Raw genomic sequence first — 60,948 nt, forward strand, 5'->3', positions numbered from 1 at the left:
TTTTTCCAAAACTGGCATTTTCTGCACCATTTACATGGAATCTGGATTTTCAGTGAGGAAACAAACAATGCTTTCAAAAGTGGAGAATTTGGCAAACTTCTGCAAACTGATTCAGTAAATTATTTAGAGATGAAGTAAACTTAGAGAATACAAAAACTATGACATTTTGGAGATGTATTTAGCCTAACACTGTTTTAGCTGTGCTTAGCATCTTTTACATTCTGGTGCTGCTACACTTAACATCTACACTTGTTGACATGGTAACTACATGTATGCCTTGTTTGCTGCTTGTCATGAAAAAAGGTTAGTAAATCATTAAAGATTACTCTGATTTAGATCTTTAGTCTTTAGCCTCACTTAGCTTCACCTTTGTAACAACTAGATAACTCTGTGTTTACAGTCTGAGTGTGGAACCTTGCAGGAATCTCAATTCATGCATGACTTCAGCAACAACTTGACATTAGAGTTCAGTAAGGAACTAGGGTTATTTTAACAAAATATGAATTTATTTATTTATTTCTTCACAGAACTTATTAAATTAACTAATGTATGGTGAATACATAAACAACATCACTTACCCCTGACTTACTCTGAGTTTCCAGTGTGATATTTTTGGGTGTGTGGTGTAAGGACGATGAGTATGGTACAAACTTCTCTTTTGAATGTATCTGCCAGGGCCTTATGAGTTGAGTGAACCTTTGCATGCCAGAGACCTTCAAAAATTTGCACACCAGAGCTTTACTTTGAATTTTACCTATGCTTCAGACATTCACTGCAGTTCATATTTTAAACAGTAGATGTTGCTGCAGATGAAATATGTCTGTAAGTATTTAAGAATTGCCAGCAGAAGAAGAATTTGCAAGGGCACGAGTTTCATAGCTACAGTTTGGTCCTTACAAGTATTACCTTTAAGTAAATTTTTATAGAATGCAATATTTTGAGGTCAGCATGTCCTCTGTCTTTACCTTCTTTCTCTCTCAAAGATTATTTTGAGAGAACAGAAGAAGCATTTCGTAACTCAGTCGTTAGATGTCAAAATCTGTGTTTGTGTGGACAGTTTATCACCTTTCACTTCACATGTAAATTGACATGTTTTTTGGATAAAAATCAGTTATTTTTTCGGTGTTATTTTTTAACTAGATATTGCTCATGGGGTCATTTTTCTCCTTAAACATCAGTCTACCTGCAGCCACACATCTAACTTATCTATCTTAGTCCCAAATAGAGCAAATCCATGAATGAACTGATAAAGTGAAAGAGTCTTATAGTGGAGGGCCTGAAATAACTCATCAAATGTCACTGATTCTTCTATCAGCTGGTCAGAGCAACTTTTGAGCTTTGCTATCTGGGTGAGGCACACAGCTAGAGTCCTATCTTGGCATGAACACACATTCAGCCTTGAGCTCAGGTAGCATCTTATGTGGTGGCACTCTTGGAGATGAACTCTAAGTAGATATTGCTGTTCCTTTCTATCATTATTAGCTCCTGACTCCCAGCCATATTGTCATGCCCTAACTGATGCAAGGCCATATCATTGGAGGTGTTACTCAGTTCCCCACCGTCTGTGCAACTCAGTTAAGAGTTCCTCGAATAGTACCATTCAAACATGACTTGAACAGCCGTCAAAGTCCTCTCCAAGTAATGGAATGACAGCATCATGCAGAAAATTAAAAAGCAAATGCCTAAGCTAACTAGATCCCTTGAAAATAAGTGACACAATGGTGGACAGAAGCATCTTGTGGACACTTACTTGTCTATGTTACAACGAAATTGATTGACAGCATGAATTACAAGGAAATTACAGAGTCCAATCTGGCTCAATGTGACCCTTAATAACACAGCAGTAAACATGACCATCGCACAGCAAGTTTTCCCCAGTAAAAAGCCTAAATTGAGAGCTCAGAAAAAGCAAAAGCAACTCCTCCTCTCTGACGACACTAGCGCATTTTCAAGGCCTATGTTGCTGTCTCTCTCACAAGGAAAAAGAAGTAGAAATAAACCAGTGCCCAAACAAATCAAGAGTGGCATCTTGCTTCAAGACAGGTATTCTGAAGATGAAAACAGTGAACATTAGTCAAAGTAGATTTACCCATTGAAATTCCTTTCTTCACAATAATGGAAAACTAATTTCGAAGGGGTTGGAGACGTTTACAATGTCTTAGGGCCCTTTGTTGGTTTAGCAGATATAATAGCAATAAAAAAAAAAGAAAGAAAGAACACTTTGTAAAACCTCTGAAGCACAGATTGCTATCTGGGTGAGGCACACACACATATATCTAAAATGCTTATTAGCACTGTATTAAAAAAATGAAAACAAGTAAAACTCTGGACATCTAGGCAAGGCAGTTTCTATGGGCTGACAAAACTAAAAATTGTCTGGGAATTGCAGTTCTTAGCAGCTAATATAGCTCTCATCCAGAAGAAAGTTGAAGTAAATACTTTAAAGAACTGATTTTTTTTTTTACCTTTATTTAATAAAGATATTATTTAAAATCTGGATTTTATATTTACTCAGGGGATTTTTGACAAATTAAAATTTGTTATTCAATATCAACCATTAAGGACATGCAAGCACAGAAAGAATCTAAACTATTTTTGCTGTGAAAACACGTGACAATGGTAACCACACTGGACACCAAAAGTAAAAAAAAAAAAAAATTACTTTTGCCAAGATGAGATAAAGACATTTCTTTTTGCAGTAAATATGGGAAATCCTCAAAAATAAACATATTTAGTTCCAGTCTGCTGTCTAGCTCTGCTATGGCTTTACTGTATTTGTCTTAACCCCCATACAACACACTTTTTTGTTTCTGCCGTTTCCTTATGGGCCTATATCTGAATGGTATAAAAACCAGAAAAAAAGAAAAAAAAAAAAGAAAAAAAAAACTTCCAAGAAAAGCACTTTGCTTGATGACATGGGAAGGACATGAGAGGACAACGTCCCTTTAATCCTCCTTACACTGACTAAATAATTCATGACACCATCCAAGTGTAACTGTGGGTTTAAAAAGCATTCATTTATAGTAATTGATGACCTGAAGGACCCTGTCTCACACTGTTAGCCAGGCCAATTCAAACTCCTTGGTACCTGTGCTGTGATGTTAAGAACAATATTTCTTTCTGCTTTCCCTCTTTTCATCCATAACCTGCAGAGAGGAATTCATGCCAAGGACATGACTCATGTTCTTTTAACCTTGTACACAATTCAGAGTTTTTATTTATTTATTTTTACTTTTTTCTGTTCGATAGTGTCATAAATGCACATTCGATGTTTGCAGCATGTCAGACAACTTAAGTCATTAACTCAGCAGCTCTTTCAAAAGAACAGGAGTCAATTTGAATGAATGGCCCTGAGGGGCAATTTAGTTCTTTACTTATTTTTTGGAGGGTTCAGACCAAATATTTTTATGCAACGTAGTTTCGATGGAAAGGAGGAAGAGCTAATCCAGTGTGAGAAACAAATGAACACATCTGTGAAAATGTACAATTTGGTTGGGCTCCTTACTAAATGAACTTTCCAGACATGTGCCCTTTGGATTGCTCTGCGTTGTCCGAGTAAAACGGTGCATTTGAATTTTCTCTGAGCCAATTATTCAGAAAACAATGCATTAACAATGAATGTGTTTGGAACGATAAAATAACGACTCACCATGCTGAAAAATAGAATTTTTAAAAAATGTATTTTTAAATTTATTCTTCTAAACCAGAGTACAGCATTTCTCTGGAGACATTTGGGTGGATAGTAACTGCAAAATGTGACAGCTTTGAGCGCTTTACTTTTACTGCTGATATTAGGAATGGATGGCTGCTCTTCTGAGATAGTGCGGTAGCCCTTCCAAAGCAGTGCACCTCAATGACTTTGAACAGATCTTTTTCAAAGATATTGTATAATATACCCTTCTTGGTATAGCTTGACATGTTTCCATCTAATATGGACGATGCTGTAAGTGGAGCTCCCTTACTTCCTTAGGGAAACGATTTATACAACACACATCGCCAGAACTGGAATAAGACCTGACAATCCCATAAACGGAAACATCTGATATCTGACTTAAATTCTCAGACAGCTTTCTGGTTTTATGGAATTTTGCAGATTGGACATCGAATTGTCAAGGCCACAGAGAGGCTCAAAACAGACATTTTGTGGATCAGAGGTGCCTCATTTGACATTTTGACACCAGCTCCAGAAGAATTGCTCATTTCTATGAACAGCATGTCAGTTAGTCTGAAGAACACTTGAATCTCAAAGAAGAAAATAAAAAAAGGTTGAGTAATCATGTGTAAAGGTCTGTCAGTTAATTGTCAGACCACAGACATTCATTAAACAGCCTCTCTAACAAAGTAGCAGGATCTTAGCATGTTTTTTATTGCTTTGATGCAAACTATTAATTTTATTTATTAATTTATTTATTTATGCATGGCTGTTTTAATGGTTTGAGAAAAGAAAAAAATAAAATTAAGTAAAAGTTAAACTTCATTGATGTATTTATGGCAAATTTATGATTAAATTGGATCATAAAAAGTGGGTAACTTTAAAAGAATAATAACATTTTTTCTATTTGTGAATTGCAACTTTAAGAGTAAATTAGTTGAAGCCAAAGTGAAAAAAAAAAGAATAAATAAATAAAGTTTCTCACAACTTTATTCTCAGAATAAAATCTGATTCCACACTAAGGGGAACAGCACAATATTTTTAAAGACTTGTCGAATTTTTATTCCCAGATGAGCTTTGTTGAATTCTGCCTCCACCAAACATCCCTCTGCTCCCCATCCTTCAAATGTCTAACGGCTAGAGCAAGGAAACAGAAGAGATTCATGCTGACCGAAATTACATGCAAGCCCCCATTGTGAAGCTTTTCACAAAAGGACCAATCAGTGATTTAGCGTGTCATCAAGACGACAACCCTGTCCTCACATTGTTTGACAGGACACAAGATGGCCACAGTGTGTCTCCGTAGCTTCTGCAGGTCATCAAGGTTGGCCGCCCAGCAAATCTCTGACGGTCACCCTGTGCTCAAAAGGGGATATCTGCGAAAACTGGTTCTTTGGACAACTTTACTATCCACCTCCTTCCTCAAACCTAAGAAATCTCTAGCCTCACTCTGCTCTGACGATCAAATCCTTTACACTTCTCTCTGGCATGAGACAGAAGGAAAAATAGTCTACCCCATGAGGATGAATCCTGAACTGAAAAAAAAAAAACATACATTAATCTGGCATTGTCTCTTTATTGTTTGGGGAATCATAGCAGGGGGCAGCAATGACTTATCTTGTGGACTTGTAAGACTTTTATTTTGTCGGATTTGTTATAGATGTGGATGTTTCTCCAGAGGGCATAGTCTCATAAATCTAAAGAACACAAGTTTTGAAGCACAAAACTCCTTAAGAGTTCCGCTTACAGTTACAGGAAAAACCAAAACGTGGCACTACTTTGCTGCTTATTTATACTGGATCGTAGATGATTCGAGAATCACTATTTTGCACATTTTCATATTTTACAATACATCTTCATCAATAAAATATATTTTTTTGCTGCAAGAATAACTAATGTCACTTCAACACCTTTTACTCATGCTACCTCAGCATTTCAGCCTAGTTTTGGTGTTTGTAAATCTTAACAATATGTCTTTAAATGACCATATTCAAACCCCAAAAATATCTCCAGTATGAGCTCTGGGAGAGAGATAAATCCTGACCAGACCAGATCTGCTGCTGTACTCCGAGAGGGGATACTATCAGGGAAGTTTGTGGTTTCATTGATTTCAAAGACTCCAATCAGCTCCATCTGATGTAGTGGGCTGAGGGAGAATCTACAAGGCTAAACAGTCTGCAGACTGTCGCACTGTTTGATAACACAAGTTTGAAGTGTTTGTTCTGTGATAACGTGAGTCAATTAACGGTTTATTGATTCATGCATGAGCTACATTATTTTTAATCCTCTGTTATTCCTTTTCTCTATTCATTTTATCCAATTTTAAGGTTACTCCTTTTCACTATCCCCATAATTAGAGGTTTCTTTTGTTAACTCTGAGACATACATTTATACGTTTTAGTGTTTATATCCCCTCACTAGCAAAAACACAAACACACACGCACATACACACACATACATACCTACAAGAAAATAAAAGCACGAAAGATAAAGGACAATAAAGGGCCGACAGCAAAAAAAAAAAAAAAACTTACAAAGGATTTTTAAAACTATTAATCAGTTTGTGGTAAACAGCAATGAATTGAATTTTCTGTGGAAAATAAAGTATTTTTTATTTATTTATTTTTTTACTTTGTTTAAATAAATCGAGACATCATCACTATTTTTGTTTAAATCACGGTGATGGATTATTCTTAAAAACTGTGACAACACCAAAAGCCAAAAATGTGAACATACATTCAAAAAAAGGAAAGAATCAATTGTCCCCCTTCATCCTTCATTCATCATGTCTGTACTTTGATTCTGGGTCAAATTTAAATGCTGAAATTTCCTTCAGAAGAAAATAACTTTAAACTCTTTTTAACCTTCTTTCGCTCTAATTACACAAATAATCGGCATTAACAAATTGGAAAGTGAAAAATATTGAACAATGATTTGTGTTTAAATGTCTCCATTTTTGTGGAAATGTAAAGAACCAAACCAAATACAAATATCATTAAAGTTATTTTAAGAATGTACTAAAACAATATATTATTATTATTATTATTATTATTATTATTATTATTATTATTATTATTATTATTCAAAAATATGATATGTTAGAAAATAAGTCACTATAAAAATGTATAAAGATTGTCAAATATTGAATAACAACAACAACAAAAACAATAATAATAACACACATATATATACATATATTTGTTATATTTATGATTTGTATGTAATTCAGTGTAGAGAGAAGTAAATATTATAATATATATTTTAAAAATCATACTCCTGTTTGAATTCTTCACTCAGCATAATATTAAAACAGGTGAAACAAATATTTTATATTTCTCCTTGATTAAAATCAAAAAAAATTTTCCAAATGAATACAAATAGTAACTTTTTTAAGTCAATAATTTTAATTTAAAAAAATTCTAGTATTCTAAAAAATAGATTATAAAACAACAAAGTCACATGAAGGTTTCTGTTGTATAATAAAATCCACACCACGTCATTGCAATATTTAGCAGAACAGCACAATTCAAGCTGTAGTCACTTAGAATGGTCATTTTATGCACATTATTTATATCTTACCTAAGTAAATGCCGTGTCTGGGATAGTAACTCTAAAATACTAAAATGCTAAAATATTTGGGTAGGAAACTTGGTTTCAAGCGACTGTTTCTGTGAAGTTCTTATAAGCACAAAGAAGACTTTGCAAACATCTCTTTAGCAGCAATAAACTTCCATAACCAACAGCGGTCATCCACCTAGGTGACGAGTCAACAGAAACGATCAATCGTGTCTGTTGCAATAACCGTGAAAGGAAGTGCCTCCAATTTATCTTTATTAAATCAATAGGGATTTGATAGCCTTACCTGCAGTGGAGTGCTTTGCCCAGTATTGGAGCTGTAAGTGTCTTGTGCTTTGGGACAGGGGGGAGATCTCTGGTTCACTTGTTGTTTGTCGGGGATAGGGTAGTTTGCTGTGTGGCTGGAAGCGACACTCCTAAGGGTCCACTGTGAATAGAGGTCAGGATAATAGACACAGGCACACAACAAAGACTGATAATCCTGTCTCGCCCCACAGCTCCCATGTTGCAATCAGACATTTTCAGGGCAGTTAATTTGCAGTGAGGGGCACCTGAATGAACTGCGGTTGGGAAAGACTCCCAAGCTCCCATTATAGGCAGTAACCGGTGTCAATTCACAGCAATTAGACCACTCAGATGTGTCAGTAGACAGGCCTCAAATTAATAAATAAATAACGTCAACCACAAGTGCTTGCTGATATAGCCTTTTGAGTCATTTGAGTCTCCCAGTGGTCTATTTCAGAGCAGAACGCTTAGCCCTTTAAAAAGTGACGAGGTGTGCTCTCCTCCCTGGGTGTCCGGGATGACCTCTGTGTGAAAATTGCTCTCAGCAAGATGGTTGCTTAAATCAGTTTTCAGTGATTTGCACTAAACAAATCGGCATTTAGAGAAGAGTGGCAAGAAACGCGCCATTGTTGAAACAAAGTCACAAGAGTCCCTTTTCCTGCTGGGTTGTAAAAAAAAAAAAAAAAAACATATATATATATATATATATATATATATATATATATATATATATATATATGTATGTTCAATGAAACTCTGACATTTATAATATGGTGAACTTTGTAAAATGAACACCAATATTTTTTTTTTTCTCTGACAAGTTAAAAACACCAAATTCTTGCTTCACTGTCCTACTTTTAAAACTGTACCAAATGCATCACTAATGCTGCACATCCATCCAAACAAAAACAAGGTGGTGGCAGCATCATGTAATGTTTTTCTTGTGCAGGTACAAGAACAGAAGCTGAAAATAACCTTAGAATTGGGGCAGAGGTTCACCTTTCAGCAGGACAACTACCCTAAATGCATACATATGTATAATTTTTAATATAATTTGTTGCTCAGTTTTAATTCATGCATCTTAACAGTCACCTGGTGTCTAAACATTAAGAAGTGCGGGAAAACAAAGTGACATAACGGCGTTAAATGAGGACGCAGAATACGTACTACCAGTTATTAAAAGCGGTGAAATGTTAGAATCAAGGTTATTGCCTTAGGCCTTACAGGAGTAAAAGAGTAGCCCCAGGCTCGCCACTCTGTTGGTATAAAAGGTTAATCACAGGCTGTAGGACCTCACTTCCTAGTTAAACCTTCATATACAGTATGTGACCATTCATTTCTTTCAAAGCCAAGTAAAATCATTTAAAAAATGTTTTCTTCTATTTGTCTTTAAAAAAGAGGACCACTCCACCTAACTGCAGACAGAGATATGTGGAAAATTTCCAAAAATAATCAGTGGGAACAGTTGTATCACGAAGAATCGTAGGAAAGCATACGAAACAGAAAAATAATGCGTATTAATTTGCATGAGTGCTTGCAAAGAGGAGAACAAAAATGTCTTGACATTTCACCAGCAACACTCAATCAAGAGGAAGTCATTACTCCAGAATAAAGGATAGCTATGCTCTGCAGCTTGACTTCAACTGAATACCACACCTTTCAGCAATGCATAAATAATGTGCCAGCTGCCTTTGATCTGTTGGAGGTGATAACTTCACAAGCATGGACACGTTCCTCTGATAGAAGAGGCCCTGCCTTGTCCAAAAATGTGTCAGCAAGCATCACGCTCACAGAAATCTACTGAAGGGGAGGCAGTGAACAAAAAGAAGCCCCCAGTGGAGAATACAATGCTGCAGGAGACAAACATGGTTATTGATTCACAAAAAAAGATGAGAGATTGCCTCTGGACGACACCTTTACATTCCACTCCCACCTCAGCTTGGGCTCCCATCATGAATATGCTTTGCTGTTTATGATGACAAGAATAACAATCGGTGCAATGCAAATATTACCCTCTACAAGGCCGGAAGTATAAAAGTATTTTCACCTGGGTTTCTACAAACCTAGAAACCCAGGTGCAGGCTAAAATGTTGTTTATCTATGAAAATTGAACAGATTGCTGAAAGGGACAGTTCAGAATATTTTAGCTGAGGTTTGGTTCACAGGATTATAGGCAGCTGATATCTTACTTTCAATAGACTACTCTCTTGGCTTCATTTTGTATAAATTTATAATATTTAAATTTCAAAATGCTAAGGGGTATTCTGAAAGGAGCAAATACAAAATTATAACTCCAGTCTCAAAAAATTTTTTCTAACATTCTAAGCATTGTCATTTGCATTAGGTGGTTATTTATAGGGACGTTGATGACTTATTTAAACAGGAAATGGAGGAAGGAGACGTGCACCATGTGGGTTTTGCTGTGTGAAAAATGTGCTAAGAGCGAACAGTGCTGCCAAATCCGAAGTGAAGAAAGTAGCTATTGGCTATCCTAAAGGTCATTATCCAATTTGCATACTTACGCATTTGCATGTGTTGAGAGTGGATGCCAGTGGAGGAGGAAATAAATAGGAAAACAAATGGGGGGTGCGGGGGGGGAGGGAGAAAAAAATTAAGATATTTAGAACTACAACACAATGTTCTTGAATAAATTGTTTGTTATATATATGTCACAAAGTGACCTAGATTTACCTGAAATAAAGATAGGAAGATAATTAACTACAGCTAATAAGATATTGAGTGCTCATAACCTCTACCAGAACTTGCATTCCAGAAATTCAGGCCTTTTAAAGTTGTTTTAATCATGTACCAAACTTGCGGTTTATTTATATCTCCAATAAATTGGATATTTTTTCATAAAATCTGAAATAGCAACAAGAAGGCAGATGTAGTCTTAATATCAAGAAGCAGAAATGATTACGAAAAAACAGTCCAGTAATGGTAGTGAAGTTAATGGTTGTAAGATGGTAAAATATCTCAATTTTTTTTTCTCTCAGGAGAAAGAAAATCTCATTTATGACAGCTGTCTGCAGTATTTTCTAGGCCCCATGGTAAATTCTTTAGATTCAAACTCCCCAAGAAATCACAGAGGTCTGTAAAAGCTCTCTTGTGTGTCAGCGTGGCAGACTGAGTGACTGTTCACGGACAGTCTGAAACCCTGATACAGCTGAAGAGGGAAGAGAGGGTTGAAAAAAAGGGGAGAAAAAGAAAGAAAAACACATGGTAAAGTGAGCACACAAAGCACTCTTCTGAGAGGTCAAAGTGAACACAAGTCCCCCTTTCAGACAGAAAGAAAAATAAAATCCCATGTGACTTTTAGCACACCTGCTTTGACCAGAGTGCCTAAGCTGTGTGAAATGAAGGCTCTCTGTGTAATAATGGTGATATTAGACATTGTTATAATTGCTTCACGTTTCCATTTCAGATTTAAGCTGTGAAAATATAACCAGAAATGGCCCGGGCCTCACAGAAGCAATTTATTTAATCCTTATTAATTTGAAGTGGTGAGGGACCCGACCAAACACTCTGGGAGAAGTATGATTAAACTCTGTTTTCACTTCATCTATTCATTTATTTTTAATTACACAAATAGAACAGAATATTCATGCTTCTTTTAAAAGTTTTTAGGGAAAGCAAACGCATGCTTAGTTCATTTTATCCAACAAGGAATGAGGCCGAAAGCAGGTTGAGGTTAGCCCTGGGAACTTATTAGCAGAGGCTCCCCGGTGGGTGAGCTTCCTAGGAAAAGGTAAGAGAGGCTCTTCCTCTTCAGAATTGCCTATAATGCCACGAGCATCTTGTCTTGGTGCGGAAATACTTCAAACAGCGAACCGTTAATGAAACATACCAGCGAGGCGCTACACCGATTCACAAAGAACATGAATAACCCTCCATGAGTGGACCCAGTGCTCAGTCTCACATTATAATCACATCTTACACAGCAGAATTCACTAATGCATTTAAAAAGTAACCCCATGACTCAGGATTGCATCCAGAAGGGCATATGTCTGTAATAGAGGGAAGAGCATTTTTTATTTCTTCAGAAAGAAAGACACATTGATCATAGGTGTAAAATTACTAAATCATTTTTTTTATATAAATCATTTAGAAACAGCGGAAGAAACATAAAAAGAACCATTTTTCAAGGCATATTTTTCACTTTACAATTTTGCTTATAAAGATTTTACCTTTTGCAGTACCATCCATCACTAAATTCCTTTTTTTTAAATAAATGCTTATCACTGTGGGCTGTGTTTATTGCCTATCTGTATCATTTATTGGGTAAGAGGTGACCTCAATAATTAAAATGGCACCATTTCATCACAGTTTTTCAGTATCACTTCTTTAAACTCAATTGCTTTTGACATGCAAAGATCTCAAAAAAGCCTATGGGACAAGCAAGTTTTGATCTAGTGTTTTACTTTGAATTGTAAGTTAGTCAAATTGCAAATCTCTAAGATTTCTACTGATGTATTTTGTGGCAAAGTCTATTGTGTTTTTAAAGATAAACCACTTTTAGTCAAGTTACTCATATAAACTGTAGCTGGACTTTGCATCAAAATGTAATTGATCGACGTGTTCTTCAAAAGTTGCAACATATACCTCCTATCTTTTGACTAGAGTAAAAACTATTTACTTTAACTCATCTATATGCATGCATGAAGTTTATTCCTGAGGTAAAAAAAAATAATAACAAAAAATACCTGTCTGAGTTGGTTTTGAGTGTTGAGTGTTCTTGAACCATTGACAATGGATTTTAATTTTTTTCTGGGTGCTTTAAAATACTGTTCAATAAGTCAAGTTGGGTGTAAGCAGTGGTGCCCTATCAGCACTGAAAGCAACCACAAGATCTCCTCAAATTCAAGATAACACAGCAAGAGTGAGCCATTACAATTTGAGTTTATTTTAACTTATTTATTAAAATACACGTTCTGTTTTTTTTTGTTTTTTTTAAGGTAGGACAGAAACTCTGTATTAGTAGCCAACTAAAAACCTCTCAGCAGCATTACATAGTCACCCAGCGGGCTAAATGGGTTGAAAGAAATCCACCACCATCTACTGGTGAGAACGGTACCTGCTCACAAAAAACTGTTATGGTAATCAACAACCCCAATTGTTAAATCAGCAAATTGCACATTTTAAGATCATGTTCACTCACAACATGCTGGCACATCCGCATATCTGCAACTATGGGGAGCAGACTTTACCCACAATCCTTTGGGGTAGCAAGCAAATAAGTAACGCAGCCAAAACTGGAATAGTCAATCAAACAACTGACCAGGAGCGGAAAAGGCAACCAAGAGGTTGGAAATCATGTCCATCCAGATGATAGGGGTCTCGGGTTTCTGCCAGGTGAGACTTGTGGTTGGGCAATGCCCACTCGTAATCGATGGAGTCATTTAGTAAGATATCTGACAAAGTTGTGCTATTTTGGCTAAAAATACTTAATCCAGGCGCCTCGGTTGCACAAGCAGCATGTAGACAGTGACCTGATGAATGATGCTTTTAAAGAGGTTCGGCTCAACCCTCCACCACTGATGCAAATAAACACTCCTGCAGCAAAGCTATACCTTGTCACAATGTGTTAAAAATGCTAAATGTGAAGTAATAAATAAATATCAGTACAGAAATTTAGCATTAGCCAATTAATAACACACAACCGTCATTCCATCAAGACTAAATTTATTTACAGAAATACTTTGTTACAAACCGATATTACATATTATAACTCATTCTAAAGCCAAAACACCTGTATATGATGGTGGTGTGGCCATTTATGTGGCAACATTTCAAACCCTCCAGCTCTCTCTCCTGAACCTGAAAATTATTTTTATCTTGATGAAGATCATTTTCCTGACTCTCACTTATGGTTATGTGACACTAGACTGTGTGAGAATAACACTAAGTATTGTCCAAATACTTAGGAATCTGGCCAGGTAAGTTATGCTTGGATGTTTATGTTAATATCTGCTTAATTGTGATGTCATTTAATTGTATTAGTTTTTTGTTGTATAATTCACTTACCTACATTTTAAACATTTTGTCATGTTATGCAAATGGTTTTAAGTGGCCTATTTTTTGAGTTGAATTTTAGTTGACATGAAATTAATTATTTTCCTTATATTTAATTGTAAATTAATTTCTGAAATTGTTTTACATTTGTGAATGTTTTCACTTGGAACGATTTCACAGGATGTCTATGCTACTATCTTGTCCAGAAAAGATCATTTGTTTGCAAAGACCTGGCTAAACAAAAGCTTCATTATTACAATAAACTGTTTAGTTGCCCTTTATTTAATACTCACAAATTATAAATTCTGCTGGAAAAAAAAATAAATAAATAAACCTAATATGACATCCGGGCTACTAAAAAAGATGTGATAAGGTCGCAATAATTGTCCACATATACATGGGCTGTGACACTAATCTTCAGGTCCTCCAAAAGGAGATTATATAGATATATATGTGAGAGCGCTGAATGGATTAGGCAGGGTTATCTACCTCCTGTGGGTACACGGCCTCAGTCATGCTGAGAGCTCCAGGAATCTCTGGAAGTCTGTTAAGGATGGAGAGGATTTGGCTTTACTTGTTGCATTGTTCTGACAGAGTCCAAACAAAGCCACCGGCATGAGGTCCATCCAAGGGGTACAGTCCATTCACTTGCGACCAACCCCTAATATTACCCATTTGTTTTTAATCATGACAGTTTAGCAACAGTTTGATTCAAACGGTTTCTGCTATGAATAAAAAGAGTGGCAAAAGACACACATTTTTAATTAACTTGTTACTAAAAGTACCAAGTGTAAAATGTTTCTTTACTTTTTGTATGTTTTGTAAAAAAACATTGATGAAAGCAATACAGCTGATACAATGATACTTTGATCAGGCACTTTACCTAGTGAAGAACAACATTAAAACACTTTATTTCACCTACATTTCCAAAATTATATATTCTCTCCGTTGCATGTTTTTACACATTCATCAAGATAATTTGCTTAAAGGAAATACTTTTTGTATTACACTTACCCTTTAGTATATCATTTATACACACCTTGCCCATTTGTTTTATTGATTCTGCTATAACCTGCGTAGCAATAGCTCAGTTCTTTTGTGTATGTTTATATATTTTTCATATTTCTTTTTTTAAATGCAACATTTTAATCTTACTTTTAAATAAATGAAAAAGAGAATAGGTATAAATATTATAAATGTCTTATTGAAAAGGATCAACTTGAGAATTTTCTGTTTATTTGTGTCTGAAGTACTAACTTAAGCACTTAAAGTGATTTCAAGGTAAACTAAATCATTTCCAGTTACACTGAAGTGTTCCAGGAAGTTTTTGAAAAATTGTTTGCAATAAATATGGCCAATCCTGTCATGGCTCCAGTATAGTATGTGAACAGTTTCTTCATCGTGTGGTAAATGTATTTTTTTGCCCACCAAAAAATGTTGCTCAAATACAAAACAAAACAAGGGGATTTGAAAATGTGACAAACCCATTTCCTGAAATCTACAAGATGATGAGGGGGGGAGTTGTTTTCTTGCCACTAACAAATGTGTCCTTTAGTTCGTTTGTTTGTAATGCCCTTAGAAGTCCAGTGTGTGGTGGCAAAAGCTTAAAGCATGTCTGTATCTGACATATTGAGGGTATCCAAGACGACAGTATTTAAGGTTTCATAAAAATGAGAATTTGATTACATTTTCATTTGTGATAGCAGATCCCAATGATCTCGTCTTTAGAAAACGAATGAGACGACATGGCCCAAACAAATACTCTCTGAGCCAGATATGTACATCTATATTTACATTTATACTCGCAGCAGTTGTAGTCTTCCTAACACATTGATAAGTAAAAGTTGTTTAAATAATTTTAATAGTTTCTGGTTCTGAATTTATCACACAAAATATGTATTTGCAATAATTTATCATTAAAGTAATATTTTACCATAGTATTTTAAATGACATTGTAAAATGTTTTCATTCACTATTCTCTTGAGTAAGTAGCATATTATTCTAGCAATAGCATCCCTACCTACACATATCCTAATGCTAATACTGATGTAAAATAAATCATGGATGTAGATGTCTCACACTATTAAAAAAAACAGCTCAGTTAGTTTCTGACTCTCTCCCAGTGTCAGTTTTCTCATAATGTAATTTTAAATATATGCTTTCTTGATTTAAAGTGGGCTGGGAGAATGATGGATATACTTTTAACTGGCATTTTGAAGTATCTTATGTTAAAGAGACTTCTCACAATCAATTATGTATTTACTGTCTCTTCTGATCCTTTGTCTTTGAGAATTACCATCAAATCCTCTGCATGCTTTTGCTTTGATATGTTTGCACTTGATTTCTGAGTGGGCCTCTCTTTTTGTTCGTCTCCATCACAGGAGACCAGCTCCGTTGGATCATGACTCTGTCTCATCCTTTCCGACGTAAATCTCCATCTCATCCTCCAGAAGCACAGCATCTGTCAGAATGATCAATGCTTTGGTTCCTGACTCAAGGAACTGTTTCCACTGAGCAAGACATGGGGACCATACATTGATATTCTTTCCAGTGAGCCTCCTTTCATATTTTGTACCACTTTATTTTTTAACCATACCATGTCAGTCAAACAGATCCTTGTGCACCCTGGGTTTTTAATCATGTCTAACCTATATGTGTGCATTCTTTTAAGACGTTAAAGAGGTTTGAGGTTTTTGTCAGTCATTTCAGAAAGTGGAACTCACATTATCAACAGTATTACACAGAGTGAATTATTTAAAGTTTTTGTTTTTTTCTAATTTTCATGATTATAACTTACAGTTAATGAAAGTCCAAAATTGTGCATCGGAAAATAACATTAAAACTTCTTTACATTTAGACTCATGTGACAATATTTTTAAACTGGCAGCTTTTAAAAAATATTGCCGTCTGAAGAATTTCACCACTCCTGATCAACCAATCAGAGGAAGGAGGAGTGTCTTAGTGCAGTCTATCAGCCTCATTTGCTAAAAGTGCTAATGTCAGGGAAACAACTTCGTGTTTAAGGAAAACCATTTATCCGCCATGATCGGTGGCCATGCTAACTAGACTGACATTCATGACAGGTTCTGTTATAGTGAACCACTAGTAGCATAGCAGAGAGCAAGGTGGAGGTTGTGAGCAGCATGGCCACGAGGATGATTGACAGCGTTAAGACCCTCCTCCTTGCTCTGTTTGGTTGTCCATAGGGAGAAGCCACAGGATCTCTATTTTTTTTAATTCCGTACTGTCAAAACATAGTATTAAACAAATATGTAAAAAAAATAAACATATATATATATATATACATATATACATATAGATAGATAGATAGATAGATAGATAGATAGATAGATAGATAGATAGATAGATAGATAGATAGATAGATAGATAGATAGATAGATAGATAGATAGATAGATAGATAGATAGATAGATATACAACTCTCATTGAGTATATGATTCAATGAGAGTTGAATACCTTTTGGATTTTTTTGTCTCAATAGATAATTGCAAGTTGTATTTACTCCGAATGTCTTTGCAATATTAAAATGTATTTCAGCAGCTAAAACATGGAAGTGTGGGGAATAAAGTGAAAACAAAATAAATATGTAAGCGGAGGTGGGAGGTTACTTTTTCACAGTGCTGTATTTACACCATGTTTGAGCAACTTGATAATTTTATTTTTTAAGGGATTTAATCTACATGAAACGTGATAAAACCACCTTCCACATATTCTTCCTCACTGTGAAAGTAAAATTACATTATAAAACAGATAAATGCCTGTCATATAAGGTATTTATTTGCTCTCAGCACAGCTTCGCTGATGCTACATGTGCTGACACAAACTTACTGGAAAGGCACGTTAATTTAAAAGCAAGCAATATTTCAAAAACGCACAACAGTCCTCAGAACAGCCTTTTTGAAAACCTATTAGTTCACACTGCTGATGTACACCAGCAGCTATTAACCCTCTCAGAGATTCTCCAGAGTTAATTCCTAATGAAAAATAAATTGAGTTGCTCCCTACACTTTCATAATATTTCCCCCTCAAAATAAATGGGTTCCTTTATGAGAAAAGACACACTGTTGTTAATGATTTTATAAGCAGGGAGCCCACCTGACATGCTATTTTCTATTACTCTTCTTTATTCAATTTGCAGGGCTCGCTGCAGGTGACCTAACCTATAAAAGGGCACTCCAAATTAAATTATCAGAGCTCCTTGAAATTTTATAAATTCAGAACCGGTCTCACAGAGGGGTCTTGAAGCAGAAACTAATGGCCTCACCTTTAGCTCTGAATAAATCAATTGCACCAAAGGTTAGATCATAACATCATGCCAGGGCCTATCAATGCCGTTTTTAACATCATAACACACAGTCATTTTGGGAGTGTGAATGGCAGATGTATGAGGTCATATGTGAGAAAATATGTCTTTGTGTAACTACATCTGTTTCAGTCCACACTCATGGTGCAAAACATGTTGCAATAATTATGACATTTGAACATGCTCACTTATTTTATTTACAATTTGATAAGTTTTACAGACTTTTCAGGGTCAGCTACATATATGTAGAACCCTATGCAAAGCAAATTTCAATAATCTATTACATCAGCATCACATGTCATTGTCAATGTCATTTGATTAAGCTGAACTGACTTCAGACAGCTATGCTTGTAATTGAGGCATTTAACTCTTATATCTGTATGATTATAGTATGAATTTGTAAAAATTAAAGATTTCATATAAGTTATGTAATGGTTAATGATGGTTGCAGTTGGACCTGGAAGCAGAGACAGTTTGAGGCAAAGTTTTAAAGAAAATCAATGCAAACTCAAAAACAACTGAGGGGGGAAACAAAGAGTTGCAAGCAGGGCATAATGGGAACCAAACAGCAGAATCCAGCAGGAAGTGAATGAAAGTGATGAGCTTGTATTCGGGGAACTTGATTACAGGATGAGAAACAGGTGGCTGATTGGGAACAAGCTGCAGCTGGAAGTGTAGAACAGGCAGGCAGACTGAGGGAGAGAGAGTAATGGCATAAGAGGAGCAGAGAAGAAGAAAAAAACTTACCAGGAAAATAAGAAATAACCAAGGAAAAAACATTGATCTAATATAAGAGCAACCAGAACTAAGCTAAAAGTACAAAAAATAAATAAATAAGGATTAACTAAGTAGAAAACAAGAGTGAATTAGTGAGATCTTGGCTAAGCATAAATAAAAATAAAAATACAAGAAAAACCAAAACGACAGAATCACTTGGAGTAAAAATTTAACCAATCAAAATCAAAATCATGCTTAAATATTTTCACTTCCAAATGTAGTAGCAAATAGGATATATCATGGCTCCTTACTTAATGCACCCAAATAACCTAAAATTAACCTTTCAACTACAAATCGTCAGCTTACTTCAAAATATTCTTGCTTCACCATAGGTTTAGTCAAAATAATCTTTACAAAACCCAGTCTGAAAAAAGGTTTCTCTGAATGCTTGTAAATATGGGTACTTTCTATAAGTATTAAACTTTTACAGATTTTAAACTTCACATTAAAATATTAAAAATAATATCAATCTTTAATCACGTCAGATGTGTTTTTTGTCCTTGTCTTATACTTAATTAAATACTTATTACACATGTTTGAAACATCCACAACTCTGACATTGTGACTATACAAATAGATCATTTATATTTTATGTTTCTTAAATGACTACACTTGTCAGTTTTGCAAGACTTTATTTTGTTTTTGTTTTTAAGAGTTTACTCCATGAAAATGACAAGCATCCAACGCAGAAAATTGTTTTGAGTTTATAACACTAATGGCTTTACGCTAAAATACTTTTTGAAACTTAATCAAGCTACTTCTTTTGATTTAAAAAGTACAGCCATACTTCCTTCAAGCAGGTTTATGTTTTTGCAATAATTCGAGTTGAATTTAGACTGAATGCTTCATGTAATAGCAATATTCCTAATTGTGTTTTTGTGCAATGCTGAAAAAATGGTAGCCCAAAGCTTTGTCACCTCTGTAGGATCCCCTTTATCCTTGACAGAGCACAAGCTCTTTCCAGTGTCACTTTGTTCCAGTTGGTAACCTAACAAGAGGTTGGTGGCAGAAAAAAAAAGCTCCAATCAGTAACACTTGTTGCACCTGAGAACATGGAAATGTCCTACTTCTTTCTCTGTGAAAATGGAAAACATTGTCTGGTAAAGAAGTCGGGAATATGGATAGGATCACTCAAGTGTGTTCAATCTGAATCAGGACAAATGCTTTTATGAAGCAGTCAAGCTTGAAGGAAATTCATTTGTAAATTGCACCCCATCTTTGGAGGAATTGCTCTTTTTTTTTTTTCAAAGTCAAGTCTTGACACAGAATTGACACAAAACAAAGGCTGTTTCACTCATGTCATTTGACTGAAGTGTATTTTGGTATTTGTCATTTGTGCAAAAAATGAAAAATCTAAACTTTTTTTTTTTACCAAATGAGTCTTATAGGGGTGAAATTCATACTTTTAAAAGGAAAAACCTTTGGCGGTTTCCCCACTGTTTTAGTTTTGTAGGTTAGATAATTATTATTCAGTTGCTTTTAGAGCTATAAATTTTCAATATTTCCATAGCATTAAATATTACTCTTTGCTTTTACCTGATCATTACTGAGCATCCACTTTAACTTGAGCGGTGCAGAAGCAGTTCAAGGGCCTTCCATCCTTTTTATTCTTTTGCACACAGGGGCTTTTTTTTTAATTAAGTTGACATGATCATGGATGTAGTAAGGCAACAACTGACAACAAATATGCAAAATTATCTCAATCCCCAGAAGCAAATGTAGTTGTGCCACTAATTGGGATGAGTATATAACACCCAAGGACACAGCTGTTGATTAGCTTTATTGATATTTCATTAGAAAATAAATGGCCAACAAAAGCAGGAAAAATTAATAAAAGTGGTCTTGATATTCCTTTTAAAGACATTTCTGGCTATAGTTAACCTAAAGGACCTTCTTCCTGATAAGCATTGTATTTAACGATATGTGTTCATGTCTTTTCTCCTCCAGATTCAAAATGGCCCTCTATCGAAAAGTGCTCATCTCAGGTGAGTATGGCTAGATTTTGAGCTTAAATGATTACATTTTAAAAGGTTTTACATATTGATGTTGAACCTTAGGGAGAAGGTCGTAAAGCACTGATTCTTTTCCCACAGGTAACAAAAGGGATATTTGCTCCATTTCTTTCTAGCAGCATTGCATCTACCATCACAAATCTTTATTTCAATATTCCCAATAGCCACAATTTTTATCCAACGGAAAGAATATTTTAACAATGAGAATAGCATTTTTTTTTTCTTTTTTGTAAGAGCTTAAAATTACACTGTTTGAAATGCCCTGATGAAACGGAGTAGCGAATGCAAAAGGCAATCTGCAGCCTTTACTTTGTTGTTTAAATTCAAAAGAGCCCCTTTGACGCTGCGTTTGTGCTTTTAAACTGATAACAGCTAATTGCAAAAGCCATAACAATAAAGTGTGTGACCCATTCTCAGGAAGTGATTTTAGAAATAGGGCAGGAATAAACAGCACATTTAACTTTAAAATATTCTTCTAGCCATATATGTAAGAAAAACCTTAAAATGCATTTTAGTCCAGCTACTGAGATTTCAAAGTTTACAGAGCAATAAAAGTTAAACTTCCAATATTTTCCACATTGTGTATTTATTTTAGAAGTTAAACCTCCACAGACATTTGTGGAAATAAACATAAAGTCAATTTTCCTCTCTTCTGACATTATTTATCCTTTTGATTGGCATTAGTTGTTTTTTATTTTTTAATTTTTTGTTGTTTTTCTTTTACAATTTTTGCAAAAAATTATAGCTCCATGCAATTAAAAAGGCTATGAGAAAAACAAAAAACAAAAAAAAACATAAAATAACTGCCTGTTACTCTAATATTTTGTTCAGATATTAGAAAATCAGATCTTGAAAACTGGCTGGCTGCTTGAACTCATATCCCTATTTTCCTTATTTTTATACATTTGCTAGAAAACACACTATTATATAACATACTCAAAATCATTGACCATTAAAAAAACTATTAATATTCTGAGCAAAATTTGAAAGCAACAAAAAATATACTCTTAAAATGAAATCAAACTTTGCTGCAACATTGTGTTGGAAGACATTAAATCCTAAAGCTTAAAATGTGGAGCACATCACTGCTTCATGTAGAAGTAGCTCAGATGAAGAATATGGTATTCATCTGACTAACACTTTGACTCTTTCTCATGAGTTTACCTTCCACCCATTTAAACCCCATGTTCTTAGAATGTTTTAGTTTATTAAAAACTGCATCTTATGGTTTTTTAATTTTAATTAGTCTTTAATAGTGCCAGTTCTCAATTTCTCTATAAATATTCACCGTTTTACTTTTTAATGCTACCGGTAATTTTCATGGTGCATTTTTGATGCTTGTTTCGCTTCACACTTATCTCTGTGTGAATGCGTGTGCTGTCTGGAGTCCCAGTTCATTCTGGCCTCTTTACTGGTAGTGAAACCTAAATGTGCCAAAGCTATTTACAATCTGATGCATCTGTCAGCTTCATGTTTATGTCTCTGTTAACTCAAGTTACTTTAAAATCTCAAATCCTGATATCACTATCCTATGTGCAAAACACAGGGTAGTTTGGTACAGAAGAACAAAACTCTGTCTCAGTTTTATTCTAACTCTACGATATGAGTCACATGTAGAACACAAATGATTCCTGCTGAAAAATCTGGAGTTTTAATATTAAACACATAAATAACTGAGTACATTTAAAGGGGCAATATTTTGTAAAATTGACATTTTTGAGCTCCATATCATGTTATAATATTAATGTTATATTATCAAAGTAAAAAATTCACATTTATTTATATATGTAGAAACCTTTGATGTTTACACAGTCGCTTTGTTAAGAGTGCTCATAATCTGGGCGTTTTAATTTTTTTGTACTGCTTTTGTACACCCGTTGTTCTGAAACAATAAGAATATATCCTGCTACATAAATATATATCATTCTTGTGAACATCTAAACTGACAAAAAAAAAATAAACTTATGCAAGGTCAACCACATGCCAAAGTAAATGTGGACGTTTATGAGAGAATATTTTTGTATTCTCTTGTCTGTCAATGAACAAAAACACAGACTAAGAAAAATGTCTGAATCCCAGTATTCATTCAAATCACAGTCATCCTCTTTTAGCAATCCAAGGCAGAGGTTGCCTTAGGTTTATAATGGGTATTCCCTATTTAAATAGGTGCGGGCTCTTTACTTGAAGTGACTATGTTACTAGATTCCCCTCTTCCCACACACACACACACACACACACACACCTAAACACACACACACATGCACAGCAATTGACATGTGTGTGAACCCGAGCAGGAAGGATAGTTTGTTTCTCCAAGCTTGTGTATTGAAATATTCAAGAGTTGGTTGTTTATGAGACAGTTGCTGCCATCTGCGTCCCTGAGTTCAGTCCTCCTATCATGGCAGCGCATAAGGCCAACATCAGAACAAATATGTGTGAAAAGTGTCAAAATAGATCCTCCGCTCTACTCTGTATGGCAAATCTCAATATTGCCTGAATAGCATAAACAACTCTTCTCCTTTGCTTAAACACTCGCAAACGCAGAAAGGCCTGCACCTGTAGGATCCAAAATTTCCATATCCACGAGAGAGGAAAGGAAAAGAGGAAACATTTACACAAGGCTGCCTGCAGACTTTTGAAGCAATCTTTTCTGTTAGATGTCTTACAATGTTATTGTGGAGTGAGCACGCTCCTGTAGGCTTCACAGATTCCTCGCTAAATGAGAGATTTTCCGAGACAAAAAACAGCGGAGGAGGAAGGGTGCAATCAGTCCAGGTTTGTTCTAGGCAGCATCACTTCCTTCCTTACTGCCAGGAGTGTGTCAGAGCGAGACATTCAAATGTGGTTTTCACCCAGCACTTTCCCAGGACACTAATGTGGAGCAATTCTAATGGTGCCATTCAAAGCAGCTGCCTTTCTCAGCAATAAACTGAACGCCTTGCCTAAGCAATTCAAACCACCTCCAGAGATTGCAATACAGTCAGTAAAGAACTTATCTTTGAAGTGAAACTATTCATCAATGAATGTGTTTGTACGCCAAAGAGAAGAAGGCGCTTTGAAAAGACCCTCAGCTAGGCCTGAATGGCTACTCTTCCTATTTGATGGCTGTCACTTTCTCACATTTGGTTAATTTTTACCTGTTTTGTATCTGCTGTGCCAGTTGGATTCTCCACTGAAACAGCAATTTACAGTATTGATGGATTGACTGGAATTACAGAATTGGAAATATTTGCCATAGAAATAACCTTTTACTGTTGAGGAAAAAAACTTTGTTCTGATGGGTCAGAAGCCTACCAGAACTAAATAGCACAGAGCCCTGCTCATTTTCTTGACAGAGAAAAGAGTCATTAGTCCATGACAAATGTCAAAGAAGCAAAAAATAGAAAGCAGTGCTTTATCACTTATCTTCAAAGACACACTCTGAATGTGACCACAGCACAAAGGGTCTGCAAATTCTGTTTATATTGCCATTTTATACAATCCCACAATTACTCGGGCCTTGGACATAGGAATAAATCACGTTTTAAGGCAGTGTGTTTGTAAATGTGAATGCGGCACACTGCGTAGTCGTCAAATGGCTTCATTAATAGAACACAGCTTCTTCAATGGATTGCTGTTTTAAAGAGAAATGTGTTAAAAGGCCAGACCTTATAAAAGAGAAACCGTCAAAGAAAAGTCTTTGAATATAAATTAGAATTTGACCAGCGATAAGTCCAGACTTGCCCCAATCAGTATCTCCTTTTTCAATTTGTTTTCTTTTTATCAGCCCAACAATAACCCTATAAAACTGAAAATAGAAGCTGAAATTTTGGTCGCTGTTTGTTTTTTTCTCTTTTTTTTCTTTTTTTTTAGCTTGCTTCAGCAGTTAGAGGGTAAAAGAAAGGCAGATATCCAATCCTTTGTCTAAGAAACACTGAAACAGACACTGAAAGACACTCTGGACGCGCTGGAATGTGTGCGTGTGTAAATTTGTAAACCGTCTTTTTGCGGAAGGGAGGGGGGGGGTCGTCCTTCAGTGAACCCAGTCTGTGTTGTTTTGACCCATGTTTACATAGCCTTCTGTATGTGTTCCAATGAGAACAATGAGAAGGAAGGTACCAAAATGGCAATGCAAAGTCGAGCTGCAAATAACTCCACAAAAATGCGATTAAGTGTCAGGAGAATGTTTTCTGCTTATTTGTAGGCTAACGTAAAGTCATAAAACAGTCTTTGTAGACAACCGGTTGGTAAAAGGGGTCAGGATGCTTGTTTTTGAAAGCAGATTAAAGATCAGGACAGGAAGGGCCAGGTTTAGGGAAACAGGAAAACTGATGCAAGGAAACGGTCTACGTCACCAGGCGGGCCGCTGCCTTCTGGACTGAAAGAATAATCCAGTCCCAAAGTCAAGTATCGAGTCTCTGCTCAAGTCACCAATGAAACTTCTATTTTTCGCAGGTAAGTGAGCTTCCTTGTTTTGTAGCATAACATAGATCTAAAACAAAGCTTCAATAACTAAGTCATAATGTTGTTATTCATAAGTAGTTTCAGTCGTGACTTGTACTTGAGCTTACTTTAAAGAAAATACATTTTAGCATTTTCCTTTAAAATTTATGATAAATATTTATGCTTCCATGTAAACTGACAATCAATGCCACACAGAAGACATTGGAAATTAATTTCTGTTACACTGGAGATAAACATCTTTAGATAAAAACCATCATCCTTTATTACTAAAGGATTGGGAATCTTGTGAGTTTAAATTGTTAATTGTCTTTTTATACATTTCTCTTCACAGCATGGCTCTGGAGTCTAATGGACGCTGGAAGCCTCTCTGATATTTGTGACTCTTGTCACTCAAAAGCGACATGTAAGCCTCAGGATGGATCAAGCAACTCCTGCTTTTGTAACTATGGATATACAGGAGATGGAATAACAACTTGCAACGGTGAACACAGTCACACACACACTCACAGACCTTCACCCATTTATTTGAGGGGGTTTAAAATGTTGTTTTCAAGTAAATCTGTTGCGGATATGTGGCTCGGAAGTCAGAACATTTTTTTTTCTTTTGTTCATACCAGAAAAGTCTTTCAGTTTGCACACATGTGGTTTAATTTAACAATTACTTTTCATCATCACAATTGCTGATGATTAATTTTAACCTGTAAAAATGTACATAAATCAGATTTATTATGAGCATCTTAAACCAGAGAAAAATCTACAATTTTTTTATACTAACTTATGTAGTTAAAACTTTTCATTTGCATAAATTTCATAAAAGGACACATAACATATATGTTCTTACTGTCTGTTAGGCAAAGCTAAACATTTTCTGTTTTGTGTCAGTTAAGATGAACAAAGTTATTTCTACTTTCTAAATGTCAGAATTGTTGAGAATTTTTTTATTACTGTCTTTGTAGTCAGAGTTTTACACAGATTTCCTTAGTATAATTGCCTGTTTAACTGTATAGTTTAGCTCAAATGTTTTGCTGTCTTTCCACAAGCTGCTAGTGCAAGTTTTTGGTCTATTCTTTCTGACAGAACTGGTAACTTACTCAGGTTTGTAGACTTCCTGTCTCACATAATAACGCCCACAAATTACCGGAGCGTTATAATGGCCTCTCCAAAAGGTCAACTTTGTTGCTCTGCAGCTGCATTCTTACTCATTTTTATGGTGTGCTCAGAACCAATGTCCATTTGATTTCAAATTCAATTCAAATTCTTTAGAAATCTTAAAGGGAAAATTGTTGTTGTAACTAATGTTGTCCAAGGTTCTTCAAAGGGTTGTTGTTGACGCTTGTGACTGGAGGCAGGGAGGACCTCCTGTAGCTGTTTGTATTACAGTGACTCTGAAGCAGCCTCTGACTGAAGACAGTTTGCTGTTATAACGCAGTCTCATGAAGACGAGGTTCACGGTTGTCCAATATGGACTTGATTTTGTGTTTGCACCATAACCTCCAGTGGTTCCACAGTCATTCCCAGAACAGAACCAGCCTTCTTTATCAGGTTGTTGAGTCTTTTTAGAGTCCCTGGTTCTGATGCTGCTCTGCCAACAAATGATTTCTGAAGAGATTAAACCTAGATGGACTTACAGACCTGAGAAGTACAGTCTGCTCTGTGCTTTCTTGTAGATGGCTTTACTGTTGCATCTCCAGTTCATACTGGAACACCGATGTTTTTATATTCCTCAACCACTTTCTCCCATGATGGAAATATAGTTTAACCAAATCTTTTCTTTTCTTTTCCTTCTGCAAATGTCTGGAGTCTGACCTGTACTGGAAATCTGAAGTGTACAGAGTGAAAAGAAATGGTCAGAGTACCGTCCCCTGTGGTGCTCCTGCACTGCTGGTCACCTGGTTAGACACACAGTCTTTCTGTCTCACAAACTGTGGTGTGTTTGTCAAATAGTCAGTGACCCAGATGGTTGTTGAGACCTCCACCTATATCCACTGGAGGTTTTTTTTTTATTTTTATTTTTTTTACAAAGCAACTAAGACTGAATTATGATGCATGCACTAAAGAAATAAAAAAATATATATCTTAATTGTTTGCTTTCTACATGTTGTTTCCATTTGAAGTCCATTGTTGTATTTTAGAATGGTGTTCTCATATTTGCAAGTTCCCCAATTTCCCTCCAAATGTGGCAATACTCAGTATGGTGAACTCTTACATTTCAGTATCATCACACCCTGAGTGTATTTACAAATTGTCATTTGGCTTGTTCTGTTTTTGCAGTAATGATTTCTTCTTCTTCACCAAGTGGCCTTTTAGCACTTGTGGGGTTTGTTTCATGGTAGACAAGGACAGTTTCCTGTCAGGTTCTGCCAAAAATATTCACAATGTCTTTTACTGTTATTTTGGCATCAATACAACTTGTAATCAAAGGTGAACCAAGTTTGTGCCGGTCCTGAAATATCTTGTTTGATTTATCGGCAAAAGTTGTTTTGGTGTCACACCAAGAAGCAGTGTGTTTGAGATGTGGTTTACAAGGCTGTTTCTATTTAAATTAAATATTTTAAAATAACCCAACATAAGCTTAGAGAAGAAATTATATCATCATCATTATTAAATCATGTAAAGGTACTGAAAACCCATTGTGTGTAAACTGATATTGTGGAAAGGGATAATCACAATCTATAAAACAATCCCAATTAACATTCTGGTATTTAGCAAATACAAAAAAAAGCATATTTTATGCAGTTTTGATGCCATATTTAAAGTTTGAGAGACTGAGCACAGCTAGGAGAGACACAATCTCCATGAAGCAGCTTTATTGGTAAAATATTTATCGCTGGCTCTGCCTTTTGGTTGACATTGTTCTTCCTGTTATGTTTCTGAGCTGTTTATAATTGCTGGAACTTTTTCCGCCCCGTTTCCTGACCAAATCAAAAGCACGAGCAAAGTGTACGTAGAGAGATGGGCTTCTGAATTCTTTACCAACCAGGCAATCCACGATTTATATTCCCTCTGGGAACAAATTTTAAAACTAAGATCAAGCTGCCTGTGCAGTTCTCCTTTTTCAGATGGTAGAGGAATTTATGAAAAATTAACAAGGATGTATTGAAAATTAATCCAAAAGTTGCCTTTTTTCACATTATATCTTGAAAGTGTGTTTTGGGGGATTTTATGTGATAGACTCTCTTAAAGTATGGTGCACAGTTGAAAAGTGGAAGGAAATGGTTTTCATATTTTATGGAAAAAAAAAAAAAAAAACTTTCCAGATTTTTATTTGCCAATTTCTTTGAAAACCACATGTCCCTTTCCTTAAATTCCATAATCATGTATCACTCCATCTCTACAACACAAAATCCCAATAAAGTACACTGAAGATTCAGGTTCATATCCTGACTAAATGTTAAGAAGTTGAAGGAATATGAACACAGGTCGCATCGGGGTGATCACATCAGGGTGAGTCAAAAATCATGTGAGATCTTTGTGTTGGTCACCTCCTCCAGAGGAATAGAGGATTTCCTTTACCGGACATGTTTTGTGCAAAAGGTACAGGGAAGTGGAAGAGCAGAGTGTTCATCACATCCAGGCAAAGCACAGGTCCCTGTAGGTCATTTTACAATAAACTGTGGAGCGCAACAAGGATGATGTGTTTGAAACTAAGGCTGAAGCAGCACTTTCTCTAATGAGTGAGCAGCTACCACATCCACAGCAAGCTGCCCATCGGCTGCTTTTTGCACCTGAACAGAAATACAAATGCTTGGAAGTCATTTGAGTAAACTGGAATTAAACAAATCATAAGATTTGTAAATATTGCTGCCAGCCCAAAACTTCATTTCAAACTAAGACTAATTGGAGGTTAACGTTTTTTTAAAAGGCTGAATTCTCTGCTTGTCGGAATTTATGGTGCTATTTTTGGACTCAAACAGTAATATCAAAATGAGCTGCTTTTTGTGAGTTACTAATGATTACCATCACTTTTTTTGTTGTCAAAAAGCAGGCACACTGTAATCGGCGGGTCATGTTGCATTAAAGCTCAGCAGACAGTAAGATATTAATTTACTGTGGAAGAGGCAGAAACAAGATTTGGATATCTCAGCAGAGTAAAATGCAAATCCTATGTCAAAAAAAACTGCTTTTTAATGAGGAAAAAGACAAGTGTTGCATATTGGCCATATTATTACTGGTTACAATATGAAGCCGAGAAAAACTTGGCGGAGATGTCACATGTACAGATGCTGACACGTCCAGTGGGAAATAAAGCGGTTTATTACTGATACTTGATTTTCTTTTTGTTTTACAAATCTGAGAAGGTTGGTGTACGTTTGTGTTCAACCATCCTGAGTAAATGATTTGTCAAGCTGCCTCCCACTCTTGATCTTTTTAGAATGTGTCGCTATCAGCTTTGGACACTTAGAGACCGAACATGTTCCCCATTACACTGCAGCTCGGATTATTTTTAGCGTCATTGTCCTGCTAGAGCATTCTTGCTCCCTCGTATAGATTTTATTTCTGGGATTGCCCGGTTTTTAGCTGTTGTCATTGTCCAATGAATTCTGAACGGTTTCAAGTTGAAGACAAGTATTCCCACAGCCTGAGCTACAACCACCATGTTTAACAGAGAGGATGGTGTGTTAAAGTTGAGCTGTTGTGCTGGTTTTCTGTCATATAAAGTAAAATGTTTGGGAGAGAGAAAGTTTCATTTCAAGCTCATTTGACCAAAACATCTTTTACTCCTGCGTAGCTTAAGGCAAAATTGAAATCAAATATCTTCAAGATTTTTTTCGACAGTAAATTTCTTCTTCCTACTCTTCCATGAAAGTCCGATTTATGGAGATTTGGGCTAATAGCTGTCTTATTAGCAGATTATTCCACCTGAGCGATAGTTCTCTTCAGCTTCTCCAAAGTTTATATGGGATTAAATTACACAAATATGTACTGTATTACTTGACTTCTAAAAGCACATTATTTTAATTATGTGCTTTTATAATGTGTGTAATAACAATATTATAATTATTGTTGTTATTATTATGAGTAATAATAACAATAATTATGTTGTTATTATTGCAGAAATAGCATAGGGTGCTGTTTACTTGTTTTAGATTTTAATTGACAAAAAATAATTTTGAAAAACATTTTCTTTTTTTTCATTTCAAAATTGTGCACCTCTTTGTGCTATTTTGTACTGGAAAGCTGCAATGCAATACTTGAAAATGAGAGTTTATGATGTGGGAAAAAATGCAAAATAGAAAAAGAAAAGCACTTGGAACTTAAACAGTTTTAAACTGCTTTGTAAACTTACCAAAATATTTCACTGCCATTCCTCCTACAAATCCGCTGTGTAATTGTAACTAATTATCCAATTGTCTACTCTGTCTTCTCACCTCAGATGACAATGAATGCCAGAATGTGACTAACATCTGCGGGGACAGGGGCCAGTGCACAAACACAGAGGGTAGCTACTACTGTACATGCATCCCTGGATACAAATCGACTGGAGATGCCCAGTTCCAGCCCAATGACGGCACTGGATGCACAGGTAATCTCAGGGGAAGTTTATAAATGTGTAAAAAAATAAAATAAAATCTCACACAGGGATCTGTAGCTTAAACTAACCCATACTGTCAGAGGACCTCAGTACAAGTACCCAACACGAATGTGTTTTAAAGCAGTTACCTCACAGCTGCAAGGACGTGAGGTCTGCATGAATGTGTGAACTGTTTTTTTTCTCACTGGAGAGAGGAAGATAAATATGTTGGAGGAGATTTTTTTTCTTTTTCCTCTTCAGCCTCTTGCTACTTCTTTCCCATCTGCTGCCCCGAGAAACCATCTGAGATGTTTTGTTTATTTTGCACCAGGAAAAAAATCAGCACCTTTTTTGTTAAGCTGCAGACTGAAGAATTCCTGCAGAAATCCAACCGGATGTCAGGGAAACATGCAGCAGACGAGTTCTGAATATCTAGCTGCAAAGGATGCTTACAAGAGTTCACTGCTTCGAGGTTTATTGGTCACTGACAGAAATGTAAAATAAATGATCTAGAAGCAGGTTTTATTCTACGGTGGTGTTGCTTATAATGTAGTACAATCATTTAATTAAAGCCCTCTGTCTTATTTGCTTCCTTTAGATGTTGATGAATGTGAGTCAGAACTGGTCTGTGGCCCAAACTCACGTTGCCATAACACAAATGGATCTTTCTATTGCTCCTGTAACCGTGATTACATCTCAACTTCAGGCGATAAACACTTTCATCCAGCAAAAGGTGCAAGATGTAAAGGTCGGTATGAGAATTCAAGAACTCGTACAAAGGCACGCAGCAGCAGCAGTCCTTTGATGTGTATCTTCTTTCATCCTATTTCTTAGTTTCTTCAACATAATTTTAACTTTCTTTGATGATTTGCTGTGAAACATATTGACGGATCGTGAAAATTTCAGGTTTTATGAGTGCAAACTGAGGAACCTGATGCTATGGTTTCTGAAACCTTATCTTTTCATAAGAAAAATTGTTGTTTTTCAGAACATCCCCAAAGAGATTGCCATGACAACATTGGATGCATGACACAGGCTGTTAACAAAACACTCGAAAATGTAAGTACCCCTCTGTAGAGGGACAGTAAAACTAGACATGATAAAGCTGCCCCCTGTTGGACAGAGTGAGGAGTAACACAAGGGAGAACAAGTTAAAGCCACGTTATGCACTGCAATGTGCATCATCAGACCCTGTGATGTAAAAATGATCTGCGATTCCAACCTGCAGCTCCGAACCCTTGCTTGTGCAATAGAAATAACACTGCATCCATTTGGAAACATGAAATCACATTCTAAAGACAGCTTGAGTTGAATTGTGACTGACTGCAAGTATAGTGAAAGGAACAAATTAACTGTTTTGCAAGAAGCTAACATATGGGAAATTGATAATTGAAATTGAAAATTGGTTTTAAAAATGAACATAATTAAATTATCACATTTTAGATCAGATTTCAGCTGTACTAGAAAGCTTCTTTATATGCTTACTGCAGGATTACTGGCTATGTGATCAACAACTTTAGTATGACTATCATAATTTATACAATCTACATCTGAATCAGTAGATATGTTAATTAAAGATACCTGTGTATGTTTGTTTTATGTGTACTAATTCATATATTTTAAATCAATTTGGAGTATACAAATTCATCACAAATAATATAAAAGTAAGCAGCTTCTTGTTCCCAGAAACCAACCAACCAAGCTATTTTATAGATAACAAAAATAAGTTAAAAATTCCTTTAAGTTCAAATCACACATCACCCCCCCCACACACACACACACACACACACAACCCCGTGCAATATAATTTAAAGATATTCACGAAGAAGCCTTCAGCAGAAATGTGTGTATATATTACCGAGCTATCTGCAAGTTTCTACATACTGCAAAGATTTGAAGTCATTCAAAGTTTAACGGCATTCAGACGTCAAAAAGCTCTCTCTCTCTCTCTCTCTCCCACTTTAGATGAGCAACCTCACGGAGCCACAAAGCCTGCTGAGAGAAATTGCCAACAGGACGTCTGGTGAACTTACCTCAGTGGAAGTGATCGCATATGTTGAGGCCTTGAGTCGATCCGCATCAACACTGGCTGCTGTGGAGAAGGATTACACTGCCAAACCATCTGCCGTCAACTCCACTCTTTCAGTAGGCTCTGTTTACCATTGTTGTTTCTCAGTCAACAGTTGGAGCTGTGCCGAAACAGCAGCCACGTTTTGAACTGGTTTAAAAGAACAACTTCTGCTACATGTGCCCTCTATGAAGACTTGCAGTCTCGAATCACCGGATGATTCGAGACTGCAAGCGAGGCGTTGCAAAGGTGTTCATAACCCCTTGAACTTTCGCATTTTGTTGTGTTACAGCCACAAGCGTCAACACAATTTTTGTGGTAGTTATCTTTACTGACAATAATCACGAAGGAAACAAGCACCTTTGTGTGGAAAATCAGCAAAATGTAGTGCCTGATTTTGGTGCAGAAGGTAAAAGATTCATAGTTTTCAGTATTTCTGTTTTTGGGGAGAAAATCTAAATTTTGAAGTGTGCTTTTGCATTCAGCCCCCTCTGCTTTCATCCAGTTAAGCCTATTGCCTTCAGAAGTCACATATTTAGTAAATGGGCTGTCAGTCGCATATGCTGTTTCCCAGGAGACAAGTTAAGGACACAGCAAATGTGGAAGAGGGCACTCTTCCACATTGAAATGAGACCAAGGTTGTACTTTCTGGTATATGTGAAAATTGCTCTGTATTGGGGAAAACCAGCATTATAGATCACGTTAAACACACTTTGATGCAAATACATGCCACACCTTTCAGACTTTTATTTTGTAAACCATGCATCCATTTTCTTCCACTTCACATTGTTATATTTGTGTTAATAACATGAAAGAATGTGGAACATTTAAGGAATACCTTTGCATTGCATGATGTAACACATAAACATCTGGAGGCCCCATTTTTTAAACTGGGTTTTATTGCCTCTCTTCATAGCTACAATCAAAATAAAGGTGGCTGTTGCATTTAAACCGCAACAAAAATCACGTTGCAGCACAAATAAACATTACATCCTCATATCATAAAAATTCTTGTCAAACAGAAATTAGTGAAAGCAGTGAACAATCTGGTGGAGACGGATGAACTGGTGGCTTGGAACCGAATGAAAGAGGAGCGGCGTGAACACACCATCACCAAGCTGCTGCATGTTGTTGAAGAAAGCGCTCTGTCGTTGGGCTCCAACCACAAAACTCCAACTGAGCTCCAAATCAAAGCATCTGAATTGGGTGAGGCAACTGTGACTGCAGAGAGTCTCAAAATTCTCTCACTTATACGAAACTGTTAATCCTCAGGTGTATATTTAGATATTACTGACTCTATTTTTATTATTATCATTATTCCTTTTGTCCTCTGCAGAACTGAAACTCTTCACCTTTGATGCCTCTCAAACAAAGGCTACACTTTCTGTTTCCATGGGAGGAGATCGCATAACCCTGAACCAAAAGATGAAACCAGAGAAAAAAAGCGGTAAAGATGCTAACTTTCACCGTATGAAGAAGAAAGTCACTCTGTCATGAAAAAATATTTTCCCTCTTACAAGCTTTTTCTATTTTTTTGGTTTTTGGCACCGTCATTCTTGTTAAATGTGTTGTTCATTTGTGGATAATGGCTCTCAGTGTGATTTGCCGTAGTCTAAAAGCCTAAAAATTAATTTGTTACTATTTCCAGATTGATAAGTGGTTAATTAACTGAACATATACATTTTCTTACTACTTAGACCTATACTTAGAGTGCCTTTACACTAGAACCACATTTACTGACAAGGAAACACTGTATGCAGATCAGAAGGTCCCTGTCCCAGGAGTTAATTGGAATGTAAAATCAAAATATTCAAAATATCATTGAAAAGACATGATGATCATGAGTTTTTGGATCCGCATTGAAAACAGTCATTCTCACAGTTTATCCCAGAGAGCCTTGAGTAATGTGAGCCAATTTTCTACTATAAAACTATAGGTGCTGACTGGCTTTCTTCACCTAGCTAAAAGTTTGATGAGCAGTACAGTAAGTTTCACTCCGTCTTTTCTTTTTTTCTGCTTGTTTTGTCCATCAGGAAGCGTGTCAGTGGTGTTTGTGCGATATGACAGCATCAGTGACATCCTGAAGCCGAGCAGCGACCCAGGTGTCACTGACTACTCGCGCTACGCAGGAACTGGGGAAATCACTGTCAACTCCCAAGTCATGGCAGCAGCAGTCAAACCTGCTGACGTTTACCAACTTGACCATGTCACCTTCACTCTAAGGCACAACGAGGTAAAAAAAAAAAAAAACGAGCAGAGTGCTGATGCCAGTTACATTGTTATTTCCGTCCTCTCATATCCTGCTGTCCTTTTAAAGTGAACTCCAGTGGAGTCTGTTAGTAATGAAGCGAATGCCACAGAGGAGTCTCTTTTTCCTAAAAATGTTGACTTGCTGGTTTTTGTTATTCTTCATAAAAAAAAGGGTTTGGAGACAAACTCGTTCAAGATCGCATGAATTATTACCTAAAATAAAATATGTAATGTGTTAAAGATTCGGAGCTGTATTAAAATGCAAACGAAAACAAACAAAGAAAACAAAGAATTAAGACCTGCCAAAGTAATAAAAATGAAGCATAACGTAAAAACTGTAACACAGTGTGGTAAAACACTAAGAAACAGAGATTACATCTACAAAGGCAAATACTACAAAGACACGAAAGCTTTGCAACGACAAAGGCTGCAGTGCTGCATCTCGAAATGAAACAAACACTAAAAATGGATGTGAAATGTTGAAACAAGATGACAAAATGATAACAAAAAAAATACTAGAAATCAAAGTGAAACATTTACAAAAATAGACCACAAAAGTGCTCGAGAATAATACAAAATGACAACAACAAACGGCAACACAAAGATGAACCACAACCACAAAGAAAATCAAAATCGGCTGCAAAGGAAATCAAACGAAGAACAAAAAGAGACAAAGAAAGCAAGGAGAGACACAGCAAATGATTGACTGGTGCAAATAATTAACAAGATATAGCAAACAACCAGAAACACACACAAAATGAGAAAAGAATTGATAATACAAGGGAGGCAAAGTGTAACTTTTTTCAGACTTGCCACTCTGTCAGAGAGGCTCTCCTGCATTTGTATTTAAGTAGTTCAAGGCCTGTGATGTGTTACTTTTCCTGTGAAAAAAAAATTAAATCATTACATTTCACTTCTGCAACTTGAAACCATCATGTTTGTGTCAGTTGGACATTTATGAAAGGTAAATTAATCTTGTTTTAGTCACTTCTTATCTCACATTAATATTGGGCTGCATTTCTCTTGTTGCACAACTTCTCATCCTCCAGTCTTGGCTTCAAGATTTACGTTAAAGTCAAATTTAACCTCAACTTAGCATCCTCGACCATCTTGCTTGTAAAACACAAACAAAGGTGAAAAACTGGGTGTAATGAGATAAATTACCCTGAAAGTTAATGTTCTGCTATTTTCTTTTTTAGATAATTAAAATGTATGAAAAAGTAATGTCATTATTTTTGTTGGCCCCTGGAGGTTTAAACCCAATGAAGGTGGTGTTGATTTATGCCAAAGAGGGAAAATTATATTTAAATTGCCTTTAAAGATGAACAACCAATAATTTCAGTGGCATTCCTTCCTTGTTTGGTATTTTAAACAGAAATACATATGAAATTAACGTGTTCCAAATTTTTACTCATTTACATTTTTTATTAGATATTAATCTAACAAAATGTATATTACTGAGAAAAAAACAAAAGAGGTAATATTTAAAATAAAATCATCGAAGCCAAAAGCTACGCATTGAAATTATCTGTAAAACTCGGACGGTGCATTGTCATTAAACTGAGTCTCATCTGCAATGCCATTTTGATGAGACCTGCACAATCAGTTTTTATGTGGCATCACCACGCACCGCAGTGGAAAAACTAATAAAAACAGCCTCTTCCAGAGTCATAACACCTGCTCTGCTTCTCCTCTGTCCCCAAAGCCCATCAACACTAAGGTTGATGTGACAAAGTGTGCCTTCTGGGAGTATGAAGTGGGCAGCCTGCAGGGTCACTGGTCCACTAAAGGCTGCAAGACTCTCCACGTTAGCAGCAACGCAACCGACTGCTCCTGCAATCATCTCACACACTTTGCAATCCTCATGTCGTCTGGAAGAGCTAATGTGAGTAATGTTGTTCTTCAATACACGACTAAAGGTTTCCCTGTTTAATTTGTCCTCATAGTGTTAAGTTTAGTGCAGCCGGAGTTTCAGGCCAGGAGGCTTGAAATGATGTTTCTCATTCTGACTTTGTTGAGCAGTAAATGTTTGAAATACTTGAAGAGGCAGTTCCTTTCCTTTAAGAAGCCTGATATATATATATATATGTATATATATATATATATATACATATATATATATATATATATATATATATATACATATATATATATATATATTTTATTTTTGTTAAGTATGATTGTTTGTGTACAGTGTTTTATGTTCTGCAGATTAGCTTTTCTACAACACTTCAGCGCCCTTCTTAAACCTGAAACATTAAAACATTGAGAAATTTAACTAAAAAGGAAGCCGCTTGCTGTTTCTCCAAAGGCAATACTGTTTTACTGCACTCCGTGGAGTCTTAGACCAGTAAGGGGTTTTTATAATTATTATGACTGTAATTTTAATTGCAGATGTGAACAAAAATTTGTGACAAAGTACATTCTTTTAAAACACAGACTAAGCAAAATCAGGGCATTTAAACTCAAATGAATAATTCAACAGAGCTTTTTTTTTTTTTTTTTTTTTTTCCTGATATTTTAAAACCAATATAAATCCAACATGTCTACAAGCTGTCATATCTGGGTAACCTCTGCCTACATCTATGTTATATGAAGCGATTCCAGGCAGAAAATACAACAAATTACAACTCCACCATACCATGAAACTGCGAATGAAACACCTCCTTTTCCATTTGCCTCCCAGCTGGCAGCCCACAATACCATCCTGACCCGGATCACCCAGCTGGGGATGATCATCTCCCTCATCTGTTTGTCCTTGTGCATCTTCACCTTCTGGTTCTTCAGCGAGATCCAGAGCACCAGAACCACCATACACAAGAATCTGTGCTGCAGCCTGTTTATGGCTGAGTTCATCTTCCTTGTGGGGATCAACATGAACTCACACAAGGTGTGAAGGCACTTGAGGAGCAGAGATAGTCATCTGTCTGACGATCCTGCAATAACATCTGCATTTTATTTATTTATTTATTTGTTTTATCTACACATAAAAACACAAATTAGATGTTGGAAGTGCGCTGCAGATTTATAAATCTCCCCCATTCAGTATTTGTAAAATATCTCTCTGTCTCTTGTCTCTTCCTTGCAGCTGTTCTGTTCTGTGATTGCAGGGATGCTGCACTATTTCTTTCTTGCAGCATTCGCCTGGATGTGCATTGAGGGCATTCATCTGTATTTAATAGTCGTCGGTGTCATCTACAACAAAGGCTTTCTGCATCGGAACTTTTACATCTTCGGCTATGGGAGCCCTGCAGTCGTGGTGGCAATTTCAGCGACACTCGGCTCAAAGTATTACGGCACAGACAGAGTGTAAGCAGCAATAAATAATTTTGTGGTGTTTTTTTGTTGCTGTTGTTTTTTTCCACCAAATTTGTGGGGCAAAAAAAAAAAAAAAAAACCTTGCAATTTGCTTTTTGTAAATGATGTAGACTTTTTTTTTTATAGCACTGTAAATGCATAAAATTATTAGATGACAAGTAACCAAAATTAGATCTGGTAGACAAGGTTAACATTAGACATTAGTCGTGTCAAATATGTATGTATGCAAATCACGACAAAGATACTTAAAAATAAAAGCAGTTTATTATTTTTTTATTATTTTAGAGGTTTCTCTTTCTGTACAATTGTTTTTAACCCAATTACTAATAATTGAAAAAAATACAAACAGTAAACAATTTGTTGTTGCTATTTTTAAATAGCACCAATATCATTTTCTCAAACCTTGTTTTTCAGGTGTTGGCTGAGTACAGAAAATCACTTTGTGTGGAGCTTCATCGGTCCTGCATGTTTAATTATTCTGGTAAAAGAAAAAGAGAGAGAGAGAGAGAGAGAGATGTATCAGCAATAAACTGAATATGTTGAAACATTAATTCCACAAACATAAGTTGTTTCTCTGATAAATATTCATTAGACTCATTTCATGTTTGTTGTGTTTCCCTTGTTTCAAACTAAAGGTTAATCTTTTGGCCTTTGGAGTAATCATCTACAAGGTGTACCGGCACACCGCTGTGAAAAAGCCTGAAATCAGCCACTATGAGAACATCAGGTAGGAATATTTATTTTTATGTAGGTCAAAAACAACAACAACAACAACAACAAAACTTAAATAGAGTTCTTAGCTGATGGATTAGTAGGATGCATAGCCCTGTTAGAATGATGTATTATAAATAGGTTCTTTTTTCACTTTTAAAAAAGGAAGCTTTCAGCTGTGTGCAGGCCAGTTAAATCAGTAATGTTCCCGTCAGGTCCTGCGCCCGTGGCGCTATGGCTCTGCTGTTTGTGCTCGGCGCCACCTGGACTTTTGGAGTACTGCATATTCTCCATGAAACCACACTGACGGCTTATCTGTTTACCATAACCAACGCTTTCCAAGGAATGTTTATCTTCATCTTCCTTTGTGTGCTGTCCAGAAAGGTGAGGTTCTTCCATCCGTTCTTTGTTTGTTTTTTTTCTTTCTTTTCCCCTGTCTTTCTTTTTCAGGAAGAAAAAAAAAAGACAGGAGAGTCATATCAAAACTCTGTGTTTAAGTGAACATGTTGCATTGATGTAAACCTTTTTCTGCTTTTCTTTCAGATTCAGGAGGAATACTACAGACTTTTCAAAAATGTACCCTGCTGTTTTGAATGCCTAAGATGAAACCTGTCAGCTAAAGCTCAAGCATCTGAACTTTAACAATAATATTTGATAGCACAGCTCCGTGATACCTTGTGATTTTTTTTTTTCAATCATTGGGAAGAAAATACAAATGTCTGATGAATGTAGCATTTGCAGATTTAAAATATTCTTGGTTTTGTGTCTAAATGCTAATGATATATATGCTTTTATCTGATCACATCACAATCTTAATACAGTACAGTTGCACAAGTTTTTTTTTTTAACTTTTTTTTTGCAAAAACATGTTTTAAAAGAGTACTGGTTGTACTTTTTTTTATTAAGTTGTTTCTTAGACATCATGTTTTCACCTTTACTTCTGAAAGTAATTTCTTTATTGCTAATCATCTTTATAATTAATTAGTAAATCATATAGAGAAATGTGTCAATGTACACATTGCTGCCAAACGCCGTCAAAGCATAGCATTGTTCTGATTTTATTGGCCAAGAGCTCCCTCTACTGGACATGATGAGAAACCTCGAATGGATCATAACTCGTGTTTTTGAGTCACAAATTCTTTGAATTTTTTAACTATCATAAGCTGTATGCTTGAGAATAATATTTTTTTTAATAAAAAACATGATTTGTTTTTCAAATTAAGAATAAATAAAAGCGTTTAAAAAGCAGACTTATAAATGATGTGCCTTGAATTTTATTAATTTTATAAATGCATTGGAAGTTTTACCTTTTTAGTGATTTTACAAATCAGCCGTGATCAACATAATCTGTCTTTTTACAAAAAATAAAATAAAATCTTGGTTACACCTCAAACACATTGAACATAAATTATATTCAAAAGCAGCACCTCAGGACTTCAGTGAAGAAAAATATGCAAACGGTTCTTCCAGATATACGGTAACTCTGAACATACTGCCAAATTAAGTACAGAGTTCTTTAAGAAGACTTTTGTCAATGTTTTCCTCCTCACCTTAATGTTAGAGTTATTAATTTAGATGGAATAAAATGTGATGCAAATTTAGCAGCAGGACCACAAAACACTTCATGTATAGACATTTTCTTTATTTCTTTTTTGTTTCGTTTAGCCAAAATTAACTGACTTCCCACACACCTATCGGAGCCAAAAAAAATCCAGATGTAGATATATAAGTACACAACATAGACTAATTCTTTTTTGTATACAATTGTGGGGTTGAGTGTTTAAAGCTATTAGAGTTATGACAGAAAAACCTCCAACTAGGAAACCTTGGTCAGAGATATAATAAATTGTGAAGTTGAGTTAATCCTTCCCATGTGATCAGAAATGGTTGAAGCTAATATACACATATTATAAGCTTCAATCATGTCATTCCTGTCACACGTGAGCATCATTAAACTATCGTCTATAAAAATTTAGAGGCTCAGAAGAGCTTTAATTTTCGGGTTCATCTTAATTTGTGTGTTCTGTTTATTTTTATAAGGGCAGCTTATGGTATGATGCATTGAAGTGTAATTTATGACTAAAGCAAAGTTAAATAATATACAAGCTCTCCTTGGTTCTCAGTCAACATGCATCAAAAAGGTGCTCTCAGCGCCCTCTTCTGGCTAATATTAACCCTCCTGTTATGTTGCAAGTCAAATTGGCCCGTTTTAAAGTTTAAAACATTTTTAAAAATAGTTGGAAGTATTTTTTTGGCATGAAACTTTTTCTATTTGTCTTAATAGGAGCACTCTACATATAAATTGAAAATTTATTCATTTTACACATTTGTAACCCCCCTGCGTCTACATATCTACATATTACATAGACAATGTTCGGGTCAATTTGACCAGGTGAAAATCAACAAACGTCCAATTCTATATGTTCCCTTGCAACTATGAACCATATTTCACTACACACACACACACACACACACACACACACACACACACACACACGCATACATGCACACACACAAACCCATTTTCTCACTATTCTCTTTACTTCACTAGGAAACTGCGAGACAGCAGATGTTCAGACAACTTTTGACGGGAACCTTTTCTGTTCCCGTGGCAAAACTCCACCCACACTGAGTGGACACGCAGCAGAAATGGAGGGAAAACATAAATACTTTCTTCATGACTCATTTATCTTTATTTTAATCAGCAGGTCAATTTGACCCTGAACAGGATATGTGTCCAAAGTTCAATTATAAAGATCACCCATTGGAAAAAAAAAAAAAAAAAAAAAAAAATCAAAATGTAATATAAAGAAATGTACAAAAGATCAATTTCAAAGAAATTATTCTAAAAAATGTAAATTCCATTTTTTTATGTCCAAATGAGTACATGAGTAAGTTGTCGTCATCGATCCTTTATTTGTGAGAAATAAAATAAAAAAACCATCATTGCACAAATATTGATTGAAATGGTTAGTATTGGAGTTAATAATCAGATACAAAAATGTTTTGGAGGAGTTTTTTGGTTGGGTCAAATTGACCCACGAACATTATTGCTATACCTCAGAAACAAACATAACAGGAGGGGTTAAAATAAAATGTGACACAAGTTGACGACTTAAAATGATGCCTGGGAAAGAAAAGGCTTTGATAACCCAGGTAGTTGTTTGAACACGATTACACAATAGTGTTGCTTTGACAGAATGCCATTCTGAAAGTGAGCAAGACTAAACATTTGACGTGATTGCTGCTTGATTTCATCACCCTGAAAATACATTTTATTGAGGAGCATTTTTTGGGCGCTCTTGAATCCAAGACAGATTTTCAGAGCTGGCATTAAGAGGAGAGAGACACAGCATTGCTTTTTTGATTAAATAGTTTCGAAAGAGGATTTTTGATTAAGACATGTACTAAAAGTAGGTGGAAGGCATTTTTTTTTTTTATTTTCTGTAAAGCATGTGGTCACTGCATTAATCTAACAAAAGATTTTTACTTTACGGAATAAGAAGGCATTGCCCTTTGACTTTTGGAAATTGTTACTGTTTTGCAGATAGAGCTTTGCTTTGGAAACCTTGTGATGGTTTGAGTGGTAGCTGCTGTTAATTCCCCCCCCCCACCCAGATGTGCAATTTCTTTAATTCTGTGTTACCTTTGGAATAGTTATTACCTTGTAAAAAAGAAAAAAGTTCGGTGACCACAGTCTTTGATCTGTTGTTCGTGTCACTCTGACAATGTCACAGGCCGATGTGGCCTAACATCAGAAAACAAATGTTTACCCAAAGTCGGGTATCCATGCATGTGATCTGACCTCAAGGCTGAATGTGCAATGAAACTGCTGCACATATTTAGAGGGCCAGGTGAAACGGTCTCCACTCCTCTCTCACCATGCGAGGTCTACTTCTCTGCTGCCTTGCGGCTTTGGCTAGTAGGTTTTCATTCACTAATTTAACCAATGTGGCTGGATTGTCAGACAATTTATGTGCTGGTGTTAAAGCTAATATATAGTCAATTCTTCATGTAATTCCTATGCTTAGTATAAATTCAGAATTTTCTCATTTAAATGACTATTTCAAACTTCTAAAAATATATATATATTTGTAGAAGATAAAGTAAGGAAGGGCTAAATTCCTTATCATTTAAAGCAGAGAAATTTTTAATACTGATTTTAATCCAAGGCATATGCATTTAGATATTTAGTATTATATGTATTTATTCAAGGTATTTTTTGCATCCTGTAGAAAATAATTTGACAAATCCATAACACTTCATTCTGCAGGCTCTTTCATTGCACACAGCATGCTGACCTAAAATCAGCATTGTGTGACAGTTTTCTTTACAAAAATTAAAATTTTGTTTGTTTCATTTTTAACCTTTCAGCAAGCCAAAACCTGCGATACGGTGAGTCTTTTTTTTTTTTTTTGTATCGAATTGTATTATAAAAATTTCACAAAGTGCTTTACAAATTAGAATGTTATTAAGCTTAATGTTGAAAACATCTTCCAGATATCTCCCTGGACCCAAAGAAAACCTATGAGTACAAATATGAAGGAGAGGTAAAATTTGGACTTGGGAAGGCAAACCTGGCAGAGTCTGGGGTCAGAATTACCTGCAAGGCCACAATCACCGGTGCATCCCCACAACAATTCCTACTTCAGGTGAGAGAGAAAGACAGCATGCATAATGGTCTGGTATTGGATAAGTGGGGTGATACAATATATGGATGGATGGATGGATGGATGTTAAATTCACAATAGTTCAAATAATTTGTCTTCCTTTGGACTTTGGCTACTTTTTGACTTTTTTTTTTTGCTTATTTTGACGCTTATAGCAGAGCCAACTTACACAAGGATATAGCAGTGCAGTTCATAATAAAGCGTACAATAGGCTACTACTGCTTGGATAGCTTTACAGAGATTTATGTTCTCTGAAAAGTAGTAGTTAGTCAACTAATTAAGGATGATGCATGTCTATGGTTAGGTTGCTGGTCTTCCGATTTTCCACACCTCTTTAGAAACCCAATAGTCATTTTAGAAATTGATTTTCCATTTTATGTTTGAATCAGCAATATGTATGGTGTGATGATCGTGGACATGGACTAGAAAGATGCTCAGGTTTATTCTTGTATTAATACGGGATGCCATTTCACATTTTAGGCTACAGATTTCTCATCAATGTTACCATTGTGGCACTTTTCTTGTCGCCATGGCTCACGCATGTGATCCAAGCATAACAGACTTTCTTGTTTGATTTTGGTTCAAAGGTCTCCGAGTTGGCATTTGCTGAGTACAATGGCTTTGAAGGCAAAGATGACTATGTACCCTCCCCGAAAGTTACCAAACGTCTTACTTCTGAGCTTGCCCAACCATTCATGTTTCTGTACACCAAAGGACACGTTAGTGACATCCGTGCATCTGCTAAGGTTTCCACTACTGTCGTCAACATTATTAGAGGTATACTTAGTTTTTTCCAGCTGACTGTGAAGACGACACAGAACATCTATGAGCTGAAAGAGGTAAACCATTTTGAAAAGACTAACTCTATTCCATTGATGATGGGTAATGGTCTAATTGATGTCAGAGATTTTGACTTTGTGTACAGATTGGAATCCATGGCAATTGTGAGAGCAACTATGCTATTGAAGAAAATGAGGAGACAAAGGATTGGATCATCACTAAGGTTGTGGATGTGACAAACTGCAAGGAAAAGGCAGCAATGCACAGAGGAATGGCAACTGCTATGGCGGACAAACTATCCAAAGAGGTTTTTTATCCTTTTCTCACTTTAGCCTTCTCTGCAGTTGTAAGTCAAATGGGTCTGTCTCAGCTCTGCTTGAGTCTCTTTGTTACATCAATCTAGAGAGGAGAATCTGTCATGTCAACCATGAAGTATAATTACACCATCAAGCCAACACCAGAGGGAGGTCTCATCACCACAGCTCACGGGTTTGAGCAACAGCACTTCAGTGCTTTCATTGTGAAGGGTGGCAGTTTTAAGATGGAAGCAATGTAGGTGCAGATATATATATATATATATATATATATTTTAAATACCTGCAATATAAATATAATGTATTAAAAATTTACTCTGGCAGGAAGAACTTGGTGCTGCTTAGTGTGAACGACACACACAGAGCAAGAACATATGGACCATTGGAAATCAAAGGCAACATTGTCTACAAGTTTGAGGATGTGAACATTAATATTCCAATGATGATGCAGAACCTAGATAACCCAGTACCAAAGGTGATATGCTTGGTTCTGTGTTATGCAATATTATAGTCAATAAATTACATTTTACAACTTTTTTTTTAATTAACTGCACAAAATATAACTTCTATGCCCTTTTACAGGCTATGGAATTGATCAAGCGCTTGAGTGAGGCAAATAGTGGCCATATTGATAATGCCACCACTGAGGACTCTATGAAGCTGTACCATCTCATGCGAGTAATACCCTATGAAGGACTGGAAAACATGTGGAAGCAATTAGCTGAAAATCCCAAGTATAGGTGAGCATTTTGTACAAACACGAGCTTAAACTTTTATAGAACAGGCGATGGATTATCCTTTTGAGAACTTGTCTGGAGTAATCCAGAACAGCTCAGCTAAATATAAACTCTCTTAATTCACCAGTCAATTCACATTCTAACCCTCACATATGGTCTAGAAATTGGGATCATGACAAAAAAAATGAGACCTTGGATACAAGCTTTAGAAATTAGCTTCCTCCATGAGGAGGTTGCTCTCTGCATTAGAGATAGGATCTGGTCCTTCAGAGGGGGGCTTGTAGTAGAATTCCTGTTTCTCTGTATCAAAGGGAAGGGGCATGAGAGAGTTCATGGTTCTAATTAGGATGTATCTAGTGCATGTTCCACTGAGGGCCAAATGACTAATAGATGGTCCTGAAATTATTGCTGGCAGAACACCTTGGGATAATCCAGTTTCTCTGGGGAGAGGATGTTTAGGTTTCTCTGTTGAATCAGTATTTTCTCCTAACCAATTGTGGATATACAGCCAACAGGGAAAAGATAGGTGAATAGTTAATGGACAATGACATTTTATAACATCACACTCACATCACAGCCACTTTGGGCTTTTGTTTGAAGTCCAAAGTGGCTTCAAAGTAAACTTTCTGTTCTACGTCATTTTTATGGTCACAGTATGCTTCTTGTCAGCATGCATTTTTCTTGTCATCCAACAAAATACCAGTATCATATCAGTACAATGAAAATGAAGGTGGACAGTTGTATTCTCCATTTATGAATTAATGTAAAAATTCTCAATTTTAAGGCAGACTTTACTGTAAGTATTGACTTCTTCAAATTATTATAATTGTACTTTTCAGGCGTTGGTTTTTGGACTCAATCGTTGAAACTGCCGATGTCAAAGTTCTGAATTTCATGGAGACCAGATTTAAAGCAAACGATTTGACTCCTTTTGAAGCTATGCATACCATCTTGATGGCTTTTCATCATCTTCAGGTCACACCTAACCTTATTGAAATGGCTAAAGTGAGTAACGCTATTAAAATTTTCTTAGAACTTAATACTCTTTAAATCAACTATAAACATTCTGGAAAAGTTAATGTAAAAATGTCCTTCTTTCTACATTTTGCAGGTCTTCCTTAAGCTGCCATTCAGTAAATCTAACACCTATCTGTGGCACACTGTGGCACTTTCCTATGGCTCCCTGGTGAACAAGTACTGTGTGTATTATGTGCCATGTCTAGTTACTGCTGCTCAGGTACAAAACTCATAAGGAATCAAAATTCATTTGGAAATACACATCATAAGTAGATACAAATATTCATCCTATGATAAGTGAAGAGAGCTTCACTAAGGCTTAGCAACATTAGCACCTTTTCTTTTTCTGAAATTTGAAAGTGAATGATAACCATCTGAAAACCATAAGCCAAACGTGTGTTACATTTGCACTAGCCCCTGATGGACATGGCGACAGAGGCTCTGAGGAGTGGCAACAAAGAAGAAATGCTTCTCGCTCTGAAAGCTCTGGGAAATGCAGGGCACCCTGGGAGCATAAAAACCATCATGCGTTTCCTTCCTGGGGTGGCTGTCACTCCTCTGGATCTGCCTCTTCGGGTGCAGAATGAAGCTGTCCAGGCGATGAGACTCATGACGACCAGAGACCCTCACAGTGTAAGAACATAACATAACATAACATAACATAACATAACATAACATATTTGGTGAAATCCAAATGCCTTACAAAGTCATCTCAGTGACATGGTATAGAATAGAATAGAATAGAATAGAATAGAATAGAATAGAATAGAATAGAATAGAATAGAATGCTTTAATCTTCAGTCTATACAACAAATCTTGCTGCAGGCCAAAGGAAATTACAAAATGGATTCAAAATGTAATCTACGTAATCTTAGTGTGAATACACTTCTTTAGTGAAGTCTTCAGAGCAAGGGACAAACCAAATGTGATGAAAATGATGTTTGGTAATGAAACAAAATTCTAAACTTTTAGTATTTCATGGAATGCTTTTCAATCTGTCATCTGAAAATGGAAAGAGTATCGCACACAAAAATCATGCTAAAAAGGTTTTCTTATGACAGCTATGAACTTTATTGGCCAACCCTTCCCATTAATGCCTTCCCATTAAACTACATGGTGGATTGGTATGCTTTCTTTTTCTGTTTCCATACCACCAACCTGTATCGCATCATTCCAGGACCTCCATCAGTTCCCCATAAGACAAAGGTACGATATAGTTAGGGTGGAGCTACTGGCATCACATCACGAAGTCCATTTATTGGGGAATGGAAAAACTTAATGCAACAAGCATGAGAGATACCAATGCGTCACATTTGTCATTGTACCAGTACGTTGCCACAATAGGTGTTTTATTTTATCCCCACCTTCTCAGTGAGAGTCCATATGCATCCAGAAATGTTCTGGACCATAAAACAGCACGTCGAATCGTACCGACCCCCGATGTACCGCTCAGTGAAAACAAAACTAAAAGTATCCCTAACACAACAATGGAACAAAAAACTCTCTGTCTTAATAAGTTTGCAGTAGCTTTGTCATTAAGTAATTCATTTTAAAATTAATTTTTCCTTCCAGGTCCAAGACGTCACCCTGACCATATTTCTGCAGAAGCACGTTCCATCTGAGGTTCGCATGCATGCCTTCAAGATCCTTTTAAGGACTAAGCCTTCGATGGCTCTTGTGTCCACCGTGACAGCTCGTCTGCTAGAAGAAACAGACCTTCAGGTTGCAAGTTTTGCGTACTCTTACTTGCATGGTCTCGCCAGCTCCAGGACTCCAGACAATCACTATCTGTGAGTTGATCAATAAATTAAACTTGTTGTTTGATTGGAAATTTTGTGTTAAATGTAAATTTAAAAAAAAAAAAAAATCTTTCCAATAGTTCGATTGCCTCCAGCTTGGCTGTGAAAATCCTTGCGCCCAGATTTGGCCGTCTCAGTTATTTTTGCAGCAAAGCAAAGCATGCAGACTGGTTCGATGGTATGTTGGAAAAGGACAGTGACACTTTTGTTAAAAAGTCATTCCAAAAACCTTTCCTGAAGATGTATATGTTTTTTTCAATACAGATAGATGGCTAACTGGAGTGACATCTGAATTATTCATGCTAAGAAATGCAAGCAACATCATTCCCTCAGAGCTTGTGTCAAGTGAGAAAATCCACATCATTGGTCGAATTATTGAGTTACTGGAGGTAAAGTATTAAGCATAACTGCACATACATGCATTATGATTGGACATTTCTCTCATAAGAAAAAAAAGTAATCCTCTGTCTTTCCTGTCATGTAGTTGGGTATCCGTGCAGATGGAATAAAGGATCTGTTTGGAGATAGCATTCCTGGATTTAAAGGAGACTTTAGTATGAGTGACCTGATGGCTATTTTCAGAGTGGTGAGTGGCATATCAGGCAGTTTCCCACAAAACACACACTTAGCTAGCGTAGTAAAGCTGAGCAACATAATAAATGTATACTATTGTTTACAAATCAATCTCAGTACGTTTCAATATCAGTTTGAACGATAAAAACTTCCTTTTCAGTATTATATCTATAAAAAATCACAAGTAAAAGAACAGCTAAAGTACTTATTCTACTGAATTTAGGTCTGAAAATGAGTAGGAACCTGGAGGTTCAAATATATTCTAAGTTCTAACATTTAACTTGAATGTAAGAGGGAAGTTATAATGGAAATCAGAATCATGAGTTTCTGCTGGTACCAAACAGCCTCAGAGTGCCTTGGTTTTAGCCTGAATACTGCTGATTTTCTTCCCAAGAACCTGGCAAGGTCAGGAGGTTGTCTACGAAAGTTTTTCTTCTGCAATCAAAAAACCTCTTCTGAACTTAACAGATAATGAAAATAACAGCAGTCACACAAGACATAATAATTATCTAGTTAATTAAGTTGTTAATTAACAGCTTCATCCATTCTCCTGTAATTTTAAGCATATCATTACTTCAGTAGGTAAAACACAGCAATCCCATTCAAGTTTGACACTATCAATAATAACTATTCAAATATATGGCTGCATATAATTTTTTTGGCCAACCTTTCCTGTTTTTTTTTTTTTGTTTTTTTTTAATTTAGAAGGATAGATTTTTCTACAATTTTTGGCGGCAGATAGTTCAAACATCACATTTTAAGTGTGTGGGCGTGTGTGTGTGTGCGTGTGTGTGTGTGTGTTTACATGTGGTAATCAATACACTTTTTCATTTTCAGCTTCAACAGTGGGAGAGGCTGGACAATGATAAACCAGTCCTTTCAGTTTATTCGCGTATTACAGGGCAAGAGTGGTTCTTCGCTGACTTGAGCAAAGACACCCTCCGAAACATCATCACTGTAAGAAACAGAGCCGATTCATAATTTGTCCCGCTGTAGTTTATGAAAAAAAAAATGTAATAGATGGTGAAGTCGACAATGCCTTGCGATTCTTTTTGTTGTTTCAGGCCTTCAGTCCTGCTGCAGGGAAATCAAGTCCTTTGTGGGCTATGATGGAGAGCTTACAGAGAGGAGTCTCATGGGACTACACACGGGCATTTTTGGTCTTGGAGGCTCGTTACTTCGAAGCCACATCCCTGGGCCTCCCGGTGGAGATCAGCAAATACTATAATACAATCACTGCATGCAACTTTAAAGGTGAAAAAATAAAAATAATGATAAAATCATCATGTGATGCATGAATGACACAAATAACTAGAATTTAAAAATAATCTAAACACTTCCGATAACCTATTTTTTATTTTTTTTTCTAGCTAAAGTTACAGTTAATCCCCCTCTCACTGAAAACATTGCGCAGCTCTTGAATTCTGAAACTACAGTGGAAACGGATGGATACGCTGGGTAATTATGCTTAAAGTAAAACAGAAATGGTAGCACTTCATATGAGGTATGCTTGTGCCTGTGTGTTGCCAGTACAAACAATGCCATAGTTGTTGACACTTACATTATGTTATGTTAAATGTCTTTTTTTTCAGTTCCACCAAGGACTTTTGGGTTTTCTATGGGACCAACACGAAGTTCTTCCAGAGTGGCTCAGAGTTAAAGATTAAGAGGCCCTTAGCTGTACCATGGAAGTTATCTGCCAAGATAAATATGCCAGGAAAGAAATTTGAGCTTGATTTCCCCCCTAGCAAAGAGGAAATTGAACTTCTGTCGATTAGGTAATTTTGCATGATGATAAATTGATTGACTGAATTTAATAATATAACCAACATAATATATATATATATATATATATATATATATATATATATATATATATATATATATATATATATATATATATATGTTTTTTTTTGTTTTTGTTTTTTTTTACACATAATTATAAACCATAATTATGACTTGATTTACAAATTCCATTGGTTATATTTTGCATTATAATTGTTTTGCGATGCAAAACTTGAAATTCAATCAACATTTGCTTATTCAAAAAAAAAATTATCACCATCCTGAAGTAAAACTTTTACATTGTTTTAAACAGATCAGATTTGTATGCAGTGTCGAGGAACATTGAAGAGCCAGATGCAGGCAAAATGACTCCAATGATGTCCCCCTCTGAAGCCCCCAGTCCTGACGTACGGCTTGAGTCACAGCAGATACATTCATTGAAATAAGAATCATTCATATCAGTACAAACAGATTCATGTTGTGTGGATTGATTTTTTTTTTTTTTTTGCTCTAGCAGGTATTAAAACCCTACATCTGGTATCCTTCTTCCAAAATGTGCTATGAATACAACATTTACGGAGTGGGTTTCTGCATGGAGTACAAGTTAAAGCGGCAGTATTACCAAGAGGAGTACCCACTGTACTATTTCCTTGGATACAGCGAAATGGCATTCAGAATAATTCCAGGTATGCAAGATGTATGTTGTAAGTGTTTTTAAAAATGCAAATATGGTTTGGGGAACATCATGGATGTTTATCAATAGTTAGGTAAAATAATGCACATTTTTTGTTTGTTTGTTTTTCTGTTTGATCTCTCTATTCACGTTCCAAATAATAAAATATTGTATCACATTCATGAAACTCTGCTCCCTGTGGGTGGAGGAATGATGCAGAAGCTTAAATCATCAGAAACATTTTACAAGAATTAACAAAGAACACTTGTTTGCAGAGGCTCTAAAAATAAGTTATATTGACGTAATTACACTATAGAGGAAACCTGAAATGAAAGTTGCGGCTGAAAAAAATCTACACTTATTGCGTTTGTTTACACACAAGCAAGGCTTGGTAATCCAGAGAAGCTAGGTGCTCCAGGAAGTTAGAAATCAAGAAGTTTAATATTTGCTTAATAAGCAATTTACCAGTTTTTGTCATGTGGTAGTCATCTGTGCAGGCAATTATAGAATCTAGCACGTTCAGTATTTTTAAGTACAGATCTTGCTAAGACGAACAATGTTTCAATTTTAGCAGCTGATAGCGTTCCTTAAGCAAATAATAAAATGCTAATGAACAAAAGATGAGCATGTCTTTGTAAAACTACATCAACAGATTGTATGTAGTAATATACACTAACTGCTTTATTTCTCTGTTGTATAAATTCAACAAGAAGCGGCACAGTAGTACAGTTGTTAGTGCTGTTGTTCGTACCATGCTTCTCTCCGGTTTAGCACTGGAAGGAGCCTCTGGCACCATCACAACCCTGTAAGGATTAACTGAGGATAGAATGTGGATCGACTTAAAACAGTGTCTGTAACTTTGATGAGCCTCCGTGAATTGAAATTTCAGTCTTGTGTTCTTAGCTGACAGGAAAGACACCCAGTGTGGCCTTCTGCTGCTGCAACGTGTTGCACGTTCAGAAATGGAGGTCCTTATCCTTCGTTGTAAGGAGTGGTTATTTGAATTTAGAGCCTTACAACTAAATTTGATGAAGTAACTAAAAAGTGACCTGAATGTAGAGTTTTGGATTTTTTGAAAAAAAAAAATGTTTATCGTTCATTGGAGACTTTAGATTTGATACTGGCTTGAGCAAAAGACTTAAGATTTGACTTGGGCCTGAAACAGCAGAATTCTGAACATCTTTGCCATTTGGTGCAAAAACACAACAGCAACTACATTCTTAGAACAACGTAAAGCATGTGGTAACATGGGCTCTTGGGGTCTTCCCTTGAAACCATTTTCTGCATTGAATATGAAAGAAACCCTAAACAACCTATTCCTCTTCCTCTCAGCTTGCAACATGCTTCACCTTAGCAACCAAACTATACGTCAATCAAAACAATATTTTGCTTTTCCTTTTATCTTTAAAATAGATTCTTACAGGATTTGTCAAAGCTACATCCAAGCTATCATCTCCACGAAAACAAATCTAGTGCTACTATATTCACTTTATTTCGAGACAATTTTTTAACCCTCTATGCTAATGAAATCTCTGCCCTTCTATTAGCTCAGACAACAAAAGCTGTTGAGAAAATCCACTTTGAGCTTGACGTTGGTCCCAGCAAACATCCGATGAGTGCACGCCAACTGCTTGAGACCGTGAGGAGGCTTTCCAAGGTATTTGGCAACACGCGCAATGTTATTATCACAGCACCTGTTCTGGTGGGTGATCCCATCAAATTGTCAAACTGTTCTAAAATTGTGTTTACAGGAAGCAACACAGCAAACTGATCTATCTTCAGACTCATCTGAAAGAGACAGAGACAGAAACCACACCATCCTCCTGGAAGTACGGCTTCTACAGTTTAAGCTGAGAAAGCGTATGAAGGAAAATATCTGAGCTGTGCTTTTGCCTCTTCCATAACTTAAAATTATGGAAGAGGCCTGGGTTGACCTTTTTTATTAGCTTTTATATGTCACAGCCTAGGTGTCATACAGCATACATTAATTTTATTTTAGTGTTTGCAATGATGAATATTCTGCGTCTATCAAGCAGCAGTTACATGTTTTTGTACTCATTTCTTATCCCCAGAGCTCGGCAACTCAAGCCGTCTTCAACTTCAAAGCTTTTGCCATTAGTGAGAACCAGAAGGCTGAGGGTTACGATTCAGTTATGTACTTTACACCTGAGGCAAACATTAAAAATGCCCAACTAATTGTGTCCCAAGTTGAAGGGAACACCAACTGGAAGATGTGTGTTGATACCAGTCTGGATGCTGAGGCAAAGGTTGGTAAGAAAAAAAGGAATAACGGATCCTTTTTTGACCTTTTGATTTATTGACATTTTAAAATCTGTTATCTGGTTTGTGCAGTTTGTTTTTTATTTATTTATCATTATCACTTTCTTGCCTTGTTGTAGGCACACATCACATGGGGCGATAATTGCCAGGCCTATGACATGTCAATGGAAGCCGCTGTTGAATATGTCAATGGTTCCAAGCCAGATCTCAAGGCCAAAGTAAAATGGAGCAGGATTTCAGAGTACATGACTGAGCTTGGCAAAAGGTGATTTTTAAAGGAATGCATCAGTAAAGAAAGAGAATATGTTGTGTTACGATGAATGCATAATCAGTATGACTCAGAGAGGGAAAAATAATGAATTGAACAAATTCTGTTTCTCGGTGAATATATTTAAAATGAGGGTACTGACATGAACTTCACACTATATACTTTCAAAGTAAGTAACCAAACAAAACAGATGAGAAAGGTATTAAGAATAATGTGACTATAGGCACTGGACCCGTATACAGATACCTATGGGATATTTGTATGAAGCAAAGTTTCTTAATGGCATCTGAGGAATATAGAGTAAAAATACTAACACTTATTTTTCTAGTGTGATGTTTAGTCATTCCGAACAGATTTTCTTTAATTCTTGAAGGGTCTGGAACCATCTTGTGTTCACTCTGATATTTGATTTTTGCTGGCTTGACAGGGCCATTATCACTGTTGTGACTTTTTTACACTTATGTTGTTCAGTATATTTGCATGATAAGTGACTGATTACAATTATATGTTAAGCATAATTTACATGATGATTATTATTATTATATTGAATATGATTGTATACAATTACAAAGGCGAAGTGAAATATATTTCAGTGTAAGACATGATTTATTTGAATAGAGGAAGTCTTTTATTTTGAAGAATGCTTAAGGATCTGTTACTGTTTAGTCACTATCTTGCTTTGTTGATTTTATTGCTTGGTTACGAGCAGTTGTTGTTGCTGTTGTTCTGTTTTTATCGGCTGAAGCCCTTTTTTTCCTCTTCAATAAATACTGAACAAAAGGGTTCAGTAAAGGAAATACGAGCCTCCGTCTTGTTTGAGAAGAAGCTTTACTCCGCTACATTTTTGGTGCCGAAACCCGGGAATAAGAATTTTTTTGATTTTTCTGAACGAAGTGAAGCTAAGGCTCAGTTTAGCAGCCAACATGACGGAAGGACTGGAGCGGTTAAAGAGGAAACGGTCGACTATCCGAACAGCAACGACGAAGCTGTTAACTCGACTAGAGGATGAGGTGGGCAAAGAGAGTCCCGATATGGATAGACTGCGTGAGTTCCTGGCAGTTTTATCTTCTAAGGAGGAAATTTTATTGGATTTGGACAAGAGCATAGAAGATGAAACGTCAATTGAAGACTTGGACACTGAGATAACGAATTCACAGGATTACACGGACCGGATTCTCATTTGGAAGGTTCGCACCACCAACGTTATTGGATTGCAGGAGACCGCTACAGACACCCTAAGAGCGCATGTGAGTGAAGTGAACAACGGCTCATTTTCATCACAATCCAAACAGACGGTTAAACTGCCCAAACTAACGATAATCAAGTATGATGGAGAAATAAGCCAATGGCAGGAATTCTGGTCACAGTATGAATCAGCCATTCACAGAAATGATGGACTAAGTAAGACAGACAAGTTCACTTACCTGAGATCTTACCTAAATGGAGCAGCTGCTCGGACTATTGCAGGACTGACAATGACAGATGTCAACTATGATGCTGCAATAGAGTTGCTCCAGAATCGTTTTGGAAGGAAGGATATTGTGATAAGTGCTCATATGTCTAAATTGCTGAACTTGACACCTGTGAGAAGATCATCTGATGTTGCAGCTTTGAGGCACCTTTATGATGAATGTGAGATCCAGATACGCAGCTTGGAGTCTCTTGGAGTGCAAAGTGATACTTACGGCTGTCTCCTATGTCCAGTGTTGCTACAGCTTATTCCAGAAGACATAGCACTTACTTATACACGGCAACAAAACTCAACTAACGAATGGAAAGTCCCAGAATTGATTCAGTTTCTGCAAAATGAAGTGCAAAGCAGAGAACGGGCGCTTCTGCTGACCAGACCAGGTCACACATTGAAGAGCCCGAGCCCACAACACAAGCATGTGGGTAAGCCATCCTATACCTGTGATCAACCTAGAAAGTGGAGCATTCCATCAGCGACTGCTTTGCACACAGCCAGCGTCGTGCCACAAACCTGTGTGTTTTGTGACGGTAATGACCACAAACCAGAGAACTGTCCTGGTTTTACAATAAGTGCACGCAGGGAGAAACTGAAAAGGCTTGGACGGTGTTTTGTCTGCCTGGGCCCGAAACATATTGCGAAATACTGCAGAGTGAAGATTTTGTGCAGACAGTGCAATCGAAAACACCACTTGTCAGTTTGTGAACAATCTGAAGCTAAACCAGAAGTCGACAGTACAAGTAATAGTGGAAATGCAGAAGCTGTGTTGTCTTCGTTGACCAGCCCAGTCAAAGTGGAGACAAATACTCAGAACACAGTATTGCTCCAAACGGTTAAGGCATGGGCTGTAGGACCAAAAGAAAAAAGAATATCTCGCTGTCTGTTAGATGGAGGTAGCCAGCGTAGTTTTGTGCACAGAGACATTGTCCGAGCCCTAGGACTGCAAGTTGTGAGGCAAGAGACACTAAAACTCCATGTTTTTGGCTCCACCAGTCCTGTAGTGGAAAAACGCAACATAGTGAGAGTTCAACTTGAAAATGTGTGGAACGCTGAACGGAAAATCGAAATAGATGCTGTAGAGACCCCCGAGGTGTGCACCGCTGTAATAAAGGTACCAACTGAGCCCATTCAAGCAGAGATTAAGAAAGGAGGACTGCAGCTTGGAGACTTTCCACTAGAGGGTGCTAATGAACAAGAGTTGCAGATGTTAATTGGAGCAGATTACTACTGGCAGGCTGTTACTGGAAAGGTCCAAAGGGTTACAGATTCATTAGTGGCAGTTGAAACCCTCTTTGGATGGGCTTTACAGGGACCAGTGACTACCTCCAGTGTTACAGACACCACGTGTATGCACATTAGTTTGAACGAAGACACCCAGCTGTCTAATCAGTTGCATGCATTCTGGGAGGTGGAGTCCCTGGGTATTGTAAATAAACAGTCAGAAAGCCCAGAGGACTCAGAAATTATGCAACGTTTTGAACAAACAACAACATTTGAAGACGGAAGGTACCAAGTTGAGTTACCCTGGCAATGTGACAAAGACCAGCTTCCAGACAACTTCAGGGTAGCGAAGAAACGCTTTGAGAATCTAACGAGAAAGCTGAAGACTGATGTAAATTTATTTGCCAGATACAACGATGTAATAGAAGACTATCTTCAAAATGGTATCTGTGAGGAGGTTGCAGATGGAAAACCAGAAATGAATCAACAGACTGTGAAATATTACATGCCTCATCATGCTGTAATAAGAGAAGAAAAGGCCACTACCAAACTTAGAGTGGTATTTGATGCATCCTCACATGAGACAAACAGTCCATCCCTCAACGATTGTCTGTACACTGGACCTAACCTGAACCCAAACCTGCTAGATGTGCTCATAAAGTTCAGATTGCACAAGATAGCATTTACTGCTGATATAACTAAGGCCTTTCTTCAAATCTCACTAGCAGAAAAGGACAGAGATGCTGTCAGGTTCTTGTGGATGCACAGACCTTTAGCTAAGAACTGGAAAATGGGTAGAATTGTAGAGGTCTTCCCAGGCAGGGATGGTCTCATACGTTCATGCAATGTTCGTACTTCGACTGGTGGCTTGTTACGCAGGCCTATTCAGTTATTCTACCCTTTAGAAGTATCTTAAATGAAAGGTAAATCCTACACAGATGAACAGTTGTTCATCGGGTGGGAGGATGTTGTGACTTTTTTACACTTATGTTGTTCAGTATATTTGCATGATAAGTGACTGATTACAATTATATGTTAAGCATAATTTACATGATGATTATTATTATTATATTGAATATGATTGTATACAATTACAAAGGCGAAGTGAAATATATTTCAGTGTAAGACATGATTTATTTGAATAGAGGAAGTCTTTTATTTTGAAGAATGCTTAAGGATCTGTTACTGTTTAGTCACTATCTTGCTTTGTTGATTTTATTGCTTGGTTACGAGCAGTTGTTGTTGCTGTTGTTCTGTTTTTATCGGCTGAAGCCCTTTTTTTCCTCTTCAATAAATACTGAACAAAAGGGTTCAGTAAAGGAAATACGAGCCTCCGTCTTGTTTGAGAAGAAGCTTTACTCCGCTACAATCACAGCTTTATTTTCCTCCTCCGAGTCGAGAGTTCATTGATTATGTACTTGATATCATTGTCTAGCACATGTTCCATCTTCGCATTCTCATCAAGAAAGTACTGGCACATTTCATCATTCCTCTTCCATTCAGATATATGGAAACCAGTCTCTAACATATGCTAAGAAAATAACCTGACATTGTGACGTTCGCATCTTGAAATTTCACTGCCAACGCAGTCCTTTTGTAATGATTTATGATGTCCTTTTCTCTTTCAAAATACATTTTCCAGCACAATATTTTCTGTGTGATTCTAATAATGAAGATATTCACATGTCTTCATTATTAGTTTAATATGCTGTCATTTTTGGGGGTGGATTACTCTGATTACATCTGGTACAAATTTCACTTCAGTGGTTCCATTGTGACAATATCTATGGAGGAATATTGCATTTTCACATATAAGTGAACTAATTCTTATTGCTTAATCTGCCTTTTCTAGAATTGAACGGTACATCCCTGGTGTGGCATTACTTTATGGCTTCTCCCAGAAAAATGAGAGAAATCCAGAGAAGGAAGTGTCCGCATCCGTTCTTGCTGCCTGGACAGACAGCGTTGATGTGGAGATTAAACTACCAGAGGTACCATTAAATGTTTCAACTTAACTCTTTGTGTCCATTAAATGTACATCCTTATATCACATCTAAATATTCATTTACATGGATTATGTTTTCTTGTGTTTGTAAAGTATACAGTGTACAACAAAGCTATGTCATATCCAGTCCAGTGGAACAGCGAGTGGCTTTATTGTAACATGACAAGCTCAACAGAATATTAAATTCATGTAAGCGTGAAAACATGTAAGTAATCTTAGCTAACTTTCAGTGAACACTTTTCACAGCCTTTCTTGCCTTTTTTTTTATGAAATCGTGCCTGTGTAATTGTATGTGTATCTCTGAGTTTCCTCTTAAAAGCAGATGAGGAAAGATTAATACCAAGAATCAGTTTTGTTGTTCTCATAAAATCTGTTTTTCTTGCAGAAAAACTGCAGAGCCCAGATGGCAGCCAGATGCCTGATGTACCATTGTGGACAAACAACTGCAGCCAAAACCAGCATTCTGAGCCTATTACCAGACTGTCATCAGTTTTCAAATGATCAGTGTGTATTAAAGAGCATGTTACTGAACATATTTTCTGAAGAATTGATTAATTAACTATTAAATGTATTGCAACAATTTTGTTTCTTTTGCAGTCATTTTGTGATTTGACTCGAAATCAGTGAAATCCGACTTTTACACCGTCTGGACTACAGGCTAGTTAACAAGTGTCTTACAACAATATAGAGTTGAACAAAGATCACTGGAGATGATGAAATTGTTGGAAATACCTAAGATGAAATCTTAAAATGTTGCATACAGTATACGCCACAGCCCTTTCAAATATTTTTATTTTGATTGAAAAGGGAATCAATTTATATGACACTCAGTTTACAAAACATAATTAACCTCATGAGATTCAAGCTCTGAACAACAATCTGTGCACAACCCAAATGAATAACAGAAAAACAATATGAATGTTGTTGTTTTTTTGTTAGCTGTCCTACTTTACCTGCCAGTTTAGCAGATTTAAACTTTTTGTTATCAGATCCGCTTTTCATCTAAATATATTATTGACATTTGGATCTGCAAAAATGAATCCTAAGTGCTAATTTCTGAAGGGTTGCATAAAGACCAGATTAAATGTTTGCCAGGCCTCCATGACCCAACGTGTTTGTCTGATAGTATGACCCAACAGGACTGTTTGTTTGTTGGAGTACAACAAACAAGATACGGATACCCTGAAAGTTCACTGCCAACAAAGGCGCATATTGATCTTTTGCAAATGCACAAAAAGTGGACCTTTTGACTTACATATATCAGCATAATTTTCAGAATATTTATTTTTTTTCTTTTCTAAAACTAGTCATATAACTCTGGGAATAGATGACATGAGATTAAGATTAAGTGGAACTCATTAACTGGGCACTCTCATAACAAATGGGTTATGTCAACGTGCCAAAACCAATGATTGCATTCGGAATGAAGACTGGTTGTTCCAACAGCTTCCAGCTCCCGACTGCACAGACTTAGCCAGATGGTGTTGAATTGCAAGCAAAGGCATCGCCATCAAAAGCAGAGCGGGATGAGCCTAATAATAACGACAACAATATGTTCCTATTTTCATCTCTTAAATCCAAAGGGCTATATAGATGACAGAGAAATCTGTCTCGCCGAGGGCAAGATGCACATCACCTTGTGGTTAGGTAACAGATCATGGCAGCCTGACCTTGCGTTGATAAAAGTTCAGCAGGCGACATCGGCCGGGTGGAGAACATCTGAGACTGACTGATCTGGTCATTTGGAGGAGGCGAGATTGACTGCCCCCCCTTTTTTTTTTTACTGCCACTCCCTCTGTAATTGTAGCAAGCCTCATTAGGTTGACTACAGGATCCACATTAAAACCCATCTGAGAGGAGCTGATAGGAGAACAATGGAAATGTTCAGTCCAATTGCGGCTCCATGCTCTGTGCACAGAAATTAATCAAAGCTTTTATTATGTTGTCAAAGTGATTTCATACTATAGTATAGGAGATAGCGAGCGTTACATTAAAATACCCATCAATTTAATGACGATTTTCTTTTTGTTGTTGTTGCGTTAATTATAACTATAATCTGAGTCATGAACTTATGGGTGTGGTTTAGAATACGAACGCTAGAGGGCGCTGGTTTCCAAGTCTTAAAACCTAACTGGCACTGTTGTTGAGAGCTTGGATCCCATCAGTATTTGTTCACAGTTCACAGAGAGGGCTCTGCAGAGGATGTTGACATTTTGAGAATAAATAAATATGTGACTTGGCATATTCAAAGTGCTCCTCTCTGTGGATTTTAGTGAAAGGACACATTCTGAACAAATGCAATCATGAAAAAAATAAATAATAATAATAATAATAATATATATATATATATATATATATATATATATATATATATATATATATATATATGTATATATAAAAAAAAATAAATAGGAGGATG

General features: G+C 36.4%; 2 protein-coding genes across 3 annotated transcripts; both read left to right on the forward strand.

Annotated features, from left to right (window-relative positions):
• Positions 1 to 24,091: 24,091 nt before the first annotated feature.
• adgrl4 (adhesion G protein-coupled receptor L4) lies at positions 24,092 to 40,187 on the forward strand. The gene is made up of 16 exons (XM_014996755.2): positions 24,092 to 25,071; positions 25,412 to 25,561; positions 30,455 to 30,604; positions 31,191 to 31,340; positions 31,581 to 31,651; positions 32,558 to 32,737; positions 33,683 to 33,866; positions 33,997 to 34,107; positions 34,694 to 34,893; positions 36,616 to 36,795; positions 37,597 to 37,800; positions 37,999 to 38,219; positions 38,643 to 38,709; positions 38,864 to 38,955; positions 39,155 to 39,323; positions 39,483 to 40,187. Exons 1-16 carry the CDS (start codon positions 25,050 to 25,052, stop codon positions 39,543 to 39,545), a joined length of 2,214 nt encoding a protein of 737 aa, XP_014852241.1. The 5' UTR covers positions 24,092 to 25,049; the 3' UTR covers positions 39,546 to 40,187.
• A 2,587-nt stretch (positions 40,188 to 42,774) lies between these two features.
• On the forward strand, positions 42,775 to 59,109 carry vtg3 (vitellogenin 3, phosvitinless). 2 transcript variants are annotated; one of them, XM_014996753.2, is made up of 28 exons: positions 42,775 to 42,861; positions 43,314 to 43,334; positions 43,440 to 43,591; positions 44,197 to 44,448; positions 44,535 to 44,696; positions 44,793 to 44,941; positions 45,028 to 45,178; positions 45,286 to 45,443; positions 46,280 to 46,445; positions 46,552 to 46,677; positions 46,872 to 47,090; positions 48,030 to 48,247; positions 48,337 to 48,434; positions 48,521 to 48,645; positions 48,741 to 48,842; positions 49,667 to 49,786; positions 49,894 to 50,083; positions 50,200 to 50,287; positions 50,422 to 50,607; positions 50,928 to 51,021; positions 51,129 to 51,300; positions 52,835 to 52,944; positions 53,039 to 53,116; positions 53,360 to 53,554; positions 53,687 to 53,832; positions 58,377 to 58,515; positions 58,623 to 58,734; positions 58,915 to 59,109. In XM_014996753.2, the coding sequence occupies exons 1-27, from the start codon at positions 42,822 to 42,824 to the stop codon at positions 58,710 to 58,712; spliced, it is 3,747 nt and encodes a 1,248-aa protein (XP_014852239.2). In that variant the 5' UTR covers positions 42,775 to 42,821; the 3' UTR covers positions 58,713 to 58,734; positions 58,915 to 59,109. The 2 variants fall into 2 exon arrangements, with proteins under 2 accessions (XP_014852239.2, XP_014852240.2); XM_014996754.2 differs by having other exon boundaries at positions 51,132 to 51,300.
• The last annotated feature ends 1,839 nt before the right edge of the window (positions 59,110 to 60,948 follow it).

Source organism: Poecilia mexicana, unplaced genomic scaffold (assembly GCF_051168715.1).
Source record: "Poecilia mexicana isolate PSO_F unplaced genomic scaffold, ASM5116871v1 scaffold_4, whole genome shotgun sequence".
Lineage (NCBI taxonomy): Eukaryota > Metazoa > Chordata > Actinopteri > Cyprinodontiformes > Poeciliidae > Poecilia > Poecilia mexicana.

Excerpts from the sequence above, each read along its gene's own strand:
- adgrl4 (XM_014996755.2), top strand. The coding sequence starts at position 25,050 with ATGAAACTTCTATTTTTCGCAG. Across the intron at positions 25,072-25,411 it reads GAAACTTCTATTTTTCGCAG|CATGGCTCTGGAGTCTAATG; the intron begins GTAAGTGAGCTT and ends TTCTCTTCACAG. Across the intron at positions 30,605-31,190 it reads TGACGGCACTGGATGCACAG|ATGTTGATGAATGTGAGTCA; the intron begins GTAATCTCAGGG and ends TGCTTCCTTTAG.
- vtg3 (XM_014996753.2), top strand. The coding sequence starts at position 42,822 with ATGCGAGGTCTACTTCTCTGCTGCCTTGCGGCTTTGGCTA. Across the intron at positions 45,444-46,279 it reads GCTGAAAATCCCAAGTATAG|GCGTTGGTTTTTGGACTCAA; the intron begins GTGAGCATTTTG and ends TGTACTTTTCAG. Across the intron at positions 58,516-58,622 it reads TGGAGATTAAACTACCAGAG|TATACAGTGTACAACAAAGC; the intron begins GTACCATTAAAT and ends GTGTTTGTAAAG.